The sequence below is a fragment of the Cibotium barometz genome, chromosome 28 (genome assembly GCF_041138505.1).
Source record: "Cibotium barometz isolate CiBa-2024 chromosome 28, ASM4113850v1, whole genome shotgun sequence".
Taxonomy (NCBI): Eukaryota; Viridiplantae; Streptophyta; class Polypodiopsida; order Cyatheales; family Cibotiaceae; genus Cibotium; species Cibotium barometz.
Window position 1 is genome coordinate 9,741,254 of NC_141073.1, and position 72,089 is coordinate 9,813,342.

The 72,089-nt window shown below is 41.9% G+C and overlaps 2 protein-coding genes and 1 long non-coding RNA gene across 6 annotated transcripts in view; 1 reads left to right on the forward strand and 2 right to left on the reverse strand.

The window, feature by feature from the left end:
* Nucleotides 1-12,511: 12,511 nt before the first annotated feature.
* On the reverse strand, nt 12,512-19,510 carry LOC147622476 (protein TIFY 4A-like). Of its 3 annotated transcripts, XM_086822058.1 has the most exons (9): nt 19,372-19,510; nt 18,981-19,244; nt 17,079-17,215; nt 13,817-13,989; nt 13,615-13,714; nt 13,442-13,535; nt 13,253-13,273; nt 13,098-13,155; nt 12,512-12,902 (listed from the first exon to the last, which is right to left on the reverse strand). In XM_086822058.1, exons 2-9 carry the CDS (start codon nt 19,225-19,227, stop codon nt 12,698-12,700), a joined length of 1,035 nt encoding a protein of 344 aa, XP_086678184.1. In that variant the 5' UTR covers nt 19,228-19,244; nt 19,372-19,510; the 3' UTR covers nt 12,512-12,697. The 3 variants fall into 3 exon arrangements, with proteins under 3 accessions (XP_086678184.1, XP_086678185.1, XP_086678183.1); XM_086822059.1 differs by lacking the exon at nt 13,253-13,273; XM_086822057.1 differs by having other exon boundaries at nt 13,253-13,535.
* A 23,204-nt stretch (nt 19,511-42,714) lies between these two features.
* LOC147622477 (uncharacterized) lies at nt 42,715-43,940 on the reverse strand. Of its 2 annotated transcripts, none has more exons than XR_015269573.1 (2): nt 43,745-43,940; nt 42,715-43,464 (listed from the first exon to the last, which is right to left on the reverse strand). It is a non-coding gene; the product is annotated as an uncharacterized LOC147622477 (long non-coding RNA). The 2 variants fall into 2 exon arrangements; XR_015269574.1 differs by having other exon boundaries at nt 42,715-43,468.
* A 25,940-nt stretch (nt 43,941-69,880) lies between these two features.
* Nucleotides 69,881-72,089, forward strand: part of LOC147622478 (uncharacterized) — a 2,744-nt gene continuing 535 nt past the window's right edge. Inside the window, exon 1 of the mRNA XM_086822060.1 lies at nt 69,881-72,089. This exon is cut by the window's right edge and continues 535 nt beyond it. Coding sequence (XP_086678186.1) covers nt 70,431-72,089 — 1,659 coding nt within the window. The 5' untranslated portion in view covers nt 69,881-70,430.

The following is a 72,089-nucleotide window of genomic DNA, read 5'->3' on the forward strand; positions in this document are numbered from 1 at the left end:
ATCATTGATAGGGTGCCGTTTGTGTATAAACATCCACTAGTTTGGGCTAATCCCAAAAAAAAAAAAAGCAAATGACAGTAATTGTGGATTTGAATGGGATCTTAATACTGACACATGATACATAGCACAGTCGAGATGCTCCAGATTTATCATATGATCATTTCAAGAAAGTGCATCAGAATTGCTTGTGTATTTCACTTTATATGAAAGGATACAGATGCCTTCCTTCTATTAGCCAGCATGTTTGCAAATATGTTGGAGTTGTTGCATCCAAAAGAATCTTCATAGAAGGCTTGAGGTGTGCTTCCTAGAGACTAAGAAAAGGCTAAGTGGCTAGTTTAGACAGGAGATGTGTGATGTTGCTTCATTCACACAACCATCATCATCAAAGCCTATTTTTTTAAAGAATCTACATAACTTCTGGAGAGTGTTTCCAAGGTACAATGAGGAAAATTAGATGACACACCAAGACACATGGCAAAAGACTGCTACAAAAAGCAGAATGACATTAAAAATGAAAAATTGCAGCAAGGCAACTATACGTCATCTAGCAAACATGGAGGTGATGTGACAGAAGTGAGCAACTGTTTGTGATGCAGCACATGCTTAGTTCCATAACAGGGAATGTGTATGGATTCTGGCACCTCTAACCACGTGACTAGTCATGCTGAGTGGTTTAGAGATATGCAAAAAATGAAAAAACCAAGTGATGTAAAAACAAGTAATGATACTACGCATCCCATTACGAATGTTGATAAAGTGTCATTGTCTATGCAAGATGGTAAAATAAAGTACTTGACTGATGTACTTCATGTTCCGAATATTATAAAGAACCTGGTTTCTGTTGAACAAATAATTGAGCAGGATCTGCAAGTGAATTTTAATCCTCAAGGATGTTTTGTGAAAGACTTCAAAAATAAGTGTCGCTTGGTTGCAAAAGGTAACAGAAATGGCAGGATGTTTACTTTGGATGTGAACATGCCTGAGATAAAGACAGCCATGTTTGCGCATAGAACAGGTGTCATTGTTGATATTAACATATGGCACAAGCGCATTGGTCATGTGAATGTACATCGACTGAAGTCTATGCAGGCCCAAAATATTGTTGCAGGTTTGACAAAGTTTAAGGTTGACAGTATGCAGAAGGTATGTGAAGCATGCCAACTTAGTAAACAGACCAAACATGCTTTCTCACATGAAAAGCATGTCAGTGCAACACCATTGGATGTCATACATTCAGATGTATGGGAACTGACTAAGACTGCAACAATTGCAGATTGCAGGTACTATGTTACATTCATTGATGACCACACTAGGAAAGTGTGGGTTTATTTCATAAAGGAGAAAAGTGAGATGTTTGATCACTTTCAGAGATTTAAAGCCTTGGTCGAGAAGGAAAAAGGCATACAAATAAAATGCTTAAGATCAGATGGTGGGAGAGAAAATTTCTCCAACGAGTTCAGTGATTTCTTGAGAAAACAGGGAATCAAGAGAGTTTACGTGCAGGTACACTTCGCAATGGAATGGTGTTGCAGAAAGGAAAACATGCACATTGCAGAAGTGACACGTACCTTGATGGCTGAAAAGAATATGCCACATTACTTTTGGGCAGAAGCAGTAGTAATTGCTGTGTATATTATGAACAAGACACTCACTGCAGCTGTTCATGGTATGACTCCTGAACAGAAGTTTACAGGCATAAGACCGGATGTGTCTCACTTAAAAAGTGTTTGGGTGTATTGCATATGTACATGTTCCTGTTGATGAAGTGAGAACAAAGTTGGATCCAAAGACACAGAAATCATCTTCATTGGTTATGCTATGGAGCAAAAAGGTTATAGATGTTATAACCCTACCACTCGTGAGATGCGAGTAAGCAAAGATGTTGTCTTCGATGAGATGAGTAGCTGGTATGCACCAGTAATGAAAACAACAAAAGATGCAAATGTAAGAAGTGCTGATATTGCATCACATGTAGAGCAGCAATCACAAGTGCTAAGTGGACCTGGGGAGTCCTCGAGCAGTGGATCCAATGTTAGCCCATGGTCAGGGCAAGTTAAGAAATGATGCAAGTACACATGTATCACGGAAAGGGAAAGAAAAGGTAGATCAACCTTTTGTGCCTGATCTGTCAACAAGTCACTCATATGTGGATGCTGACTCTAGTGACTCTGAGCAGAGCCTTGATGAGGAGCTTGGCATTTCGTCTGTGGTTACTCCTGGTGTAAGAAGAACCAAGACTGTTTTGAGGACACCTGATCCAAGTGTACGCAGGTCTACGAGGGTTAGATACCCTGTTGACAAGTTGAGATATGATGGATATACGGTCCATCATTATGCTTACATGGTAAAAGCAATACAGGAGGTTGAGCCCACTTGCTTTGAGCATGCAATTGAAAATAAGAAATGGGAAGATGCCATGGATGAGAGGAGATGGCAGCATTGGATGCAAATGCAACATGAGAGTTAGTGCCTTTGCCTAAGGAAAAGAAAGCAATTGAATGTAAGTGGGTGTATAAAGTCAAGCACAATGCTGATGGTTCAGTGAGCAGGTACAAGGCAAGATTAGTTGCTAAGGGCTATGCGCAAACTTATGGCATAGACTATGAGGAGACATTCAGCCCGGTTGCAAGAATGGCAATCGTGAGGTGTCATTGCTATGGCTGGAGCGAAAGGTTGATCTTTACATCAAATGGATGTAAAGAATGCTTTCTTACATAGTGATTTGCAAGAAGAAGTGTGCATGATGCAGCCACCAGATTATGAGTGATGCACATCCAGATTTTGTGCAGGTTACGCAAAGCCTTGTATGGCTTGAAGCAGGCACCCAGAGCATGGTCAAACAAGATCAGGGAGTATCTTGTTACCATTGGATTTCAAATATCCAATGTAGATTTTTCACTAAATGTGAAAAAGACAGATAGAGGGATCATGCTATTAGTCATCTATGTAGATGACTTAATTATCACTAGTCATATTGATGCAAACATACATGATGTCAGGATGCTTTTGAAGTAAAAGTTTGAGATGAAGGATTTGGGTGAGCTGCGATATTTCTTTGACATAAATGGTGAAATCACCTCATGACATTTTGCTATTACAGAGACAGTATGGCTTAGACATGTTGTCCAAGTATGGTATGACAAGCTGTAAGTCTATTTCAATGCAATTGGAGCAGAACACAAAGCTTTCTGCAGATACAGACGAGCTTTTAGAGGACCCCACTACATACATGTGCATAGTGGGTAGTTTAATCTACATGACCATTACAAGGCCAGACTTCAGCTATGTTGTTGGACTTGTGAGTCAGTTTGTGCATGCCCCTAAGAAGCCACACTTGGATGCGGCTAGACGGATCCTCAAGTACATAAAGTCCACAGTTGATTATGGACTTTTCTATGAGACTGATACAAAGATACAGTTGCATGGGTACACAGATGCTGAATAGGCTGATAGTATTGCAGACAGAAGATCTACCAATGGTTTTATGTTCTCATTTGGGAGTGTTGCTGTGAGTTAGAGCAGTAAGAAGCAGCCAACAGTTGCCTTGTCGAGTACAGAGACAGAGTACAGGGATGCTACTATGGCAGCTTGTGAGATAGCTTGGTCTTAGAACCTACTTGGTGACATGGGAGAGCCTGTAGATAAGACAATTGTCATATATTGTGACAACATGAGCAACATACAGTTGACCAGTAACCCAATATATCATGCTAGAACAAAGCACATTGAGGTGCATTGTCACTTTGTGAGGGAGAAGGTTCTAGTAGGAGATGTAGATCTAGTATATGTTAGCATAGAGGATCAAGTGGCTGACATCTTCACGAAGGCATTGGACACAAAGAAGCTCCACCAGTTTAGGAGCTTACTTACAGTGCAGTGTGTGCAGTTAAGCTCGAGAGAGAGTGTTGAGATATCGAGCTCAGCTAGTGCTACAGCGGACATTGATGACCCACCTGGGTGATAGCTTCCGCATCTACACCACTAGCATGGTTGGTGAGATTATGGGTGATATGCGGCCAGTGGGATGACAGGCTGTGTGACAACCATTTTGGATTACTAGAGACTGACATAGTTATAGCACCAGCTCATTTAGTCGGGTTCACATTATGTACCGACCCTTGCATGTTGTAGTAGTTAAGTACCAACCCATATAGTGTGTACTCTTATCTTTATGTTATGTTGGTTGAGTAGAGAAGAAGAAGATAGAAGAAAATTCAGTTATCCATCTCTCTTGTGTCTTTCTCGAAAGTGAGGACCGCTTGCCCACGTGGAAGTTTGTGGTCATCCACGTGGGGAATCCATGCGAGCAACGACAAATCATACAACTGTAATGAGATGTGTCCAAAGCTCTTGGCCCAAGTTTGGCAACTTGGGGGTGACTCAAATTGCCAGCTAGCAAATAGGGCCATGCCCGTCCGCATGTGGCAGCCTAGGAGGGGGGGGGGGGTCAAAATACGCAGCAGAGATGATAACAAAATCTGAGACCACAAGAGCAAGTAGAGTGCCGAAAATAGACAGCACAAGAGAAGGTGAGAGATAGGCGTGTAACTCTTCTCGATACACAAGATCCCACAATGAAAACAAGATACAATGAGTGGGGGGCCATGGGGCCATTTTATATGGCCCCATGAGTGGGGTCGGCCAGTAGAAGGGAAACCAATAGGACATAAAATGCCCACGACCAATGAAAAATACCAATCGGCCAGCTTCTCAGGGTTGGCCCTCACACGTTTGGAGTCGGCCAGCAGGCAGGGCCAACAGGCAGAGAGAAACCGGGACTGCCTGTGACCAGTCGGCCAACATCAGGTATAGCCGACAGGTCCTACACTGCCTCCCATACCCTGGAAAAATGGAGAAAAAATACGGGGAGTGAGGAAAAATGATAAAACACCTACAAAGGACGGGCACACCCACAACAGAGGCCCTGGTGTCTGATAAAGACAGGAGATGACTTCTAACACCCCCTCTCAGCTCCTGGCTGTGAAATCAACCCTAGGGAGCTAGAGTGCCGCTTGTGCGTAGCCTGAGGTAGAGACTTCGTGAAGAGGTCCGCCGCATTGTCCTCCGTCGAACAATAAAGTAGCAAGATGTCACCAGCCAAGATATTCTCACGTACAAAGTGATACTGTATCTCTATGTGCTTGGTCCGGGCATGGAAGACCGGGTTTCGAGCAATAGCTAGACTTCATGAAGAGGTCCGCCGCATTGTCCTCCGTCGAACAATAAAGTAGCAAGATGTCACCAACCAAGATATTCTCACGTACAAAGTGATACTGTATCTCTATGTGCTTGGTCCGAGCATGGAAGACCGGGTTTCGAGCAATAGCTATACAACTCTGGTTATCACACTGGATGACTATGCGCTCCTTCTGTGGAAACCCAATCTTGCCTAGCAGCCTCCGCAGCCACACAACCTCACAAGTAGCACCACAAGCAGCCCGGTACTCTGCCTCTGTCGAAGATAGGGCAATAGTCGGCTGCCTCTTACTGCTCCAAGAAACTGCTCCTGAGCCGAGGGTAAAATTGTAACCTGAAGTGGATCTCCTCGTGTCTTGATCTCCTCCCCAATCTGAGTCACTCCAACCTTGGAGTCTGACTCCATCCCCTCCTGTGTAAAAGAGTCCTAGATCCTTGGTACTCTGCAGATATCGCAAGATCCGCAATCCTGCGTCCCAATGAGACTTCAATGGCTTCTGCATAAAAGAGCTCAACAGTCCCACGGAGAAGCTCAAGTCCAATCTGGTGTTCAACAACCAGATCAATGAACCAACCAACTTCCAATACTGCGAGGCACCTACTGGCTCACAAGGATTATTAACAGTTAACTTTGTGTTTGGGTCCATCGGCGAAGTAATAGGTTTGCAGTTCTCCATCCCAAAGGCCTCAAGCAACTCATAAACATACCGCTGCTGAAAGACAAAAAAATCCCCTCTGGGTCTGCCAGATCTCCAATCCCAAAAAGAAGTGGAGTAAGCCTAGGTCGGTCATCTCAAACTCTTTATGCATCTTTCTATGCATAAAATAGATGCATCATCAAATTAATAGAACCCATAAGGGGATTGCTTATTCTCTTTGAAAAATTAGAATTGTACCTATGGTTTCTCATGTACATTTTAAATGTATATTGAGAGGAATGGGAGTAGATTAACATGTTTATTGAGGCGTAACATGACTAGCCTAGTCAATGAATTACTTATTGAAGAAATAAAGCTAGCCTAGTCAATGAATTACTTATTGAAGAAATAAAACTATGTTGAGGGGGCACAACATGGCCAGTGAATTACATATTAAAGAAATTAAACTATGTTGTTCAACCATGATATGCTTAGAAATCACACAAGCCTTAACCAATTATGTTGACACAATGATTAGTAAATATATTGCACATAATAGCACTAAAATGATAATTGATTTGTTCTCATTGTTGTTATAAACGAGAATAATATGAATAAACTATGTAGCACTAATTGGTCACTAATTTGTTCTCATTGTTCCTACAAAGGAAAAAAAATAAACTTTTTAAATGATAAGTGATTGATGCAAACCAAAGCATTCACAATCATAACAAGTTAACTATTCATCCTTAGTGGTGCCGCCAAGAAATATAGATGGCTTTATAGGCAGATTTTACATCCATTTGATACACTGGCCACCTCTGAGAAGAAGCCAGGGCAAGAACGGTCCGAATCCTGGTCATCCGTGCTGTCGATGCAAAGGTATCCTCGTAGTCAATGCCTGGCCGCTGAGCATAACCTTTAGCCACAAGTCTGGCTTTGTGTTTCTCCATCGACCCATCTGACGCATATTTGGTCCTAAAGACCCATTTGACACCAACGACTGACCGTTTTTTACGGCCTCGGTGCCAACTCCCATGTTTTGTTCTTCTCGATGGCATCAAGTTCCACCTGCATAGCTTTCCTCCAAGTATCCTATGAAAGGGCTTCCTTAACGAAAGTGGACTCCTTGTCCCGCATAATATGAGACATCAAAGCATATTTTACATGAAGAAGCTCCGCTGTATTGCTTTTGTTGCGGACTCTGTGCGATCCTCGAGGGCTGTCCTCTGTGGTCCACTCGGAGGGCAACTCTGTGACACCCGACTCCCGAAGGGTGTCCAACAACCACCTGGGTACTCGAACATATCGTGGAGCCTCCTACCGTTGTGGGGGCTCTACTCCAACTGCGGGCTCAACCTCATGTACTGACTGAGGTTGACCAACTAGAACAATGGTTTGGAAATCATCATCAGACTCTTCTGGATCTCCAAGAAGTGGCGGCTCCTCGACAGTGGATACTGAAACATGCTCATAAAGACCACATCCCGGCTGACAACAATCTCATTCCTATTTGGATCCTACAATCTGTATCCCTTGGAAAGAGAATTATACCACACAATATAAGCTTGCGGGATTTGGAGTCAAGCTTCCCCCTCTGCTTCTTCGGAATATGTACATACGAATCACTCCCAAAAACACGGAAGTGCGAGACATCAGGTTTCCTGCCAAAGTATGCCTCAAACGGAGTCATATTAGGTACTGAAGTCGTTGGAGATCGGTTGAGGGTATGGACAGCCGTTGCCACAGCCTCTCCCCAAAGTGGACGAGGAAGATCACGATGCTCCAACATGGTCCTCGCCATCTCCACCATAGTCCTGTTTTTGCGTTCTACAACTCCATTCTCTGAAGGCGATACTGTATTGGCCAGTTCTAGTTCCCTCTTGATGCCATGATTTGCACAAAATCTGAGAAATACATTCGAGGGGAATTCACCCCCTTTGTCAACCCTGAGAGTCTTTACCTGCAATCCAGACTCTTTTTCCACCATCACGTGCCAATCCTTGAACCGTGCAAAAGCTTGGTCCTTCTGTGAAAGAAAGTAGACCCACATGAATCTGGTACAATCATCAACAAGCAGCATAAAATAGAGAGATCCTCCCACTGATGGTGTCTGCTGAGATTCACACAAGTCAGTGTGAATCAACTCTAATGGTTTTGAAGCCCGCCTGGAAGCCTGCTTTGAAAAAGATTCCCTGTGCTGCTTACCACATATGCAAGAACTGCAACATCCTTGCCTGCTGCTAACATTTGGCAAGCCAACCACCATCTGGTCCCGGAGAGCTCACCGCAGTGCATCCACATTTAAGTGGCCAAAACGAAAGTGCCACATATCTCCGACTTGAGAACCTGTCAATGAGGAGAGTGCAAAGAGCTTGTAGATAACACCGCCTTCCCAAAGAACCTGGCCAGTCTCACGATCCCGTAGAGCAACTGAATGCTCCTCAAATTCCACCCGAAAGCCAATCTTGCATACTTCATGCACTAACAGAAGATGAAAACCAAGAGCATGGACATAAAGAACACGGGAGGCATGCTTGCCCCCCTTGCCGTCGGGAATAATCTCCATCCGACCCTCCCTGTGAATCGGAATGGTAGAGTTGTCGCCAATGAAAATGCGACCTGACTGCCGTTTCAGATCTCCAGAAAGAAGTCACGAGACGGAGTCATGTGCCTGGAAGCACCACTGTCAAGAATCCATTCCCGGGTATCCTTTGCGGTGAAGCCAACTGCCTCCTCGCTCGAAGACGATGAAGCATCAGAGTCCATCATCTCTAAGTGTACAAATGCACGAGTCTTTGCAGCTGAGGCTGAAGAATCAACACTCTTCCCAGTCCGCTTAGGACACTTCCTCCAGTAGTGGCCTTTCTCGCCACAATCATTGTAGGACCGCTCGGCCTTCAGTTTCTCTCGTTCTGCTTCAGGCTTCTTCTCAGAAGACTTCTCCGGTGAAGCCTTCCCTTTGCCCTTATTGTTATTCCGGCCTTTCGACCGTTGGCCAATTAAGACCTCCGAACCTCCGCTGTGAGGAGGGTTCGTGAAACGTTCCACCTGGTCTAAGACCATGGGCACAAGCTCCTCCCAAGTAATGGTGCCGAGCCTCCCACTAGTAATCAAAGAGGAGTAGAAAGCGAAATACTGAGCAGGCAAGTGAGACAACAAAGTAATGGCCATATCTTCTGATGATATCTCCTTCCCAACCTAGAGGACTTCCTGCTGAAGGGCCTGCAGCTTGTTAATGTGCTCCCGCATCGTCGACGACTTTGCACGGTTCATAACCCGCATCTACACTTCCAAGGAAATCCTCTTCATGGGCGATACCCTGTTATAAAGAGAAGCCAAGTGCTGCCGTATGCCTCTGGCCAGCGTCATATGCTTTACGTGATTGATTACGTGTGGTGTGCAGTTGAGGAAGATAAATGACCGGACCCTGGCGTTGACACGATCCCATGACAGTAACTCCCCTTCCTCTGCTTCCGACCGTGGAAGCCCGATAACAATGAAATCAGCAAGGTCATATGACTCCAGCACAGACTCCATCATCACCTTCCAGATGCCGTAATTGTTCCCGTCCAACTGACGGTCCACTGGGAATGTGGGGAGAGTTGGGATCTTCACATGCTTCTCAACCATCTCTAATAAATCTGCCATCGCGGGGATGTAACTAAAAAGGGTGGGTGGGTGGGAAAAAAAACTTTAAACCTGCAAATGGCTGTCCAGCAACTTAGCCCGCCTTCCTCTTGCTACTTCGCTTCCCTAACAGTCCACCAATCAGCAACGTAACAATCCCCCTCTTGCTCAGAAAACTCCCAAGATCTTTCAAGAGCCTAGGGCTCTGATACCATGTCAAAATACGCAGCGGAGATGATAACAAAATCTGAGACCACAAGAGCAAGTAGAGTGCAGAAAATAGACAGCACAAGAGAAGGTGAGAGATAGGCGTGTAACTCTTCTCTATACACAAGATCCTGCAATGAAAACAAGATACAATGAGTGGGGGGCCATGGGGCCATTTTATATGGCCCCATCGGCCAGTAGAAGGGCAGCCGACAGGACATAAAATGCCCACGACTAGTGAAAAAAACCAGTCGGCCAGCTTCTCAAGGTCGGCCCTCACACGTGTAGTCGGCCAGCAACAGAGAGAAACTGGGACTACCTGTGACCAGTCGGCCAGCTTCAGGTACAGCCGACAGGTCCTACACTGCCTCCCATACCCTCTAAAAATAGGAAAAAATGGGGAAAAAATAGGAGTGAGGAAAAATGATAAAACACCTACAAAGGGCGAGCACACCCACAACAGAGGCCCTGGTGTCTGATAAAGACAGGAGATGACTTCTAACAGGGTAGCACCCCCTAAGAGCCCAGGGAGTTTGGAGGTGGAAGGAGAAGAGGGGAGTGGTTCGGGGCGATGGGAGGGGCTGCAATGGGAGGAGAAGGGAGCAGATCGCGACATCATCTAAGGTACCTTAGGTATTATAGGCGACCTAAATCAACACACACCCCAACCTACCTACATGAACCCACTCGTAGAAATAATTATTAGGTCTCAGTGTAGGAATATCCATGGTCAGTTATTGAACCTCACCAAAGGGAGAGGAGTAATGCACTTTACCTTGCTTGTAAGTAAACGACTACAGCTATCATCACCATGAAACAGCACACTGAAAGAAAGGAGAATATTCAAGCTTACCACTCCATGATATTCCAAGATAGACAATACGCTATGGTTATTTAACCGAACAGATTTTCTTTCAGCTAACAGTACATGCACTTGTCTTTCAACCTTTAGTAATCCATGGACCAAACATGAACCGTGAGAGGGTGATTATAGGAGCAAGTGGAGGAGCACAGGAGCTAAAAGATTAGACCTCGTCTATCAAGTCGCAGGAGCTACCATGTCTTTTTCACGAGAAGACATGTCATAATCAACTGTAAGCAGCTGAACATGCAGCCCACTCATTGTATCGAGATAGAGCTGTCTAAAGATTATGTAGAAAACAAGCGAGATATTCACTAAAAGCAACCTAGGCTATATATAGACATTAGTGATTAGACTAGAATCTGGATGGTTGAAGGAGAAGCATCATATGATCTGCAAGTGGCAACCATCAATGGTTCGACTCTAGGATGATTTTTGACACGCAAAGAAGAAGCCCACAGGGTCTAAGGACCAATCGGCCAGGGCAGAAGCACCATAATCGGCCAGGGCATAAGCACCATACACAGGAACGTCGGCAGCATTTAATGAGTATAGGGCTTGTCCTCTGCTGGCCAACAACAGTCAACAAACTGATGCAGGGATATTCCCATGAGCCTATAAACAGCAGCATTTAATGCATATAGGCTTGTCCTCTGCTGGCTGACAACAGTCCAGCTGATGCAGGGATATTCCCATGAGCCTATGAATAGCAAGGGTTAGTAAGTCATTAGATCATCTGATCCATAGATCAGTAGGTTTAGATCATCATTAGATCACTCCTTCAGTCAGAATTCAGTCCATTTTGGAAGGCCAAAGGCCAGAGCCTCTAAGACATCTCTTTGTACCAAATCAATATACTGAAAATACAGTTCAGCTTTTCTTCGCTGTCTAATCATTGCTTTTGCATTAGTGTTCCTAATCAGTAGGTTTAGGGCTGGATCAAATACAGCAAGGCTTCCACATGCAACATTGGTATCAGACCATTCAGGCTCAGCCTTCTAAGCACTATGTTGTCCCAAGAAAGGTGCACAGATCCATAGAAGAATGCAGCCACAGTAGCATTCATGAACTGGTCTGCAGCAGGCAAAGCCAAAGGAAAGCATTCCCTGGGAGTTGTGTGCTCAAAGGAGCATAACATTGGCTCTCAGATCAGTTCCAAAGGTGGAGCATCAGGCATGATCATTCTCAGCAGGAGACCATAGTTGTGTAAAGGGAAAGGGATTGCAGGCATGGGGACAAAGTGTAACACATGCACAGTTCACAAACCAGACTTGGGAGTGGAATCGGAGGAGTGGCAGGGTTTTCAATTGAACTATCAGAAGTCAAGCAGTTAAAGTACAGAGTCAGTAGTCCACAGAGGGAGGATGACAAGTTTCCAACTAATCATCAAGTTTACCAGGAGGAGGGAATATCACATGGACATGGCTAATCTCCTAGCTAATCCCTGATTTGGCAGCCAGTGTAGAAGCAGTGTACAGGCTTAGACAGGCAAAGAAGCAGCCCACAAGGTCCAAGGACCAATCGGCCAGGGCAGAAGCAGCAAACAGGGGAAAGTTGGCAGCATTTAATGAATATAGGACTTGTCCTCTCCTGGCCAACAACAGTCGGGCTGGTGTTCTTAATCAGTAGGCTTAGGGCTCGATCAAATACAGCCAGACTTCCACATGCAACACCCATCAAAAAGCAACCTTGGTTGGACTAGAGTCTAGAAGGTTGAAGGAGAAGCATTACACGATCTGGAAGTAAAACTGTCAGCACTGACAAGGTATTAAGTAGTCATAGTAAATTTGACTGGAGAAAAAAAAAAGCCAAAGCCTAAAAGAGAGCAAATCTACCTAGGAAACTCAACCACCATCCCATAGCATATCTCAGATAAAACATCCTATTGTATAGATTTAAGTTGTTGCAAGAAGAATGCTCACAATTGGAACTCCAGAGCACGAAGGCATCAATCCAAGAGTATGAAGGCTTTCCCTTTGTGGTTGAATCTTTGTTCATTATTACAAGCATCATAATAATACATATTGTATGCCTTCATAGACTGGCGAAAAGTTTTGGTGCCACAAGCGAAAAGAGTAGAGCATGTTTTTTAGTATACAATATATGATGCTTAAACAAATCTTTAAATTTTCACCTTGCCTTCAGCACCACAAATCAAAGTTCAAGTTGCCGTAACGTTGGGTTCTTCTTTCACAACCATGTCACATGTAGAATTCTCTGACATCCTCTCCATCCAGCTAGACATGGGAGCTCTCTTTTTGTCACCACAAGGTATATAAGAGATGGGATCATTTGAGCTTGAAAATCTCTCCTCTGGCAACGACGAGTCCTCTTGATTTAAAGAATATGGGGATTTCGATTGTACCCTAGCATCGAGGAAATGTAAAATTCCAACAGAAAAGGTCCAAAACTCTCTCTCTCTCTCTCTCTCTCTCTCTCTCTCTCTCCACACACATGCACACTGTGTGCGTGTGCTTTCCTAGAGTCCAAGCCAACTACAAAGATGACAGACCACTTGTGCTGGAAGTCAAAATCAAAGAAAGTGAATAGTCATGGCTCACCTTTCTCTGCGCTTTTCGAGAAAGCGAGCGAGTGATGCCTTTCTAGCTTGAGGTAAAGCTGGAAATTTTAAAAACAAACACTAGCACATTTAATGAATTCTAGTTTTCAAAGCTGCCACAGTGACCACATTTAACCAGAAAATTACAGTCCATACCTCTAGGAACAACAGGCTGGCCTGAAGGAAGTGGGCTTGAAAGTGAAGGAATATTTGGGTGTGCAAAGTTGAGTTGCATGTTAGTAGCGTTATGGCTGACTTGATTAGCTGTGGCTTTGAGGCTTGCAACAGTCTCGCCACTTTGTAGATTAACATGGGGTTTATTATGTGGGTTAGGAGTGACCATACCAGGCATACTATCAGAGGCCACAGCAGCAGTAAGCAACTCAACTGGATTGCATTGCGCATTACCACCACCCGCCAGAAACATGATTGCTTGTGCCTGCAAAGCACCACCAAGGCCAATATTTTAGAATCAATAACCCAATTTTGCAAAATATTTATTAGTTGAGGACAGCTACCTTTTCTGCAGAAACGTCATTAAAGACGTTAACATTGCCAGCATAGAAAATAGTGAGTGGTGCACTGCCTTGCGTTTCCGTAAGACCGGATGAAGGCATCCTATCAAAAGGTTCAAAAAGGATGTTTTAGACAAATAGCCATATTCAAACCACTCAAAAATTTGATGATTAATCTCATGGCAGCACAATAGCACACAAGTACCTTATTTCTGTTGCAGCCGGAACACCACCAAGAACATTCACATCTGGCATGGAGAAAGAGAGCATGCTTTTGGGCACAGACCCCACAAAACCACCTGAGAAGTGAGCTGAAGGACCACATTCTTCGCGTGCCTGGATGGAAATATTCATTGGGAAATCCCCCTGCCACCATGCCTTGCCAAAAAGGAGAAAAAAGATCTCAACCCATGGTGTTCTGGGTTACTGCTCAGCTGCACACATGAAAAAAATCCATGCATGGTTGTATGTGTGTATCTATGCATGTGTGCACGTGTGGATGAATGTAATATCTATGTCTACCTCTCTATGCGCATGTAGGGGGCTTGGGTGTGGTGGTAAAAAGGGAGGGGGGGGGGTGGTTGTTAGAAGTCATCTCCTGTCTTTCTGTAGACACTAGGGCCTTTGTTGTGGGTGTGCCCGCCCTTGTAGGTGTTGTTCTCATTTTTCCCCACTCTCCATATTTTTTCCCCATTTTTCCCTATTTTTCCATGGTTTGGGTGGCTGCCCTATGATGGCAGGATGACCCAGTGGCTGGCCGACTGCACTAGTGTGCACGTGTTCACCTTCTGGAGCAGGCCGACTGGATTATACAGGTCGTGGACCTCTCTGATGATGGCCGACTGGATGACACCAGTCGTGAGGCAGTCGGCTGCCTTAAAATGGCCCCATGGCCCCCATTCCATTTTGTATCATTCCGGGATTCTTCTTGTGTATATAGAGCAGAGTTACACGCCTCTATCTCTCTCTCTCTCTCTTGTGCTGTTATTTTCTGCATTGCGTTTTGCTCATGTTCCCAGATCTGGTCATCATCTCCGCTGCGTACTCTGACATGGCATCAGAGCCTAGGCTCTAGATAGTTCTTGGGATTTGTGTGAGCAAGAGGGGGACTGTTGTGTTGCTGATTGGTAGACTGTTCGGGACTGTTTGCGAAGAGGAGAAGCAAGAGGACGGCGGGCTGATTTGCTGGACAGCCACTTGCAGGTGTAAGCTCTTCTTTGTTCCCACCCACCCACCCCTTTTCAGAGTACATCCCTGCAATGGCAGATCTGTTAGAGATGGCGGAGAGGCATGTGAAGATCCCGACACTCCCACGTTCCCAGTGGACCGTCAGTTGGACGGGAAAAACTACGGTATATGGAAGGTTATGATGGAATCTGTTCTGGAGTCTTACGACCTCGCTGATTTCATCGTTGTTGGGGTTCCACGGCCGGAAGTAGAGAAAGGGGAGTTACCGTCGATCTGAAAGGACCGGGAGGCACAGGCACAGATGTGGGATCGTGTCAACGCCAGGGTCCGTTCGTTTATCTTCCTCAACTGCACACCGCAGGTAATCAATCATGTAAAGCATATGGTTTTTGCGGCATGCGAAGGATCATGGACTCTTTTACACAGGAGGGGGATTGATTGATGGAGTCCAACTCCGCGGTTGGAGAGACTCGGTGTGGGGAGGAGATCCGGACATGAGGAGAGCTCCATAAAACTGCTCCTGGGCCTGAAGTAGAAGTAAGAGGCAGTCATATTTTGCCTTATCTACGACAGAGGCAGAGTACCGGGCTACTTGTGATGCTGCTTGTGAGGTGGTGCGGCTACAGAGGTTGCATTGCAGGATTGGGCTTCCACCGGAGGAACCCATGGTCATCCAGAGGCACTTTGTTCGTGAACATCTCGTAGCTGATGACATCTTGCTAGAGTTCTGTTCAACGGAGGACAGTACGGTGGACCTCTTCACGAAGTCGCTATCTCAGGATTTGCTCAGGCGGCACCCCAGCTCCTTGTGGTTGGTTCCACAGCCAAGAGCTGAGAGGGAGTGTTAGAAGTCATCTCCTGTCTTTCTGTAGACACCATGGCCTTTGTTGTGGGTGTGCCCGCCCTTGTAGGTGTTGTTCTCATTTTTCCCCACTCTCCATATTTTTTTCCCATTTTTTCCTATTTTTCCATGGTTTGGGTGGCTACCCTATGATGGCAGGATGACCCAGTGGCTGGCCGACTGCACTAGTGTGCACGTGTTCACCTTTTGGAGCAGGCCGACTGGATTATACAGGTCGTGGACCTCTCTAATGATTGCCGACTGGATGACACCAGTTGTGAGGCAGTTGGTTGCCTTTAGCACAAGCCGACTGGGTATTTGGGGCCATATAAAATGGCCCCATGGCCCCCATTCCATTTTGTATCATTCCGGGATTCTTCTTGTGTATATAGAGCAGAGTTACACGCCTCTCTCTCTCTCTCTCTCTCTCTCTCTCTCTCTCTCTCTCTCTCTCTCTCTCTCTCTCTCTTGTGCTGTTATTTTTTGCATTGCGTTTTGCTCTTGTGTTCCCAGATCTGGTCATCATCTCCTACGTGCGTTAGTCTTCCGCTGCGCATTCTGACATGGTATCAGAGCCCGGGCATGTGTGGTCCTGGGCAGCTCAGGCGTGTGTTCCTAGGCGACCCCCTCGTGCCTCGGTGGCTTGCGGAGCTCGAATCGAGGGAGGGTGTTTGAAGGTTGGCGATTTCGAGCGTGTGATCTATGGCTAGAAGGTGCCTTGGATCATCCCATAAGTGGAAGCATGGGAAGTTGAAGAACCATATATAGGCTAGAGTGGCACCTTGTCATAGTCATCTCCTCTAGCCGGTGTTTTGGGAGGCAGTTCACCGGGAGATGGGAGCCCAGTGGAGTGATGCTGCAGTGCCCGTTGGGGGTGTTCGTGGTGCTCGCTGGTGATGCGTCTCCTACGTGCGTTAGTCTTCCGCTGCGCATTCTGACAGGGGTTGTGGTATGTATTTACGCATATGTGTGCATGCATGTGTAGATGAATATGATATATATCTATGTATCTGAGAATGTATGTGATATGTATCTATGTATGTATGTGTGTGTGTACCAGAATGTATGTATATATCCATGTATGTGTGTGGGTATGTATGCATGTGTAGATGAATGTCATATGTATGTGATTGTATGTGCCTATCTATTTATGTGTGGTGGGGGTGGTGGTATGTGTAGATGTATGTAGTATAAATGTATGTATCTACGAGTGTATGTGCACATGGTTGTGTGCATATATCTATGTACATTTATCTATGTTTGTGTGTAGATGTGTATGTGTATGCGAATGCCATATGTATGTATCTTAAAAACAAAGAAAGTAGCATGTTGGTTATACTCATTGCATGAGCCATCCAGTTTATAGAATCACTCTATTGAAGAGAATTCAGAGCACCTAAGAACATAATGCATATTATAGTTTGACAAGATCTTGCACCTGCGAGGGATGCACAATACGTGAAACTGATCTCCCGGGAAGATTTTCAGCACTCTGCTCAACAAACCTTTCTTTACTCCTAACAGGGTGGAGATGCTGCATGGTAGCAGCTTTATTCCATATAGGATTCTTCATACCTAGTAATAATAAAGTGAATAAAGTCAGGATTTTAAGGTCTATACAAAGCACACTGGCAAATTTTTTATCATCGATCCCTTTTCTTGCCCCCCAAAAAAGGCAACATGTGCAGCATTGTAGATTCTCATATACATACATATGTGCCTCTCTCTCTCTCTCTCTCTCTCTCTCTCTCTCTCTCTCTCTGTGCATCCATAATTTGAGTCTGTATACACACACATACATACATATGTGCACGCGCACTGTGTGCGCATACCATACAGACACATGCAAACATTGTTCACAAGTGTGCATGTGCGTGCGGTAGGCCGTGTTCATAGCATCCAGCCAGAACCTTGTGATCCACAGGCATCCACCTTTTCTGTTATCAAAAGCTGTGAGCAAGAATCTTCATCGAATGATAGTAAGGTGAACTGGTAAGGCTGGAGCCTCTGAAAAACCCAAGCAGAGTTTGAATCCTGCAAACCTGACGCCTTTTTTGGATTTTTCTCAGGCATCCACCCATCTCCAGCTTAGAAAGGCCAAAATCTTTTCTGCTTTGGGGGCTTCTGCTTAATGGGTCCATCAATGGCAGCTGAAAATGGTGTGCCACCATGTGGGCTAGCTCTCCCCATCACACATACTAGTAACAGTTGCATTAAGTCTCCAAAAAAAATTCAATTGATCCTGAAAAACTATGTCCAATACCATATGCAAGAAAATCCTGGCAAGATAGATTCTCCAAGAAATAATAACAATCTGCTATACCCAATATGTGCCTGTCATGCCTAAATTCGGCATTTCAATTGATAACAACATAATATTTCATTTCTTGGCATTTTAAATGCCAAGGATTCAGAGACACTAGAAGAATCCCTTTAAGGAACACACGGCAACCTATCTTGCTTGCATGGTAGATCTCTCTCTCTCTCTCTCTCTCTTCTCAGTACACGGATTTATTTTTCTTTGGCACCTTTTAACACCATGTTTATGATCTTCAGTTTACACATGGAACTTATGTAACACTTTTGGTCTCATAGACCCATTTGGTCTTTATTAGACCTAGATAAAATCTCTCTCTCTCTCTCTCTCTCTCTCTCTCTCTCTCTCTCTTTCTTAGTAGCTAGGAGGGGAGGGGGCAGCGACCGCCAAAAGAGGGGACAGAAGGCAATGGGATGGGATGGGGTCGAAGGCAATGCTCAAAATATACTTTTCCATGTATAGGTGGAAAACTTCTTATTACTAAAAACTCCAGAAGCCACCAATTTCTAAACCATCTGACTCAAAATTTGAAAGTATGTTATTGAATTTTGAGGTCCAGATTGCAATTACACTATACCTGAGTTATTTTGTGCACTTTCAGGGGAGGGGGTGAGGGGTTGTGTGTGGAGACAGTGGACAGTCCTGGGGGTGGAGGTCTGGGGCACAAGCTAAGGTTGATACATTAATTGATGTGCCTCGTGGAAGCACATTAATTGATGCACCCTTGCCATGTTTGGGTAAATATATGCACCTTTGACAAACGCATCGTTTCACAAAACAAAAATGCACGGCCAAAGAAAGTGAAGCCTAGATCCAAGAAAAGTTTAATTCTCCACAATATGCCCATAAAATTGTATACAATCAAGGAACACTGTTTGACATAAATTCTTCAAATGAAGCCCAAAAAAACTGCCCAAAATAAAATATGGACAACCATGGCAAGCCCTGTGCAGACCCATGAAATTTTGAATCCTATGAAAAATGCCAAAAAACAATAATTCAGTATATGGCAGTCTTGAGTACCTGCAAATGCCATGCTGTTGAGAAGAGTGCAGCCATTAATGGAAGCTGCTGCAGGTCCCATCATCCCATCAACATTGCTTTCATGAAGACTTGAAAGCATGCCACTCTTCTTAAGGCTCAGAAAGGTGGAGAGGTCTGCATCATGGAAGGCATGAGGTTTACCCTCTAAATCATCCCTTTCTGTGTTATCCTCCATCTTGCCCAGCCCAAGAAAATCCCTGGCCACAATTGGCTGCTCTTTTGCCATATTTAAGATCAATCCTCCTGAGGAAAAGAAGAGAAGCGTTTTCAAGGTCAAGCTCAGGGCTATGGTTCAAATTAGGTTAAGACTTGCAGTCCGCGATTCTTTCGATCTGCTCTAGCGCAATCTAAGAGAAATCAAGAAGCTTACCTCGTCTGCAGAATCAGCTCTCAAAAGAGGTTGCAGAGTTCGCCATAGCCAGAGCCCTCAAAAGCCAACAAAAAACCTGTACAACAAAAAATGAGCACAAAACTGAAGCTTTCTGTTGATGTGGAGAAGACGACGACCGGTACAGGGGCTATTGCCGGTTGCTTTCTTTCATTGATGTAACTATTTGCCTATATGGACTCATTCCGTTTGATGAGTGCCAAGCACGTGCGCCTTTTCTTGCGCACTTTTAATTAAATTATACAGCCACCTAATACTGACAGAGCCGGACGTCGCCTTTAAATATTGAACTTTTTTATGGACGAGTGCGACCCTTTTTGGATCACGTGCGTTCTTTCGTTTGAACTCTAGTTAGAGTTTGGTTAAAAGTTACCCTCAAAGGCAAAAAACCATTTTCTCAAAAATTGGAAAACTTTCATATATAAAATTACTAAATTATCAATGAAGAGTTTTTTTTTTTGAAGGTATTTGTATTATATTCCCTCAAATTTTGTAAGTATTGGCACCTTCAAGCTATAAATTTGCAGGTATTTTTTAAATTTGAAGGTGATATCACACTAAACTCGGGTTTTTTTCGAGCGCACTGCTCAAGGGTTAATACATGTAATTTTAAACCAACCCTAAAAGTACCCATTTCTTGACCAAAAAAAACTTCTTCTCGAATAGTACAAACAAAGATTTGCATCATGCCACCCCACTATATCAGAGGTGCTCACGTGCCCCCCTTTCGAGCCACTCACTCCACATTACCAAAAAACTCAACCTAACTTTCCCACATACTTCATGGTTGATGTTTCTCCTCCTTTCTGAATCATATGTCTCCTTCATACCCTCCTCTACTGACTAGGAGCTAAACCTTGGCAAGCATGCCACGCGTCATCTCGCAATAGCACTTTCCACGCCACTCACAATATAATGCTCTTGAAGGAATAGTAATCTAGAGAGATCTTGAGTGGTAACTACAATTTTAACCAAATAGATAAATTTGTACATAGGCAAATAGCCTATATCAATAAATCTTACAATTTCAACCAAAGAGATATGAAATTTGTACATAGGCAAAGAGCCTATATCAACAAATCTTACAATTTCAACCAAAGAGATATGAAATTTGTACGAAGGCAAAGAGCCTATATCAACAAATCTTACAATTTCAACCAAAGAGATATGAAATTTATACAGAGGCAAAGAGCCTATATCACAAAAGAGATGAAATTTGCACATAGGCAAAGAGTCGATATCACAAACCTTACAATTTTAATTAAAGAGATGAAATTTGTACGTCGGCAAAGGGCAAATATCACAAGAGATATGAAATTTGTACGTAGGCAAAGGGCACAAGAGAGATGAAATTTGTATGTAGGTAAATAGCCCATAACAAAAACCTCACAATTCTAACCAAAGAGATGAATTTGAAAGTAGGCAAAGAGCCCATGTCACAAATCCAACATCTTTTACGTATGTTAATTAATGAGCATTACAAATGCACACTCTAGAACTTAAACATCAAGCTTGCACTCTATAATGCTTGAGTCAAATGCCACTTCTAGGTATTCCCTTAATGGTTCTCAATCATACATTTCTATATAAACACTAGATCATCCACCCTAACATGAGCACTTTAGTTAAATAGTCACTCTTAATAAGTGCCCAGTTTCTTACCTTCCATATTTGACACACATTGCTCCATGTGCGTATTAAGAATTAGCACTCTTGATAGCCTACATTGCACCTTTTAGTGCATGAGAATAAAAAAGTTTTAACTCGTTGCTCCATCCATCAACGAATTAGAGGTTACCTCCTAACTTGGCATAAAACTATTGTAAAAGATAAGCATAAGCCACACATTAAAAAAATAGGTTACCTCTTAACATGGCATAAAAGTATTGTAAAAGATAAGCATAAGCCATTTAACACTCAAAGCTTACATTTATTTTCATCCTTACCCACTTATCGCCATATTCTCATTTTCTTCATGATTGGTGTGCCCACCTCTGTACCATCCACCACTAGCATGGAGGGAGTCAAGACAATGTCATTTTCAACCTACAAAAGTTTAAAGATTTAATAGAGTTTAAGGGAATAATGTGTATAGGTAGTTGTCTAGATATATCTATCCTAGAAGCCACCTTGTCTAGACTTTCAGGGAATAATGTGTATAGGTAGTTGTCTGGATATATCTATCCTAGAGCTACTTTATAGGTAGTTGTCTGGATATATCTATCCTAGAGCTACTTTATCTAATTATGACACATCTCTATCCTAGAAGCTATCTAATTGTGACACTACAATTTACACTTCTTAACCTCTTATTAGACACATGTCAAATGTTAGAAACAACAATGATAGCCTAACTTTCAGCTTTAATCCAAAGGAAAAGTGTATGTTAGCAACAATGATAGCCCAACTTACACCTTTAATCCAAAGGAGTTTGAAAGAAAAGCCTACTACATTCATGCCCTGTGACCTAAAGCATTACTTTTTATCTTTCATTATAAATATATAAATATAGGATAAAAGAGTCACATATATATGTAGCATGGGTTGATATGAGAATTAAAGTCCCTACCTCACAGGGCAGAGCACCCAAATCATACCTAGCATAGACTAACCATATAAGGGCCATTACTCATTAACAATTTAGAGTACAATATTAGTAGTTGCTTCTAACATGGACTTAGTTTTGATGCCCAATTTGGCCAATTACCACTCTAAAGACCATTTTCCAATATAATTTCTATCAACTACCACTGTTCAAAAAATAAAATTTTGACTAATCAAAATAAAGTTGATGCTCAAAAGTAAGTAGGATTTGGCGCTAAAAATTTGAAAAATGTAGGGATTAGAAGTTAGTTGTCTAAACTTATCCCTTGAAAATAAAGGCAATGCCTGATTTCGATTGTACTTTTAAGATTTTAGTCAAGAAAAATACAATACAAATGGGGTTTTTAGCATTGCTCACCCCATTTGATTGGTTGACACTTCCATGTCATCAATATTGAAGTATTATGTCCACTTACACTTAATAACCACTTACCATTCTATGTGTCTTTTTTGCATCATTGGCTAACCAAAAGAACTTTTGTTAGGTGATGCACTAAATCATTATTATAACCCTTATCGTGGATAACACCATAAAGTGCCTCTATAGAAGCATGTTTGTCTTTCTCACACCACTGTTTCCCAAGCTTCATTTGACGTTTCCTTCCCATCTATGTGAAGGATTAAATTTTCACTCAAACCCAAGGCTATAATGGCAAGTGCTTTTTTGTCTTTACCTAGCCATGTAGCTTATGCATCCCTGGTACTGGTCTTCTTGTCTTTTCCATTTGCAAAATTCCACAATCCTTTCTTCATTAAAGTGAACTTAATTTTAGTTTGCCAACTCTGGAAGTTTTGACCTTCAAACTTATGCATCTTCATTGAATAAGCCATTATGGAAGGTCTTACCTTTGGGAAAATCACCCAAAAAGCAGTGTCTACTCCCTTTATAGATTTAATGGCAAAAACTAGAATTCACTTTCTCCATACATATGCATATTGGTGCTCGAAAATTCATTTAAACCCATGGCCCTTACATAAGCATAGTGATAGTAGTGTGGCTTCTCCTTTACCTTTTTAATCGTCTTTTTAATATCACCCATATTCATAGATTATTCACTTGAATAGGGCATTTTGAGGATGCAATGATAAGAGTGTGAACGGACCACCAAATTACATCATTATTATTGAGATTAAGCATGATTAAGTAGTGATTAGTTTTACTAATTTACTATTTATGAGGAGAAAATAGTGATGCCTTGGAGTATTGATTTGGGCATTTTAGGCTTTGAATGAGCTAGAGATCCTTTGGGGCAAGTAATAACAATCAGTGATCTTGAAATTAAAGCTGCTAGACAATGGATTAAATAAATCTTAATCTTAGCTTAAGCACAAAATGTTGGCAGATCTCCCACAGTGCTGAAATCAATATATAGAAGCGATTTTACTCATTTTTTAGCCCACCATAATCGCGCTTGCCATGCAGGAAAACCCTCGGGGTCAACTTAATTTGAGTTTGTGTGCTTAGAATAAGTAGATTAAGGTGCTTTTATCAAGTTTTTTGGGGCGAATGTGGTGCCTCCTCTCGAGATGCAGCATGCGTCATTTCGATTGATGTATGTACTGAGCTTATGCGCCCTTGAGAGAGGTTTATGGCCCAAATGATGGCTTTGGAAATGATGCCCTAGATAGAGAGATATGAGCACTCCATTTAAGGGTGGTTCTACAAACAGCTTTCAAAAGAGTGATTATTGGTAATAAAAAGGATTAACACTAATTTAAGTTTTTAAGCTTAAATAGGGATGCTAATAACTAATTAACTTGGCTCTGATACCAATTAATAGAATCATGGAGGCTCATAGTGATCAAGGAGCAACATAGTTATGCATAATGGAAAGCTTAAACTAACAAGATTAGTATATGAGTTAACTTAATCACCAAGATGATTAGCATAATCAAGCACACTTTGTATTAAGCTATTTGCCTCTTAAATAGGCTTAATGTCTACATTATCTTTGCATAGAAACTCATGTGCATGAATTAAGGAGGCAACTCCTTTAGTATATGAGTTAACTTAATCACCAAGATGATTAGCATAATCAAGCACACTTTGTATTAAGCTATTTGCCTCTTAAATAGGCTTAATGTCTACATTATCTTTGCATAGAAACTCATGTGCATGAATTAAGGAGGTAACTCCTACTTCTTCTCCTAAACCTCCTCCATAAAGCCTAGATTATCTTCACCTCTTCATAATGAGTGTTGAGCTTAAGATCTCAACACTCCCATCATGGTGGTCAACTTCATCTCCAAGACTCCAACCATAGTATGAAATCTATGAAGCTTCTCTACTCCTAAGGCCTTGGTGAAAATATGAGCTACCTGCTCCTCTGTACAACGTACACGAGATCAACATCTCTTGCCAAGACCTTCTTTCTGATAAAGTGATAATGGACCTCTCAAAGTTTGTTATGTGCATGAAACACTATGTTCCTGGGCCAATTGTATGCCCCAATAGATGGCAATGTGCCTATCCACATGCATCCCCAAATCTCCAAGTAGCTTACGTAACCAAGCTACCTCACATGTTGCCATCGCAGCACCTATGTACTCTGCCTCTGTACTTGATAAGGCAACTGTCAACTGCTTCTTGCTGCTCCATATAACAGCACCACTCCTTCCAAAGGAAAACATAAACCTGCTAGTAGATCCTTTGTCCAAGATACTACTAGCCCAATCTGCATCAGTGTATCCATACACTTACAACTGTATATATCAACCTCATAGAAAATGCCATAATCCACTGTGGACCTCACGTAGTATATCTCAGGTTTCTCTATGTGTCCAAGTTAATTTATCTTAGAGTCTAATTAACTTGAGTATAATTTAATTAATACACACTCATCATCATGAGTTCACTTAAGTATCACCCATCTTAGATTAGTCATGTTATCTTAGAGTCTAATTAACTTGAGTACAATTTAATTAGTACACACTCATCATCATGAGTTCACTTAAGTATCACCCATCTTAGATTAGTCATGTTAATTGTGTTGTCATTAGAGTAAGATTAGCATCTAATTAGGTAGATGTCTTATCATTAGGAGAGCTTGATCCATAATTTTAACATGGTATCAAAGCTCAAGTCTAGCTCTTCTAGATTAGTTCTTTAGTATTAGCAAGTGATTAATAGGTGTTTAATGCTTGATCATTAAAAGTACCTTACTCATTATCATTAAGGATCGATTAGTGAGTAATTAGCTTAGGCTCACAAACTTCTCCACATCCTTGCTTCATTAAGGTTTAGTAAGAGAGAGAGAGAGAGAGAGAGAGAGAGAGAGGTACTTGAGGGCATAGAGAGAAATAGAGGTTTAAGTAACATACGCTTTACTAAAACACGGAAACAAAAGAAGGAAGCAGTTTTCCAGCCAGAGAGAGCGAGCAGAGACAAGTGTGAGCAAAGGCAACCACAACATTTTACTGCAAACGGGCATCCAAGAAGCGCCTGCAACGTCAAAAAGAGACACAACTGCCTGCAATGTCAAACAGAGATACAGGGCTGCTTGCAGCCTCCAACACTCGCAACTAGAGCCTAACTTCTTTACTTTTGGTCTGTGAAGTTGCCGCCATAGCCAATACCTCTTTTGAGCACTCATACGATGCACAACTATATCATCTCTATGGAAGGCGTCTTTCACACAAACCTTTTCCCTAGAGAGTGTTTCTCTTGTCTTAGATCTTGCCTTCTCTCCAGCCTTCTCTCCAGATCTTACCTTCTCTCCAGCCAAAGGTTAACATTTTGCCAAAGCAAAAAGAAAAAGAAAAACTTTTTGCGCTAAAAATTTATGGTGTGAAGACTCTTCCATTAGAGGTTGTTCACATAGGATTCTCGGAAATAAAATCCTAATGTCCATGAGTGTGATGGGTCCATTTACATGTCTTTGCCAAGGAAATCATCAGCATTTCTTCATCTTCTAGATCATCATCAAAATCGGAAAAAAACATGGAATGAGCACGCTAGTGTTTGTGTATGTGAAAAATAAGTATACCATTTATGTAAAAATGCTGCAACCAATGAGTATGCAAGCATAGGTGTGCATAAGCAAAACATAAGTGGAAACAAACATGAAGGCTAAAAGAAAAGATACAATGAAGAAGAAAGAGAAGCGAAAAAAGCCTTAGATAAAAAATTCACCTCACTACCCATTTCTTAAACAAAAATTTGTTGTAAAAAATCCTACTTCCTACAAAAAGTGCATATAAACAGCCTCTCGGACCAATGATGTACCCAAGCTAGAAATTCATCCCACCTAGAGCCAAAGTAGCATTAAGGGGAGGAAGTGCCAAAGTAGCACATGGGCCAAAGTTTCTCATAGCACACAGGGGAATGTAGAAAAAGTAAAAAGATAAAATCATTTTGTAATCGACATCTAATCACCTTGAGTAGCCCAAATATTTGGCACCAAGGGGAGGTGTTGAGAAAGTGGTGCCAACATGCACAAAAGGGAGTGAGTAAATAGAGGAAGAGAAGCCTAAAAATTTTACCCAATCTAGCATCAAGGGGGAGTGTTGAAATGAGTGAGTGCCAAGCTACCTAGTTAAAGTTATCCCACATGAGTAAGCAAAGCCAACATGTACTCTCCTCATATAAAAGGGGGCCATTTCAAGCCATGAACATATCACTTGCACTCATATCAAGTTTTTCTCTGTCCAAGTTAATCTATATTGAAGTCTAATTAACCTGAGTGAAATTTAATTAGTACACACTCATTATCATGAGTTCACTTAGGTATCACCCACCTTAGATTAGTCATGTTAATTGTGTTATCATTAGAGTAAGATTAGCATCTCATTAGGTAAATGTCTTATCATTAGGAGAGCTTGATTCATAATTTCAACATAGGATCTTCCATATGAAAGCTAATGGTCATAAGATATTGTGCAATCTTATCATGCCATGCTCTTAGTTCGTGCTTCAAGCCATACAAGGGTTAAATAGTTTGTACACATAATTTGGGTGACTCAAATCCTCGTAAAAACGAGGTGGTTGGTCCAAATATACTTCTTCTTGCACTCACCATGCAAGAACGCATTCTTTACATCCATCAGATGCAAAACCCAACCTTTTTAACATAGCCACTGCAATAATAACTCTCCCCATTGCCAGCTTGGCAACGTTGTTGAATGTCTCCTCATAATCAATGTCATAGGTTTGAGCATAACCTTCAACAAATCTCACCTTGTACTTGATAATTCTTCTATACAAGTTGTGATTCACTTTCTAGACCCACTTACATCTAATAACCTTTTTACCCTTAGGCAAAGGCACCGTCTTATTTGCACTCAATGTAGCCATTTCTTTATTCATGGCTTTCTATTAATGTACATGCCCAACAACGTCCTCTGCACATTCTTTGCCATGTATGCATAATGGTGAGCTACATAACCATCATACGTCAATATCTAAGCAGGTTTTGGTGGACCCTACCAACTTGCCTGGTCCTGGATCTGTCCTTGGTGTCCTTGTGGCTACCTTATCTTTCCTTGCACTAGGTATCCTGATAGTAGTTGGAATCCCAAAATCCTCATCAAAGCTCTACTCTAAGCCACTAGACTCCCCACCATCAACATATGAATGCCCTACTAAAATGTCAGGCATACCAAGAGACTCATCAAAAATCTCTTTAACTTTATGTGATGCACTTGCTTAACCTGCAGGCTAATTTTCTGACGTAGCTTGCCACTCCATGGTCTATCAATAGACCCACTACTAGAGGACTTACTTGGTCCACTCAATGACTGTGATTGCTAATCTATACTTTATGCAATCACCTGCTTTGTTGCATCAGCCCTAACCAAGTCTTTTATAGTAGCATACCAACTACTCATCTCATTAAATACATCCCTACTCACCCTCATCTCACGTGTGACAAGGTTATAACATCTATACCCCTTTTGCTTAAGGAGTAACCAATGAACACACATTTTTTAGCCCTTAGATCCAACTTACTGCATTGCTCATTAGGAATGTGTACATATGGAATGCATCCAAACACTTTTAAGCTATGCACTACCGCCGCTGCCACTGGGTCCTATTCATAATGTAAACTATAGTCGCAATTGCTTCAGCCTGATAATGGTGAGGCATGGTCTTCTTAGCCACATCAATGCACAAGAAACCTCTGTAATGTTTCTATTCTTCCTCTCAACAACACCATTTTGTTGTGGAGTGTACTTGCATGTGAATTACCTCTTAATTCCATGCTTTCTCAAGTACTCATTGAAGTTATTGGAGAAGTACTCTCCCCCTCCATCTGATGTTAGGCACTTAACCAATAAACATATTTGCTTTTCAGCCAACATTCTAAAATTCTGAAAGTGAGTAAACACTTCACTTTCCTCTTTCATGAAATAGACCCACATCTTCCTCATGTGTCATCAATGAAAGATACATAGTAATGACATCCTCCCATTGATGTCATCTTTGTCAATACCAATATTTGAGTGCACCACATCCAGTGCTCTCTTAGTTACATTCCTATCATGTGGAAATACATTTCTTGTTTGCTTTTCAAATTGTCATGCTTTATGCATTCCATCCACCCTTAAACTTTGGCAAACTTGTCCACAACTTCTGAATTTTGTATAGACTTCAATCTGTTCATTCACAAGCCCAATAGATATCGACCACAACTCCTATACCTTATGCAAACATAGCAACTTTCACCTCAGGCATGCTTACATCCAAAGTAAACATTATGCCCACTCTTTTGCCCTTTGTAACCAAATGACATTTGTTTGTTTTGAATAGCACCCCTCAGGGTTAAAGCATATGTACAAACCATGCTTAATCATTTGCCCAACAAAAAGTAAATTCTTTGTTGTATTAGATAGGAACATGAAGTACATCAACCCAGTACTTCATCTTGCCATCTTGCATAGCCAATGGCACATTCCTAATATGAGCAATAGGATGATCCATTTCATCCCCCATCTCTACATAATCTACTTTTTCTAAATTTTTGACATCTCTAAACCACTCATCAAATGACATCATGTGGTTAGAGGCTCCCAATCCACATACCATATATCATCACCATTTGTGGGATATGTCAATTCACTGAATTTAACATGTGCTGCATATCAAATAAATGCTCACATCTACATCTTTAGCTTGCTTGCTTGAAGATACATAATTGTTTTGCTCTAACTTGTCACTTTTTATGCCACTCTGTTACTTTGCGACATCCTACTGCAAAGTAACCTGGTTTGCAATAATAAAAGAAATCCTTTGAACTTGATCCGAATTTGTTGTCTTTGTCGATTGCCTTGGCCTCTCTGGCTCTCGTTGCCTTGAGATTGGCCTCTTCCACCTGTATGTGTTTGCTATTGATGTGAATCATTATGAACTGCTGCTATCCATAATTCTGATTTCCAAAATGGCCATTGCCACCTTGGCCCCAACTACAACCTCTATCTCTACCTCTATCTGAATTTGAGTAGAAGGTATGTTCTTGTTTTGGGAGGAAGATTCTTCATAAAGACTTCTCTTCTATGATTAAAATAGATACCAAATCCGAAAGTTGGCAACATTCTCTCTTATAGCAACAATAGAGGTCTTGAATGGCTTGTATTCTTTACTAAGCTTATTCAAATAGATTCTCATCAAGTCATTGTATTTTACTAAGACATTAATAGATCTAAGGGATTCAACAATACTCTTGATCTTTAATGCAAACTCATGATGGACATGATGTTCGTCTCCATTATATGCAGCTTGTGTTTTAGCTACAACTTCCTTACCTTTGTGTTTGTCTAGAACATCCTCACCAAGTTTTGCCATGCAAACTGTTAGAGTGTTGGCATCTCGTATAATGGGATAAGGAGAAGATAAAGATGATATCGACGGTGAGCTCTTCATTGGTGGGGGGTAGGTACGCTTGAAACGACATGTGCAAAATAAGAAGCCGCTCGTCTATGGTGGAGTCTTGAGGGTTGTGTATCTCTTGCAAATAGAAAAAGAAGATGATAGCATTGGCAAATGGAGGACTTGTAAATAGCTCTGCACAATCATATAATCCACGTCACCTTCCCTATAGTTTGCATTAACATCCACACACCTCGATTTGCAAAAGAGAACACTAAGGTTTAAGTATTAAACATTATTAATTTAAAAAGATTTTAAAAATTTTATGGTGTGAATGTCCTTCATAAGGTGATGTTCACATGTAGAGATCTTGAAGCTAATCTTTTACGTTTCATTGCACACTTGGGGTCTCGAGAAGAGTTCTCATTTTAGTCCCATGATTCTCTACCAAGAATTTCATACTCATCTCAGCACAAGAACCCACTTTAGTTTTAGTTTTTTTCTTTTTCCCATTAATAAAACCTTTTTCCTTTCAAATTTGGGATCCACACACATTTTTGTGGGTGGAGTGCTTTAAAGCTCCCATGGTTTGATGTTATGATGGGAATTTTACCATGGTTTAGCCATGGTTTTGATGTGCTTCAAGAAGGTGGTTTTCATGCCTTCTATGTCAAGATTATGGGTGCACGTGTTCATTTTGGAGGATTGGTGTGTCTTGTTCTTTCAAAGTCAAAGTGGAAAAATCTTTATAAATATCAGTGTTGGAGAAGAAGAAGAAGTTGGAGATTATGTGAAGTGTGGAAGTGTGTTAGAGTTTTTGGACGGGTACCGATTGAGGTGGTCCAATGTGAAGAGAAGAGAAGTGATAAAGTGTTTGTGGTTTCTTCATCAAGATGAGGTGCTTATTCCAAGGCAAAGTGTTTTTTTCAAAGTGTTCACGAGGAAACTTCATAATTAAGTGGAGGAGGAATGACAACCCCTAAATTTGTGCATTTTTGGCACATTTTTATGGTCTACATCGACAATAATCAAGCTTTTGGATTTATTTGATAAGCTTTCAATGTAAAATCATATGTAATTGGCATAGCAAAATAGTGGGTCCACAATTCTTTTAGCCATTACTCAAGTGTGTGGGTTTCTCAAAATTAGGAGTTTCCATTCATTTCTTTTAATGTAAAAATACGAACCTTATTCTAAGGTTATAAAAAGTCATGTAAAGACAAAGATTTTCAAGAAATAGAAGAAGGGAGGAGTAGAGAGTCATGGGATTTTGGGTGGTTGGGGAGGTTACAACCTTTTTCTTCCTTTATCTTATGCTTCTTTCTATCGCTCTTGCATTGGCAAAAACTCTTGTTCTTTATTTTCTCTTTGTGTTAATTCTTCCTATAAATGGAAGGAGAGAGTGAGAGTGAGGATGGTGAATTTTTAAATGTGCCATAGTTACTATGTGTGGGTTGGTTTTGTTGGTTGAGAGAGATAATTTACAGGTTTTGAGGCCATGCAAGTGTACTTGCAGCCCTTCTTACCCAATTTCTATGGTTAGATTTGTGCTTGGAAGGCTCTTATTAGTTTGTACCACCTTGTGTTATAAAAGGCTTCAGTACTTCAATTTTTCCATATTTAAGTCTAGGGGGGTTTGATTTTCTAACAATGGATGAGTGACTCGGGCTACCCCACTAGCCCACTCTCTAGTGTAAACCCCCAAGCATGTGGGTGTTCCCCACTCTCCTATGTAACCTCTAACCACTCCTCATGCTTGTAACCCCCTTTTCTTGAATGGGGGACAATTACCCCTACTGAAGTAATCCCACTCTATCTTCGTGCTAATATAAGTGGATGCTACCCTCCTACTAAGGGGTTTAAGGGTGAGTTTACATGGAGTGCATGCACACATGGGCTAACAATGCACAAAGCACACTTTACAATGTCACCAACTTTGACGTGATGTAGAGAGGTTTAGAGATGAACAACACGTGGTGGAGTGGTGTATAGGGCACTTGAGTGGTAGCGCAACCTATTATTACCCACATGATGCGAGGATGGACAGGATATATTTTTGTTGTGTGGATGGCAGCACCGTCGATCGCTTGGTGGCATTCAACTGTCATATAGTTCCAGGCACTTTGGGCTTCCACTACATTTAGAGCACCTCTCGTAGAGCGACCCCACTATCTTCACACGATGGTTTGCATGCTCATGTGAAGCATGCAGTGAGGGTGACTAGGATGAGTGTGTCATGTCCGCATGTGAAAATCCTTGGACTGAGCGAGTGATTACACCTGAGTATCATATGCATGTTATACTTGCTGCAACACATAATGCTAGTTCCATGTTTGCAGTTGACTATGATGAGCTTACAGAGATTTATCGACCATGGATGATGTCTTTGATGTCACCACCCTTGATGGTAATGAGGAGTAGGTGAACTACTATTTGCTGAGATGCTCTATGCCAAAGAGACCCCTCCAAACAGGATGCCATGGATGGTCATGGGGTTCAATTTGTTTGGTGTTAAAATGTGGGATGGTGACCAAACTTTGCAAGAGTGAGGATGGGGACCCCACCCTCAATCTTGCAAAGTTAGGTCACCATTGGACCACATTTGGTTGTAATGTGTGTGCCAAAGACCTAATTTTTAATGTGTTGTGGGCCTGAGAGAGCCCCCTCTCAAAATTGGGCCTTTGACATGCACATTGTAACCAAATGTGGTCCGATGGTGATCAAAATTTACAAGAGTGAGGGTGGGATCCACATATACACTATTACAAAGTTTGGTCACCACTATCAGAGAACATTTGGTTACAATGTGCATGCCAAAGGACTACTTTTCAATGTGCTATGGCCTAGAGAGCCCCCTTGAAATTGGTTCTCTGGCATGCACATTGCAACCAAATGTAGTCTGATAGTGACCAAACTTTCCAAGAGTGAGGGTGGGGTTCACATATACATTCTTGCAAAGTTTGGTCACCATTGAACCACATTTGGTTGCAATGTGCATGCTAAAAGCCCAATTTTCAATGTGTTGTGGCCCTAGAGATCCCCCCCAAAATTAGGCCTTAGAGATCCCTCTCGAAGCATGCACATCATAACCAAATGTGTTGTGGCCTTAGAGAGCCCCTTTGCAATTAGGCCTTTGACATGCATAGTGCAACCAAATGTGGTTTGATAGTGACCAAACTTTGCAAGAATGAGGGTGGGATCCACATATACACTCTTACAAAATTTGGTCACTACTATCGGAGCTCATTTGGTTACAATGTACATGCCAAAGGCCCACTTTTCAATGTGTTATGGCCTTAGAGAGCCCCCTCAAAATTGGGCCTTTGACACACACATTGTAACCAAATGTAGTCCAAACTTTGTAATAGTGAGGGTGGAGTCCATATATACACTCTTGCAAAGTTTGGTCACCATCAGACCACATTTGGTTGTATTGTGCTGCGTACCAATGGCCCAATTTTCAATGTGTTGTGCCCCTAGGGATCCCCCTAGAAATTAGGACTTAGAGAGCCCCCTCAAAATTGGGTCTTTGGCATGCACATTGCAACCAAATGTGTTGTGGCCTTAGAGAGCCCCCTCAAAATTGGGCATTTGACATGCATATTGCAATTGAATAATGTGGTCCGATGGTGACCAAAATTTACAAACAAGAGTGAGCGTGGGGTCTACATATACACTCTTACAAAGTTTGGTTACCATCGGATCAAACTTGGTTGTAATGTGCATGCAAAAGGCCCAATTTTGAGAGGGCTCTCTAAGGCCACAACACATTGAAAAATGGGCCTTTGTCATGCACATTTGCAACCAAAATGAAAGAGACAAAACATTAGGGGGGTGTGTGTGTGAATGTTTGTCTATATGTGTGCCTTGGAGAGAGAGGGAGAGAAAGATAGAGAAATGAAAAATGGGCCTTTGTCACAATAAATTTGCAACAAAAATAAAAGAGAGAAAACATTAGGGGTGTGTGTGTGTGTGTGTGTGAATATTTGTGTGCATGTGTGCCTTGGAGAGAGAGGGAGAGAAAGATAGAGAAATGATACAATTCTATATAACTAAAATAGGATGATATATAAATATAAGAGAATAATACATGGGACAAATCATGAAACTACAACATAAGGTTGCTAGCCCACTCTAGGCTTAACCACTAGATAACAGTAAACAAATATCATATAATGACTACAAAAATAAGTGCTAACCCAACTACTCTGGGTTTAGTCACTGTCACTATCCAAGTGTAGCCAATCTCGCCCCAAGCGCCTCTATAACTTATTTGTGAAATAGTAGAACCCCACTGTGCAACCCTCCACCCTGGGTGCACATAGTAGTATGCCTGTCCGCATTGTCTCAAGAGCCCTATGTTCCTCGCAGTATGTCTAGTCTCTTTAGCCAAAGAGTGAAGTCAGCATGCACACACATCTCTCACTCCGCACGTGTAACCATCTTAAAAGTCTTAACCCTATGTTCATAAGTCTCAGTAGATGTGCCACTAGGTCCAAAACTGCCAATGTGCTCAAGTGTTGTGCACCTACTCTCCTCTAGAGCAGCCTATAGTAGCCACTCAAACTCTATCTTGGTCCAATCTACCTTTCTTGGATCCTCGAAGCCCTCTAGGGGGTCTTGATGCCCGCCGACTCATGAGCACAATGAAGGTAGGGAGTGTGTATGAGTAAGCCCAAACATGTATCAAACCTAACAAGAAGCCACATGAGCAATGCTGGAATTATCTCACATGAGCTAGCAAAGACAATGTTGTACTCACCCATATAAAAGGGGGTTTTAGGGTATCATTTGTTTGAGAGAAATAGTGTTCTTTATGTAGATCCAAAAAGGGGAGCAACACCACACAACATAATAGTTTTTAGAGCAAGCTTCATTTTGCATATCCCTTGTGTAGCAACTCCATTGATGTGCTCTCCATAGATTTATAAAAGTGGTGACAATAAAACAAAAAGATAGAAGGTGTAGTTAAGAATAGTGTTCCTAGTGGAGCAATAGGCACCCAAGCTAGTAAAGAGTTCAATAGCTCAGTAAGGCCTCTATAAAAGCTAGTAGACACAACAGTAGTCGAAGAGCAAGAAGACTTATGTAGATGCATTAAAAGTAGCTCAACAAGTTGTTGACTGTCACCTAGCAACTTAGTGCAGTTCTAGGCTAAGCACATCAACAAGGCCAAGAAGCCTTCGAGCAAGCTTTTTGATGGTTATCCATTTTTGGTGAGAGAGCCCGAGTGTGTCGATCACCCAAAGGAAGCGGTGGCTCTGCTGGCTTTGAGGCAAAGGGCCATGGAGTGGGTCTCCTTATCAAGAGTGAGCATGGCTATGATGCCTAGTGTGATGTAGAGATCACAAAGGCAGCCCTATTGTTTGTCTAGCCATTACAAGCACTCGATCTTGTAGTTCATGGGTGAGGGGGCTAAGTTTGTGAAGGGACAAAGAGTGGGCCAATTGAGTAGGTGGGGATACCTCAGCAAGAAATTGTTACACCTTGTTAACCCTTACCGAAGACCTCTATGGTGTCGATGCTGACCACCACATCATTTTCACCACCTTTGGGCCGCAGGCGCTGGAATGTGCAGAATTCACTTGAAAACCATGTTTTGTATATTTTATGTGTGTTCTCGCCACTTGTATATTAAAGGCGCACCACAGGATTTTAGGTTGAGAGTGTTAGCTTTAGAATAGGTGTTTACACTAGCTAGGGTGGCCAAATAAGCTCGAGGACCAGACTTTTAACTTTGGCTGCCCAAGAGTGTGAACTCTAGAGGAGGTCACTTACAAAACCTAAAATGTAACTCTCATGACTCATTCTTTTATGCTAATTTACTAGAGTGCTCTAAGTTCTCTATCTATTATCTTATGTTATTGCTTGCTTGCTTTTGTGAGCTCTTACGTGTGCTTACTTGCTTGCATGTGAGAGAGTGAGTGTGAGAGAGTAAGCTATGAGGAGGGTTGAGCTTCCTTTAGAGTGCGGCAGTGTGGTGGCAGGCAGTGGAGTGGAGCTTTGGAGTGTGGCTACATGGCAACAGTGTCTCCTATGAGAATCCCGAGCACAAGTATTCACGAGGTGAGTGACACACCTTGCCCATGAAATTGTGAGCTAGGTCATGGGATATTGGCTTCTTGGTTGAGCTACTTTATGCTCTTGAGTGTGGTTAGGCAAAGCCCCATGATATTGGTTTGTTCCTGCACTCTTTCTATGGTGCAAGGGCTTTCCACACCTATCCACAACAAATCAATCAATGGAAGAGCCACGAACCTCAAAAAAGGAAGTTCCATAAGGTTTAATAAACCTTATCCTCTTTAAAGAGGTGGTTCATATGCAATGCATTAAGGAGGGAAATAGTAAACACTATCATGTATTTCTAAAATATTTTTTGTATTGGCATGATATTCATCAACTTGGGCCTTGAAATCTCCATCAAAATTAGGAACTCCATCAATGTCATCATCATCAAAATATTTTCACCAAAAATTTATGACACCAATATGATCAGGCATCCATGAGTTGTGTTACGTGTATGTGTGATGAAGGAAGAGTGCCTTTCTCTAAATGAGTATGTACCCTACTCGGACTATGAGTCGAAAATAGGATGTAACAGTGGCTAAATGAGCACACAAAATATGTGTTATGTGGCAAAAAGCATGAGGTGTACACCAAAGGCATAATAAAGAAAACAATCCCAAATTATGGACACTCCATCGACACAAAGCTAGGGCATCATCAACAAGAAGAACAAAGAAGCATAGTCAAGTCATAGAGGCTACCATGACATTAACATAGACATCAAAGAAGAAGCATAAAGTCAGCACCAAGGAGTCCTCATCAAGTGAAGAGAACTCAAGAGACTCACTTAAGCACTAAGAAACAAAGGAGCTATCAACTACCCTAACCTAATGTTGTAAGCCACCAAATGAGTAGGGAAGTCTGTGTGTTTGTAAACATGCTTTACCACCTAAAAGTATCCAAAGAGCACCTAGGGGAAGTGATACAAATGTAGACACTCCTAACCACCTGAGAGTAGCTAGTTAAGCACCCAAGGGAGATATGTTCCATCTCTAAGTCGAAATGTCAAGCCACCTACACCTATATTAAGGAGAGTGAAGTATTTGTAAAACCTCACATCCAACCACCTCTAATATGGCACCAAGGGGGGGTGTTGAGAAATGTGGTGCCATGAAGCAGAAGGAAGGTAGGGAGTGTGTATGAGTATGCCCAAACATGTATCAAACCTATCAAATAAGGAGCCACATGAGCAAAGCTGGAATTATACCACATGAGCTTGCAAAGCTAATGTTGTAATCACCTGGAACCTAAAGCTCAAGCAGAGAGAGAGAGAGAGAGAGAGAGAGAGAGAGAGAGAGAGAGATTAACATAAATGTTGTGTGATTAATATGCAGTGTGCAGTTGTCATCTTTTTTTTTAAATTGTCATCTTGTTTTTTTATATAAATCCTGCTCGAATACGAGAGAGGGACATGGAGTCGTGATCTAAATTGTTGAGAGAGATGTGCCGCTGGACTAAGGAGGATTGCGTGGAGGATCTAGCACGGTTGTGCTTGATTTCTCTAGATCTTTCCAAGGTGTACATTATAAAAGGTTGAATGGTTGCATTTGTGAACTGAGGTGCAGAGAGAGAGAGAGAGAGAGAGAGAGAGAGAGAGAGAGAGAGAGAGAGGGGGGGACATTTCAACCAATGCAAAATGGAGCACATTCCTCAAGTTTTTTTATGAGTGCAAGTTAATGTACCTTATAACCTAGTTAACTTGAGTTTAGCTAATTATCACTATCTTCATGTGATGAATGCTACTCACACATATCCACCTTAAATTGGTGTTGTCATTAGTATAAGATTAGTTTATCATTAGGTAGATATATGTTAAGCTTGATCAATAAATCTAACATGGTTAGGCTCTCCATAGTTTTCATCTCAATAGCAAGGTGATTAGGGTTATCAGAGCAGCTCATTTGACATATCCTTGGTGTAGCAACTCCATTGGTGTGGTCTCCATAGATCTACAAGTGATGTAAAGGAAGTAGAAAGATATAAGGTGTAATTAAGAATAGTGTTCCTAGTGTGAGCAACATGACCCCAAGCCAATAAAGATTGGCATAGCTCAGTGAAGATCATAAGGCCTCTACAGAAGGGTCTCTATAGAAGCCAGTAGATGTAATAGTAGCCGAAGAGCAAAAAGACCTCTACAGACACATCAAAAGTATCTCAACAAGCTGTTGAGTTTATGCTTGAAACTTAGTGTGGCTCCAGGCTCAGCATATCAACAAGGCTAAGAAGCCTTCGAGTAAGCTTTCTGATAGATATCCGTTGGTCAGAGAATCCGCACGGATGACTGAGAGGAAGGGGTGGTTGCTTTGACGTGAAGGGCCATGGAGTGGATCTCCTCGTCTAGGGTGAACATCGCTACAGTGCCCAATGCAATGTAGAGACCACAAAGGAGGCCTTGTTGTTTGTCCAGCCATTGCAAGCACTTGATCTTGTAGTTGATGGGGCAAGGGGGCTGAGTTTGTGAAGGGTCAAAGAGTGGTCCCACTAAGTAGGTGGGGATCTTGTCAGCAAGAAATTGGTGCACCTATCCAAAACGAAGCAGTAAATGGAAAATCCACAAACCTCAAAAAAAGAGAAAGAGACCTAGGGTTTAATAAACCTTATCCTCTTTTAAGAGGTGGTTCATATGCAATTCATTAAGGAGGGAAATAGAAAACACTATCATGCATTTCTAACATATTTTTTATACTGGCATGATATCAATTTCGGCCTTGAAATCTTCATCAAAATTAGAAACTCTATTAACATCATCATCATCAAAATATTGTAGGAGAGTACTTTTCCTTATAGAATGTACTCTTATCTTTTAGTTATATGATTGTAGAGAAGAGAAGAATGTTAGCCATGTGCACGCACTTCGTAGATATACATATGAACCTATCCTAGGCATTTAATACATTCGAAGGGTGGCAACCAATACCCCTTCGCATCTCATCTTTTCACCTTTATGTGCATAACTACCATCTTCTTGTATTTGACACGCATTCTCTTATGCAACAGCAATGAATGAATGAAGTTTGCAATGGTAGTCAATCTTTTGTTTCTCTATTCATTAATGGAGGTTTTCCTCAAACACTTCAGACATCCATCTCTCTTGTGTGTCTTGCTCTCTCTCTCGCGTGTGTGTGTTTTCTTGAAAGGATCTCAAGCTCTCCCTCTCCCCCGCATTCTCTTTAGTGTAGAGGGAAAAGACAGTTTGTTGCCCCTTGTTTTTCTTAGGTTTAGAAGGTTTTGCTTTCTCTTTTGGTTTCTGCTTTAAAGCATGTTTACCCATTTCAAAGTGTTTTCTTTTACATTCTTTTTTACTATTTCTCGTGCCAACAAGGGTACCATGGACAATTGCCCGTTTTGTACACTTAAAATGTTAAGAGTTGTATTTTGTGAGACAAGTTGCAGCAATGAAGCAACTCACCTTGAAAAATCTTGGAATATGTGACGCCACATCGTTCACATAGGGGTTGCAAGGTGTCAATGATTGTGGGCATGGAAGTATTCCAAACTGTGCAATCTACCACCTTGTGTGGTCCATGACAATAGAAACATTGAAGTGTTTGCTTAACTGCTTCTTCCTGAGTAGTTTCTACCCTTTGGATTGTTTCTATTTGGTGCACAGGAGATGGAGGTTTTGAGTTAATTGTAGATAAATTGGGACATTGGGATGTATCGTGACCAAAGGTCTTGCAATTAATATGAAGTATAGAAAAATATACGCTTTGTACGCACAATGGGGATTGGGATGGTCATAGTGATTGCAGTGGACACAAGGCATTTCACTCATCACTTGAAGAGGCATTAAGGATGTTTGGTTTTGGAGGAGCTCATCCTCTCCTAGAGATGTCGGTTGTAAGTTTTAAGCAAGCCTGCATAGAATTCAAGGAATGACAATTTCGAGATCATTTTTTCTTTAGCCATTGCACTTGGTTTAGTTGAGAAACATCTTGTATCGTGATCATCTTCCATCATGTTATCATTTAAATGTATTTCTTCTTTACAACATTGATCAAATGTTTCCGGATTGGATACAATGATCAAGTTGTGTAAGCTATTATTCTTTAAGTCCATCATGAAACCTCTCTTCAATTGAGCATCATTTAGTTTCTCCCATGGCTCACATCGTGAGTCCAAGAATTTTATCCAAGGATAAAATCTCTAATGGTTTTGTTTTATTTCCGCTCATTGAATAGACTTCTTTCGCTGCACTCCACTGTTGTCTTGAAAAGCTGTGGATAAATGTTGTTTTCAAAGTCCTGAAGTTTGTCTTGATTGCCGACATCAACGTGATGAACCATCGACTAGCCTTTCCCACTAAGCATAGGTTCAATGCATGTACCTTGGTGGGGCAGTTGGGATTTCTAAAGACCTCGCATTGTTGTTCAAACATTTGTATGAATTGAACAGGAGCAATCGTTCCATCGTATTTGCCCATGATTTTGAAAATCTGTACAGCTCTATTTTTGTATGAGAGTCACTGAGGCTATGAGTGAGTGCTCTTGTGGGTAGGGACTCACTTAGTCCTTGGGAAACCCCCCCTTCCCAGATTAGTCAATATATCCAAGGTGTGGGAATCTAGGGGTTTCGAAGGGTTGGTACCTAGCATGTCTAAAGGCTTAGAACTTGTGATAGTGCTAGGTAGGGGACCAAATCTCGATGAAAATGATGTGACAGGGGATGTAAAACCCAATGACATGCTTGTTTTAGGCATGGAAAATGGTATTACAAGGTACATTAGGGACATTGGCCTCAATGGCTCGAAGACATCAACCATTGGGTTCAGTCTGGATCCATATAGGCCTGCTATCCTTACCATTTGACGCTGTAAGTCGCTCCTTAATGAGCAAGCACACGTTTTGTTTATTAAAAAGAAGTTTTATGACAGCCTGTTAGCCTCAGGAGGTTTGGTGTACTCTTCGTTGGGTCAAACGAGTGTCTGTTTGCCCTAATTAGCTTAGGCGGCTACACGCGCGAATGATCTCTTAGAGATATTTTTCCAGAGAAAGTGCATGCTAGTAGCATCCCAGATGGAAGAGGAGGTCTCAAAACCTATTTTCCATCAGTGTCTGAAGATAAACTTTTTTTCCAGAAAGGTTTTCCCTATTTCACAGCCTGTTTTGAAGGCGTTCCAAAAGGAATTTGAAAAAACTATGTATGAGAGAGTTGTAGTATTTTTGGAGTACTACAACTTTGTCTCTAAGTTTTTTATGATTTTGTCATTTAGACACTCAAAAAGTAGCCCGAATATGGTTCACAATCATTTTTACATTGTTTTGGGCGATTTTTATGCTTTAAGGACCATTTTTTTACCTCTAATTTTTTATCGAATTTTGAGATTGTTAGTCGAAGGCTAAAACGATGGATTTTGCCCTCGGACGCTCATGACCAATTTTGAAGAGCTCGATGCCGACTTTCTGATGAGCACTCAAGCACGTTCATCGAGTTCACAATTTAGGAGATATGAACCTCTAAACAAGGCTATTTTCCAGACTCTTTTTTTTTTTGGTCGATGGACCCCCCTTCACAATGTGAACTATCAGGGTGCAATTTATGGCATGAAACGGATTTCACGAAAAAACTTAAATTTAATTATTTTTTTCGCGAGGACTATTTCACGACGTGGAAGTTTAGGAATGGTTCACGGCATGAAATACATGGCTCATGGATTTTATTATTATTAATTTTTTTACAAAGACTTTCATGGCGTAAAAATTCAGGACTAGGTCACGGTGTGAAACACATGGCTCACAGATTTTTTTAATTTACGAGGACGGTTTCACGACGTGAAAGTTTAAGAATAACCGGTTCACAGCGTGAAACACGTGACTCATGGATTTTATTTTTTATTTTTTATTTTTACAGAGACTATTTCACGGCATGAGTTTAAGAATAGTTCACGGCGTGAAACACGTGGCTCACGGATTTTTTTATTTTTTATTTTTACGAGGACTATTTCACGGCATGAAAGTTTAACAATGGTTTACAGTATGAAACACGTGGCTCACGATTTATTTTTTGCGGGGATTGTTTGTTTCATGGCGTGAAAGTTCAAGAATGGTTTACGACGTGAAACACATGGCTCATGGATTTTTTCATTTTTTGGCCTAGAGGAAAATTCGAATTTCCTTTGGGAGAGATATTTTTAAAATTTTTAATTAAGAAGGATATTTTTTCAAAAAGACAAGTGAAAATTAAAAAAGTCCCACAAGATCAGTCACATCCACTTGTGCCATCCTAAGAGCCTCATTCACAACCTTGTAGTACTCTGTGTAAACTCTAGTGCATCACTTGGTTCCACCACGTCTTCTTACACTTGAGAAGACAAAGGGATGTTCTCACAAATTGGGACTATTGGTGATTCATCAACCACTGAATGTTGGGTGCTGCTTACTTTCATCTCACTTGATAATCTCCTTTTTTCTGACCATAGGTTTTATCATAACATACACGTGAAACTATGCAATTCAGACACAATTAATAACCACATATAACCCAATCTTGCATAGACAATTAGCAACAACCTATACATAAGCAATATATACCAAAATAACCCCAAACAACATGCTGACATTAGTGCTCTATTAGTGCAAAGACTTGTGGCGAAACTATTCCTCATGGTATTGGTGTACATGTTCGCTATTAAGGTGTAGACTAATGACGAGGGTAGAAAACAAAATTTGCCTTGAGATGTCTCACTAGCAATGCATGTAATCCTAAACCACACATTTGGTTTGTATTCTTGATGTTACCATCTGGTCTTATTTTAACATAAGGAAATTGAGGAAACTAAAATCACTAGGTTTGACACCTATCATAATTTAGTGAACTTTTTGAGTACTTCATGCTCAACATGGTAGTGTTGATTAGACAATACACTTATTATTAATAACCCACCCATCATGATTTGACATAACATACGAGAACTGTGAGCTACAATATAACATGAATGAGGAGTAAAGATAACCAAGCTAGCTACTTACTATTGCCAATGCATCCCTAATAGGACTAAAGATAACCAAGCCAACTACTCGTAGTTGCCAATGCATCCCTAGTAGGACTAAAGATAACTAAGCCAGCTACTATTGATGTTGACAATTCCACCATAGCTAGATGCCTATTGGCATGTTCTAAAACATGAATGAGTCCCCTTGTGCATACCACATCATAGCCTTTAGTCTTTGCAATAATCCTTCCTCTCTCTCTCTCTCTCTCTCTCTCTATGGAGTATGAGGATGTCGTCTTTGGCCTTCCTATGTGTCGATGCCGTCATGAAGATATTGGTTCACTTACACTCAATGAAAGAGCCCTTCTTTAACTTTTCAAAAAAGCTAGCAATCCTCTCCTTGCATTTGCCTACCACACTTTCAGCCCTTGCACAACCCTTTTCCGCCTTAAAGCTTTGTTTTCTATGCTCAATCTGTAAAGCCCATGAAGTAACCGCCTCAACAGTCCCTTGTCTTGTGCACCGCCTTGATGCACTACATGTTGCAAGGCCTTGTGCTGTGCCGGGGTTTTTGTTGTACTACTGCATGCCCTAGCAATGAACATCGTCGCTAGATATGCAGTGAACACCTCTCTCTAATATGCGATGAACACCATCGTTTGCATTGAACCTGTCTGAACAACACCCATCACACACGACTATAACCTACCTAAGAAAAAGGGCTTTGGGCTCTGCCCCAAATGCCAACACATGCGCTGGCTTCTAGGGCAACCCAAATCCCTTTTTCTTTTTCTTTTTCTTTTGGGTTGTAGTCGAAAATTTGCAAACTAAAAAAGAAAAAAACCCCTAGGATGCCTCTCAGAAGCGAGCGCATGTGTTGGCTTCTGAGAGGCATCCTAGGGTTTCCCCGCCAAATGAAACCTTAAAACATACAAAACAAAGCAAAATACCTGTGAATGGGACACGGTGTTGCATAGCTCCAGGAAGCACAACCGATCATGGAGGCGACAAGATGGGACAAAGAGAGAAAAAGGGTGAGAAGGAAGGAAGAAAGACAGAGAAGAAGGGAAAAAACCCTTCAAAATGATACAAATTTCACCCTGCAAAAAGAGCAGGAGAAAAAAATAAAGAGGGAGAAAGAAAGAAAGGAAGAGACAAAATTTACACTTTAAAAAGAAAAAAACCTTCAAAAAGAAAAAAATATTTACCCTTCAAAAAGAGAGAAAAAAATACCCTTTAAAATTTTCTCACCCTCTCTCACTCTCTAATTAGGGGCCTTTTTTATTTTTTATTTTTTTAAGGGCCTTAATTTTTTATATATATAAGGTGGTCATAGTAAAGCCAAATTTGTTTCTCCCTTTTTTTAGTAGGGTATTTTTTTATCCCTTTCTTTTTGAAGATACGTTTTAAAACATTGATCGGTCGTATGCCCCTGCATGGTGCCTCGCACCGGAAGTCTTACATGAAATGAGGGGACAAAATAACTCAAAGCTCTAACATTCGACTTATCCATTTCCCGAATAGCTGCTTTCTTGAACTGCAATTCTTGGAGCTCTTGCATCCTGCTTGGTCTCCAATCCTTTGTGCGTTGAGCCTTGTGTCACGAGAATGACTAGCCTCTGTCACTTCTGTGATCTTAACTTTCTTCGTCAAAGGAGGGATTTCCAAAATTCCTTTCATTCTCTTGTCACTAAGTAGGACGGGCTCCAACGTATGGTCATATCTGAACCTGAGTAAAAAAAGCGAGTTCATGTCTTTCGGCATCACAATAATTCTGTGTGCATGTGCGGCAACAAGGACGTAGCTATCCTGAAAAAATTCGACAAGCTACTCTTCCGCAGCTTCTTGCAAACATCCTAGGGCAGAGGCATGCCAACGCATATTAATGCCAAAATCTTTGCATGTCGACTGGACTACACATTGGAATGGCAACTTTGGAACCGTGCAATGTATATGTTTCTCCACCTTCCTTAGTTCAAGAAGGACAGATCTATGTTGGTCGTATCTGCGTCTCCTCATTGAGCACAGTGCAGACATTTTCTTTCCCGAACTAGCTTCTTTACCTAATTTAGGATCATCTATAGATGAGAGCCTTGCGGTCTTCTTCGTACGCACCATCTGAAAATAGTCATAATGTTACATGATAAGTTTCTCAATAAATACATAGGACAATAAAATAGCAACAAATCACTACAACGCGATTTGGGCATATCAAATACAATCACAACACAATCCTCACATTGTAGTGATTTATCACGCTTAGCGCTTCAAAACACAAAATAATACAAAACTATTGAAAAAGTTAACTTGGATAACGAAATAGCTTCAAATCACTACAATGCGATATGGATACATCAGACAAAATCTACATCACCTCCTCGCGTTATAGTGATTTCTCAAACAGACACTTTCATTTGACAAAATAACACATGAACAATACACCTAACAATACCTAGAGGATAAAATATGTTCAAATGACTACAATGCGATATAGGCACATCAGACCTAAATCGTCATACCCTCCTTACGCTGTAGTGATTTCTTGCACAGAGCGTTTCATTTCACAAAGTAAGTCATGAAAATAAGTCATAGATAACATACACGACACAGAACAATGTGTAGGACAAGAAAGTGTGTCCAAAACACTATAACACGATATGGCTACATCAGAAAAAATTGAAATTCATTCTTCACGTCATAGTGATTTGTCAGACATTGCCTTTCGTTTGACCCAATATCTAATGAACGTAGGTAAAACATGATATATATGATTGAATATAACATTTAAGACCAGTAGTGATTGCTTGATAATTCACCAAAGAATCACACAGGAAAAATGTTGAAGTGATGTACGCTTACTTGATAAATCACAGAGATGGCGTAGATGAAGCACGACAGAGGAATACACACAGTTGAAGGAGGCAAAATGAAACGGGGGGAAAATACAAAGACACTTGACATTTACTGAGGACAAGTACCACATTTACCGAGGAGACAAGTACGACATGCGTGCGAAGGAGGACATGGGGCCGTACTCATTAAATACATGATGATTACGATCAATCCATTTTTGACACGTGTCATCATACGTGCACAGAGCACGTGTCTGCCATCGTGCATGTCTGCCATGTGTACAGACCGTTAGTTTCCGTGGATAAAGGTGACCCACATTCATTATTCTTGCTTCTTGCTCTCGTGCAATTTTTCTCGCAGTCGTGACCTTCACGTTGCTTTCGCTCTCCTACGGTCAACTTCGTTGGTTGCTTCTCGCTCTCCTACGGTCAACTTCGTTGGTTGCTTCTTGCTCTCCCAGTGAATTTCGCAGTATGTTTTCAAATATTTTCGTGTTTTGATTTAGTTGAAATTGTATAATTGTTTTATAAATATTCCATCAAAGATTTCTACTTTTAGATTTTTAAGAATTTAATTTATTTCTCACAAATATTTCATCAAATCACTACAACGCAAAGAGGGATAATATTTCATTTTCTCATTAATATTTCATTAAATCACTATAACGCGACTAGAGATCTCGGTGAGAGTTCTCCAACGCTTATCGCGTTATACTAATCTTGCCTAATCCTTTATTATCTTACATAGAACTTTCGTCGTCCTCACATATTTCCTGGCTTGTAGATGGAACCTTTCAGGATTGAGGTTGAGTCTAATGCTGGCCTTCAAGAAACCCTAGATGAAAAGTTGTTCGACTTCCTTTATAAAGTTCGACAGCATCATCGCCATCCCCAAATCTCACGCATGTTTAATTTCAATTTCTCCATCGAAGACACGATCGTTTTTTCTCGTTCGTATCTTGAGAAGAAAAAGCATCAATTTCAGCAGATCACTTCAAGTGGTACAGTCATGTTTGACAGCGTCCCAATACGTGCACGTGAATGATATTGAGCCTTCAACAACCCTAAGACAAAGTTAAACAGGGATATTTTAAAGGTGCCAGATGATTAGAAGAAGACACACAGTAAGTGCCCCATTCACAATCGCAAGTGTCGTCTCATTGCATACCACTATGGATTTATCTGCTACTTGCATGTGCTTCTTGAGGATGAAAAAGTTACAAATGAAGAAATTGAGGAGAAGGCAGAGGAACCTCCAAGAGCAGAAGATGAAGTTCAAGAGATTGCAGAGGAGATAAACTTGGCTGTGGAGAGGGACTTAAGTGAGCAGTTGGATATTGACACACTCAGAAGAGAAGACACCTTAGTGGTTACAGGTGACAAGCAGCCCTCTATGATAGAGGAAGCAGGGGACATTCTAACCCCACTACTCCCCACATTTCCTATTGGTGGCAAAGAATATTTGTTAACTACAGATATTCAAGATGTGTTTGACATAAGGGAAGACTACTGTCTGGCCATCATTGCACAGAATCTTGAGGAAGATGAAGATTTTGTCGATCCAGATCTGGATAAGTATCTCTTATTGGATTCAAATTTCAAGGACAGTGAGTTCCATTCTGCTACCGACACATTATCTATGATGTACAAGGATGCAAAAGCGATGAATCCAACCTTCCCACTCAAGGGAAATTTCAGGCTATTCAGCAAAGACTTAATATTTCACACATGGGAAGGGAAGGGGTGTCCTCATTGGCGGTCCAGGACACCAACTCAACAATCAATATATGGACAGATGATATACTTGTTAATGATGAAAATCAGAAGGTGTGTTTACTTGTTAATGACTTTTTATTGTGCTGAGTAGCTTATTCTATTTGTTGTGTTGGCTCATCGCGACAATATTGTTTTGCAGTTGGTTGTGTTGTTTGAGGATGAGTTTCTCGAGCGTGGAGCAGGCAAACGCGTGGGAGGACTCGGAATGGACTCAGCACTGGGAGTGTACATAAACCGATTGAATTTTCCACAATTCATTATATTCCACAAAAAATTCTCGAAAGAAAATGCAAAATTTCCTTTGTTTGCAACAATCAAGACATTATCCAGATACCTTGGGGCATATCCCGTCAGGTGGAATGCAGACAAAGTCATGCTTTTGGAGAAGCAGTTTAGTGTTGCGAATCTTTGGGCAGGGCCCTGGAGTCTCTGCACTAAGGAGTAAATATTACTTAGCCTATACTGCTTATGGATTGGCATGTGGAATTAAGGTTCCCAATATGCTAAGTGATTATGGCAAAAGGGAGCTTCTCAGATTCACAAAACCGAGGGTTCCTCTAGTTTTACAGTTATAGGATGTTGCAGAGCCATCTTCAAAAAGGGCCAGGCTTCATGCACTCGAGGATGTTAGTGAGCAGGTTAAGGAGTAGCACTATATTCCTATCTCTTGTAATAATATTCTCTCTCATGTAATGTCTTGACAGTTTTGCATATGATCATTTATGAATTTGAAATTTTAATCATGGATCTATGGGTATCCAATTCTGCATGCTTAATACTTGCATTAGATCTCCTCCATATATCTTGTTTTCTTTCTTTATTCACAAGTTTTACTGCTTGATTAATTTTAGATGCTTTGAACTACTGCTTCTTTTTGGCTTTGTGTACAAGCTTCCTATATGTCCACTGCTGATGTAATTCCTCTAAACTACTAGCTTTTTCTACTCCTCCACCATGTCTTGTATGATTGAAATACCTGGAGCGTGCTTGATAATGTGTTTTCTCCATTCCCTGGGTTGACCATATTGATACACTACCATACTTCTTTGCAAACCAAGGGGTATGATGGTATATAATATGCTTCAAGAGAATAAAAGAATACATTAATTAGTATATTTTTCAATATATAGTATAAAACTAGTTTAATACATAATCAATCTAATACTATATAGTGGGTGATGTGTTGATCCATCCATGCATCAATCATTGATCTCTTGAACTCATCTAGCACTGTTTGAAATATCTCATGGTCCTCCTTCGTCCACACTTTCTTGTCACAGAACTTAAACATAGTGTCTAGAGATTTCCACACCTTGGCTTTCCGTGTTCTTGCTTGACCATTGTCTGCATGGTCTACTACTGCATTGTGAACACACTTCCATCTGTGGTATTTTATGATCTACACTAATCATCTTCTTCTACGACCTTCTAGTGTTGGTTCAAATAGAAACCTTCTTGCTTTAACACCCCCAATGGAAGGTTTCTTAGGTACATTCTTCACATCCTTAGACCTTTTTTCATCTTGTTTAATTTTTGCATATCCACCATGCAAACCAATGTCTGATAGAACTTTCTCTAGTGCTTTAATGGATGTAACCTTTGCTGTATTGGGCTGTAGAGTCCATGCAAAACATATGTATAAAAACAAGAGTTTTTCGATGATTCTGCAAAGAGCATGCATTGTATAAATGTGGACACTTGACAATGGAATATCGAGAATTGGCTTGAAGTTTGGGTCTGTCAAGTGCCTATCCGGTGCCTTCTTCCAATACCTCTTATCAAACACCTTTGCACTGCACATGCAATATAAGCAGGGACTTTTTGAATTAGCACCCTTTGACACATTGTGCATACATTTTAGAGTTTTAAGATCACCCGCCATATGCCACTCCACCTTATACCGTCCCATGCCTTCCACATCCAAGATTTTGCCATTTCTTTGCTCGCCGTGATGAGATGTCTTATGAAAGATCCAATGTAGAACATCAAAATTCTCTGATTCTACCTGCAATACATAAGAAACATAGGAATGCAACACACATTAGTGTTTTTTATATGTAATTATTTTTTCACAAACATATCCGAGTCTAATAAATTTTACCTCAAACGATCCCAAAGACAATATATTGTTTTCAGATTGAACACTGAAACATCTAGGATCATCTTTTAGAATAGATGTATCAAGTGCCCTATTCATCAGTGTGATGGTAACCCTCTCTAACTTTCTCTCCTTCACAATTTGACACTCATCAAGCTTTAGCACAAATTTGAGGACACCATCACATTCTTGAGAAGTAAGTTCAAACAATTGAACAGCATATGATTGTAAGCCTCCAAGTCGTGGAAAATATTATTGTATTTATTGTAGACCACATCTTCTATTGGTGCAGCATAGGTGTCTTCAATAATATGAAATGGGGTTCCCAGTGCTTGCAGTACCTCTTCGTTTACGCTTTTTTTTTTTACCAAAGAAGGATTTGGCAATAATGATCCTTTCATACTAGAATCCTTCATCTTTTCCTGCAAAGTCTTATAAACGGCTGAGTACCCTCTGTGTGATATACTAGCCTCATCAAGTATTGCCTAGATGTCCTGTGGAGTTGATTCTCTTTGAAAAAGTCATCTTTTTCCTTTCCTGAGACCTTCTTATATTTCTTCTCGTTCATCAGTGCTTCTGCATACTAGCGATCTAAAAAAGGACTTAAATGTGTGCTAGAAGGTTCTGTTGTTGATTCTTTATCAAGGTGCAATAATGATCTGATATTAGATTGAAATGCAAAAATTGATATACATGAATATATGCAATAATTGCTATTCATAAAATATCACAATAGAAACAATAGTAAAATATCACAATAGAAACAATAAACCAGTTCATAGAAAGGAGCTTACTTGACTGCATGTATTCTCTTCTTGATGCCACCTCTCCTAGCTTCATTTTCTCAATATTCCTTAGTTTTTTTTGTCGTCTACAGAGACCTAATGAGGTCTTCTTATGGCTTAATTCAGACATTTGTTTGTCAAGCCCTAAAATGGTTTCCTTATTGCATAATAACTTCTGCACACAATGCTCCATGGTTTTCTTCAAATGAATGTTCTCCTTCTCAAACAAATCTCTTTCTAATTTAAGAACATTGCTTGTTGCTTCCAAATGATGTTTATATCCTAGGAGCCCATTATAGCCATCTCCAACAAAGTTAAGCAGAGATGTCATATTCCTAAATGGGGGTGTGGAGTTTGTTGCCACCTTGAGCCTCTCAAAACTTCTTCGTTGAGCATCCCCCCCAATGAATAATTTTATCCTTTGTCCTCAACTCATTGGTTAGGGAGACTGTGATCTTTGTGTTGTCCTTTACATACTATCGGTAGAACCCCGAAATACCTAGAAACATCTGCAGTTCCTCGAGATTTCTAGGTTCAGACCATCTGACAATGGCATCCACCTTGTCAGGATCCATCTGCACTATCTGTGGAGACAAAATGGCATAAATAGTGGATCTATCTATGGAGACAAAATGGCATAAATAGTGGATCTTCTTAGCAAAAAATTCGCACTTGGATTCCTTCCAAAATAGCTTATTTTCTTTAAGGAGTCTAAACACTGAGCACAAATATATAAGTATGTCATTAAGAAAAATGACTACGAAATTTCCCAACTATGGACGTAAAACCTTGTCCATTAATGTCATAAATATCACTGGAGCATTTGTTAACCGAACGCCATGACTAGGAACTCATAATGTCGAAAACGAGTCCTAAATACAGTCTTGGGAATATCTTGTTCCCTTATCTTAAATTGGTGATACCCCGATCTAAGATCAATTTTACAAAAGTATTTTGCACCATTAAGTTGGTCAAACAACTCGTCAATGCGTGGCATTGGGTATTTGTTCTTAATTATGATTTGATTAAGAGCATGGTAGTCTATGCACATCCGCATAAACCTATCTTTCTTTTTTACCAAAAGAATGGGTGATGCCCATGGTAAAGAACTAGGGCATATAAACCCTTTCTTTATATACTTGGCTAACTGTCGTTCCACTTCCTTTACCTCGGAGTGGCTTAACCTGTAATAACCAAGTTTACTTATAGGTTTTGACCTTGGTAGCACATTAATGCCATGGTCAAGCTCCCTAAATGGTGGAACACCATCTAGGAGATAGTTAGGAAACACATCTCTAAACTCTTGCAATAAATCATTCAAATCAATTTTGTACTTTTGTTTTATTGTGTCGGTATTTATGTTTTGTTCACAAAAAGAAAAAATAGGTTTTGAAAAACAGTGGTCTTGACCAAGGCCATTTAAGTTATCAGAACTTAAATTAGTTTCGACTACAAAAACTTTATCAATCACATTTATTTCATCCACGAAAATAAATTGATGCAAGAGAGTACAAATATATACCAACTATATATTGTCGATGTTGAAAGCATGGCACAACTCTAGGGAAAAAATCATGGGTGCAACTAGAACCTCTTGCTCAACTTGTAGCCTCAGCACTCTTTCCTCATGCGCAAACTCTAGGTTGTTATCCTGGTAGCTACGATTCGGAGTAGGGCCGAGGTTATACAACCACTCCCTGAAAAGGTATATATCGGCTCTAGCCAAGTGCATGACCTAAAAATCCAAACAGGCCTCATAGCCCTACATAGCTAAAGGTACCCCCAGGACCATTGTGTCCCAAACAGTATGATCGCCAATGATATAGTGTACTTATGGGATCGGTCTTGGTCTCTCACAATCGCAACTTCTTAACTAACACATAGTTAAGGAAATTGTGAGTGGTTCCATTATCAATCATGACGGGTGACTCTAAGACCACCTAACCTACCATACAAGTGGAACAAATCATGTGGTCCCACTTATGGCTTCCACATCACCTTGGTAACGCAACAAGCGTGGGTACTATTCGTGTGTCTACAGTCACCTCTTTGAACTCTAAGGGAGTACAAGGTAACCGCTAAAAATAGTATGTAGCTGTCGAGAGGATTTACCATCCTTCTTGGCATCTCTAGAACTACCTCCGACTCCCAGCTTTGGACATACTGCCTTGCTGTGTCCAGCCTCGAAATAGTTAAAGCATAGATTTCCCTTTCTAGCTTTCTTGTGTTGTTCCTTCTTAGTGGATTTAGATCGGTTTTTCTCTAAAAAATGGCACAGTTCCTTTGCCCAGTTCTGCCCACTCTGCTCTCTCTACTTCTCACTATATCCCCCTTGCTCCTTGTCGCTCGAAACAAATTCCTCTTAAAGTTGGAACCCTCTTTATTCTCAGATGTCTTTCTAAGATTAGATTTAGAGTGACGTGAAATGTCTTCATGAATCTACATATACTTTATGGCCTCATCAAAATCTATGAGCTGCTTAGGCTCTACAAAAACCTTATAGTCTGGGTGTAAGCCTTTCACAAATCCATGTAAAGTTAGGAACTCATCAATTCCCTTTAATTTCAACACAATTTCACGGTAGTTGGAGATGTACTATGTGAGGGAGATGCGATGCATCGAGCATTTATCCCAATCACGTCAAGACCTCTGCAATGCGTTCACAGGCAAAAACTCTTTTTGAAACATCGTTTCAAACTCTACCCAAGTACTCAAAAGTCTCGCGCTCTCAGTTAAACTCATCCACGATTTGTATGCCTTACTTGTCAAAATGACAAGCTGGTCTCACCTCCTCTAGCAGCCTGCCTAAGGTTATGGATATCTTACCACTCCTGCAGAGAAAGATGTTTACCGAGTCCTTGTTGCATTCTTTCTCCTCTCACCCAAAGCTTGGCGCCTTGAGGTCCTTGATGAAATTAGCGGTCACTATACGAACTATTGCACATGCACTTCGGCCCACGATTCTGCTCGTCGAGGCCTACGTCCTCGGTAGGAGGAAAATGCACCCTCCTTTGTGCAGATCTCAATGCAGCAACACTCCCTACAGGAGTAGCCTCTAATTGGGCATGAACACTCCTAAGAATGGATAAAATTTCGGTTTGGTTTCTCCCCAATGCGCTGGTCCTTCAACCAATTGGGATATGGACCCCTTCGAGATATCCATCTCAGCCTTCTAACTCCACATCCATGGGTCGAGTATCATCTCCATAGTCATCCTCATCGAGAAGATAATCCTATGAGTAATTCTTCTTAGTGTCGTCAACCTACAAGGGCTGCACATCCTCTAACTCCATGCTATCCCCATCATTGATGTGGATGGACCTATGGGGTCATCTACGGATAGGGAAACATCATACGCAAAAAACAGATTGGATCATCTCAATCTTGCAAGCGGCCCCACTGCCTACTAATGAATATGACCAAGCTTGGCGGCCTGGGAGGACAGACTGGACACGGAGGACAAAGTATGAGAAAACCCCCCCTAATCCACCTAACGGCGCGACGGAAAACTACCCTGCTAGCCATGTTGGAATCAGATTTCTAAGTCTTGTTCTTGTTTTAATTTTATTTTGCAGATAAATAACAAAATGCAATAAATAAATAAATCGTAGGAGAGAGATTGGAACTAGCTACCCAAGTCCCATAGAGTGTGACGGCCGGGGACTGGAGACGTGGTCTCGTCGATGTCGATGTCGATGTGCCGACGTATTTCGACATCGGTGGCAATCTCCTGTGCATTGTGGCAAGGCTACTCGAAGGTTCGCTGTTGATGTCAAGGGAGAGAGAGATATGATGGTCCTCAAGCTAGAGAGAGAGAAGAATGCTCCACCTCTCCTCCTGTTGTGAGCGCCAAGCGCTACCTGACGTAGTAGTGGGCTGTTATGGTGCTCTCTCTTTGCCTCAATGAGGCATGTGGGTGGGTTGGCTGGCCGTGTGCGCCTCACGCTTCCTCAATCACGAGAGAGAGAGAACCTCCAACTTGTGGTTTGGGCATTGTTGCTCTCCTCGGTTGCTTCCTTGCTGGCGTATGATGCCCTTGCTCCTACGCCCACCCCCACGCTTCAAGCATCTCCACCTTCGCGGCTGCTGCGCACGTCACCCAAGAAGATATACATTGTGGACTCTAAGACTACACTATGGACTCCGAGCCCTCTAAGCTTCAAACTCAACCGCTGTAGAGCGAGCGGCTGCTACTCAAGCTCACACATGTCCGGTCGCTTGTGGGACTATGCCTGGGCACCCTCTCCCCCTGAACCCGGCTCCCACGCTTTGGTGGAAGGTCTCGGAGACTGGTCGAGCTCCCCATAGCTGCTACGAGCTACGTAACAAGAAATAAATAAGTTCGTTAAGGTTCCGCATGATTAAAGAAAAGTTATTTTGAAAAAGTAAATTTCCCTTGTTGCTACTTATCTTTTGGTGCAAGATGTTCAACATTCCGGTGTTCCAAGGATCAGAAGGAGAAGACCTGGGGAGTTATCTTCGAGAGTTTAACCGAGCATGCCGCTTGACGGGTTGGTCTATGAAGGAGAGGGCAAAAATAATTCTAGATTTCTTGGAGGGTGTGGCCTTAACTTGGCATGAGGCTTTGCCAAAGGAGTCCAAGAATGATTGGGAAAGGTTGACCAAAGCAATGAAGGAGAGATTTGGGACAGTGGAGTCACCAAATGCTTTACTATTGCAATTGGATCAAATTTTCCAAAAGGAAGGAGAGTCAGTTTCTGCCTTTTCAGTGAGGTATGAAGCCTTATTTATCAAATATCAACAAGCTGCTTTACATGTTGTTGCTTCTTCTTCTTCACCTTCTATGGAAGATTCAAAGAATTCTTTAGCAATGGAGCACCTTAAGATGAGCAAGTTTATCAGGGCTTTGGATCCCCGCTTGCATGGAAAAGTTCTTAACAAAGATCCCACTAATTTTAAACAGGCTCTTCGTATTGCTTTGAAGAAGGAGGCCACTCTTCATATTGAGTCCACATTCCAATCTTCTCGGAGTGTGCCGACCCCACCACGAGTAGAGATAGCCTCAACATCTCAGGTACAAGCTCCATCCTTGGATCATAACATTGCACAACTTATGGCAGAATTAGCTGATTTGAAGTTACACTTAGTCAATGCAAGGCCACCTAGGGTTCCACGAGTTGAGGATAGACCTAGGGATAGAAGTAGTGTCACATGCTATGAATGTCAAGAGAAGGGACACTATCGCACTGAGTGTCCAAAATTGAGGACAAGAGAGGATAAAAGTTTAGCACTTTTAGAGGAAATATGCTCAGAAGAAGAGGAAACATTGATGCCATTAATGGAAAAAAGGGGTCATAAAACTAGAAGCCAGGAAGAAGAAGAACAAGAAGATAAATCTGAAGAAGAGGAGAAAAATAAGAAGAAGAAGAAGTCATCTAGAAGAAAAATTGGACAATCTGACTTTCCTCTTGGACAAGGATCTCTTAGTTATGACCTCTTAACAGATCTTAGGGAGAAAACGGCACAAATCACATTTGGGCAGCTTTTGGCACTCTCTCCAAAGCTCAGAAATGAATGGGGTAAGCTGGCTAGCACAAGGGAATCTAAGAAAAAGAAGAAGAGGGATAATGGGACTCCTATGGTTCAAAAGGTGGATATTGATGTAGGAGATGATGTGCCTGTGATTGATGTCATCATTGAGGGGCAAACAATTTCTAATGCGTACATTGATGGAGGTGCGTCAATCAATGTCATGAGTGAAAAAACAATGAAAGATGCTGATTTAAAGTTGTCTTCTACCAACTCTCCCTATCGCATCAGACTTGCTGATAATACTAGGGTGAAAACCTTAGGAATTGTCAGGAATTTGGGAGTGGATGTATGTGGTATTTCTGTGCCTATAACTTTTCAGGTTATTCCTACAAAGCCTGATGCTAGGGCTTACCCATTGATATTGGGTAGGCCATGGCTTCGCCAAGTGAAGGCAATTCAAAAGTGGGAGACAGGTGATCTTATTCTACAAGGTGAGAATAAGAAGGTCCACTACAACATCAAGAGTCGTCGCGCAAGAAAGTGGTAAGAGGTGAACCTTCAACTTCCGAAAGTTCAGAGTCAGAGTCATCCGATGAAGAGGAGACAAGTGGTAGCTTCGAGGATTCCATCTCAGAAGGGGAGGTGGAGGGAGTTGCATTTGGTCTTTCCCTGGGAAAGGATCGAGGGGATGCTGAAGACAATGGAGACTTGGAAGGGGAAGCTTCTTCAACCATGTGCAAGAAAGGAGATGTGGACCTCACTAGTCTTCACCAACAAAATGAACTTCTTGATGAGTCCACAGGTACTAAAAGGGAGAATTACTTAAAAATGTTGGATGGATTTCCTAACCTTTTTGCAAACAGCTACTCACAAGTATGCCAAGTTACCCTAGTAGAGTACAAGATTGATCTCAAGCCCCAAAGTAAGCCAGTGGTACAGCGGCTAAGGCGTTTGGGAGTAGTGCAAGCGGAGGTGCTTAAGAAGGAGGTAACTAATTTGCTTGAAGCTGGATTTATTTTTCCAGTAGAGAATTCAGAGTGGATTTCTCCAGTTGTAGTCACTCCCAAAAAGGGTGGAAAATGGCGTGTGTGTGTGGACTTTCGCCCTCTGAATGCATGCACAAAGAGGGATGGATTATTATTCTCTACCCTTTCAGGATGAGATTTTGGATCAAGTTGCAGGTCATGAGTTGTATTCAGTGTGTGATGGATACTCTGGATACTTTCAAATCCGGATTTGTGAAGAAGATCAAAGGAAAACCTCATTTATCACCCCTTGGGGAGTGTATGCCTATAGGGTGATGCCATTTGGCTTGACCAATGCACCAGCAACTTTTCAACGCTTCATGAGGCAGGTATTTGCACCCTACTTGGGAAAGTTTATAAGGGTCTTTTTGGATGATTTTTGCATTTATTCAAGCTGCATGGATCACTTGGAAAAGTTGAGGTTGGCCTTGCAAAGTATTGATGATGCAAAAGGGTGTCTTAATCCTGGAAAATGCTGCTTGGCACGAAGGAAGGTGGTTCTCTTGGGACATGTTATCTCAGAAGAAGACACAGAGATGGATCCTGAGAAGGTGCAGGCAATTGTGGCCCTCCCACCACCTACCAATGTACGGGAGGTAAAGAGGGTTTTGGGTAAAACAAAGTATTACCAATGCTTTGTTGACATGTTCTCTGAGAATATGTATCCTATAAATCTGTTAACAAAGAAGAATGTTTCTTTCCAATGGGGGCTCGATCAAATTCAATCTTTTTGTTTGCTCAAGGAATGCATGAGTCAAAGTCCAATTGTGCAGCCTCCTAGGTGGGGGGAGGACTTTTATGCAAACCCAAGTGTCTCATCACATTCAGTGGGTGCTATACTCTTACACAAGGGAGAGCAAGGGCGTATGCAACCAGTGTATTATGCAAGCCGACAACTCACTGATGTCGAGGAAAGATATGGTGAAATGGAGAAAGGTGGTTTGTCTCTTGTTTTGGCAGTAAAGAAGTTCAGGTCATACTTATTACCTCGCCCTTTTTTCTTCCTCACATCTCAACCTTCTTTATAATTCTTGGTCCGCAAACCCAATCCTACAGTAGGGAAGTTTGCAAAGTGGATTTGTGAGCTTCAAGAATTCTCTTTCACTTTTATTACAGAAAATACCACTAGGGCCTCTCTTGCAGATTTGCTTACCAGGAAGGAAGAGGAAGAAGGAACAGGAACAAAGGAAGAAGTATATGAAGATTTGGAGACACCACTAACTGCTTTCACTATGCATTTTGATGGAGCTTTTAGCCCTTCCAGGCAATGTGGGGCTGGGGGGATAATTCTATTTGATCCAGGAGGAAAAGAGGTATGATGGTCGTGTGGAGAAACTACTAGATAAGAAGCTTCTTCAACGCTGGGAAGGCCCCTTCAGGATAAAGCAAAAGTTCAAAAATAACACCTATCTTTTAGAGGATGAAAGTGGCCAGGAGGTTCCCGGACGTGCCAATGAGTACTGGCTAAAGATATTTTACTCTCGAGCACCATGGCCAGCAGACCCCCAAGACAAGCATGGAGGATCTGCTGGGGGGGAAAGATGTGACATGAAAAATTGATATCTTTCATTTTCAATTTTGTGCATATTTTGATGGTTTCTCAATGGTAATAAGGTGGAAGCTTGTCCAAGAAGATTGCGGCGCCCACAATGGAATAACGGCACGGTGATGCGGCGGCTTGGTGGCTACCTTGATAACAACATTCTATCTTCAAATATAATGGTTTTACTTGATTTAGGGTGCACACATTGTAAATGCCACAAGTATGCTCACATGGATTTTTATTGTATTATTAATATGGTATTCACCATAAGGCTACAAGTTGGGGAGTATGGAAGGCATGTGGAGGAGGAGTGTGTGTAGGTGCATAATTGGGAAAGATTCTTCTAGAATGCCTACATGGAAGAGGAGAATTCCGCCATGTGTAAGTGGGATCTCCACCTACATGCCACTTAGACTTGGCTATTATCTCATCACACTTTCAAAGTAAAAAAGTCTTCAATTTAATAATCAATAGAAGACTTAGCCTAAGAGGACAATTGATGGTGACATCTACCCTTATGTCACTGAAGGGTTGAAGATTTTTATGTTGTAATTTGTAACAATGGAAGAGAGGGTGATTCTCCACCTATAAAAGGAGCCCTCCTCTCCCTTTCAAAAAAAAAATGAATGAAGCCTCCTCAATTGAGAACTTCGTGTCATTGCCACTCTCTTATCTTTCAAACCCTTATTCAAACACTCTCTTTATATGTGAATATCTCATTTAGCATTAGCTCCTCATGCTTAACCCAATTTTGGACCTCTTTCATGATTCATGATAAGTGGGATAAGGAGTTATTATCTTGGTGGGCCTGTGACTTCTCAAGGTAGCCCTTGCCTTATTGCCGCCCTCCTTTGGAGGTACCAATGGTTTTAGCGGTAATGAGCATGCGGAAAGACTTTGGGGACCATAGGTAAATCTTTACGATTTTTCGCTGAGCAATGTTAACCCTTACCCTCTAGCTTGAATCATGAAGGAGATGAAAGGCAAGAGGCTATGTGAAAATTGAGGTTTCATGCAAAGAGAGGGAAGTGCAGTTTTTGTGGTCCAATACCCAAATTTCAATCGGTAATTACTCATCACTCGGGTATTGGTTTCTAAAATTGATCATATGGATAGGAAGCTCTTTATATGCTCTTTCCAATCACTTAACTAATTTCTTAATCCCTTACTTCATTGATGATCAGAATTTCTCCCAAAGTTGCTAACTTTTAGGCGAATTTTGGCAGTTTTATAGTCTTGTAGTAAAATGCTCATAACTTTTCGCTCGGTTGTCCGTTTTTGAAAGTTTTTATATAGACGCGAAGCTCTCTTCAAGCTCTACGCACCTATGTAATCCTCTTTTGCATAGTCTATATGGATTTAAAACTGCAATTCTCTGTGTATCTCTGTTTTTATAGACTTTTGGCCATTCTTTCTTCTTAATAATGATTAATTTCTCTTAATCTCTTATCAAAAGACCAATCCCATGTGTCTTATCCTCTTGTAAGTGATTGCTATATTCTTTTGCTTTAATATGTTTCATCCAAATTGCCCAATTCGAACGGATGAACCTTACCAACATTCCCCATATGTTTCCGTTCACATAATCCTGAGTCGGAAGATTTTCTTCCAACAAAGAATTGCCCTCTTGTTTGGAGCTGCAAGACTGGCAGAAATTCTTGTTGCTCCTGAGCCTTTCATCTTTCCTTCCATGAATTATGATCTCACCTTTGATGTGTATATCTTTATCTTAACCTAGGGAGAGAAAGGGAGGTGAGGAGGCTGTGAGGTTTCATACAAGTGTGTTTTGATTCTAAGAAGTGACCGAAGTCAAAACCCCAACTTTGTGTCACACTACAAGAGAGGAGAGAGATATAGGGGCACCAAGGGAGAGGGGGAGAAAGAGAGAAGGGATAGAATAGAGAGAGAAGGAATATAGTTATAGAGGGGGTAGTACACCCCCTCTATTATGCGAGAGAGTAGAGAGTGAGTGAGAGAGAGGGAGAGAGGAGAGTAGAGTGAAAGAGAAGATCTCTCTCTCTCTCTCTGTCCATCTCTCTCTCTCTCTCTCAAGGGGGGAGAGGAGTGAAAGAGAAGATCTCTCTCTCTCTCTCAAGGGGGGAGAAAGAAGAGTAGAGTGAGAGGGGCAGAGAGAGGAGAGTAGAGTAAGAGGGGGAGTGAGAGGGGAGAAGAGAAGGAGAGTAGAGTGAGAGAGAGGAGAGAGTAGATAATTCTCTCCTCTCTCTCTCTCTTCTATCTCTCACTATATTCTCCCACCCCTCCCACTCTCTCACCGGCACGTGGTGCACGTCAGGGTGAGAGAGTGTGAGGGGGAGAGAGAGAGCTCTTCTCTCCCTCTCCTCTCTCCTCTCTTCTCTTCTCTCTCCTCTCTCCTCTCCTCTCCTCTCTCTCTCCCTCTCCCTGCCCCTCTCTTCTTTTTCTCCTCCCTCACTCTCTCCTCTCCTCTCTCCTCTCCTCTCCCTCTCCCTCTCCCTACCCCTCTCTTCTTTTTCTCCTCCCTCACTCTCCCCTCCCACTCTCTCACCTCGTGCCCTAATATGTGAACCAGTGTGGTGGGAGGGGGGGGAGAGAGGAGATGATAGTGATAGAGAGAAGAGTATTCTCTACTCTCCTCTCTCTCACTCTAGTCTCACTCGAACGACGCTCAAAGAGCTCTTTTCTCTCTCTCTCTCTCTCTCTCTCTCTCTCTCTCTCTCTCTCTGTGTCTCCTATGTCCCCCTCTCACTCTCTCTCCTCTCTTCCCTCCCTCTCTGACTCCAAGACTATGCTGTGGACTTCGAGCCGTCCAAGCTTTAAGCGTAACCGTTGAGGGTGATTTTCTTGACAAGTGGCCTCTATCACCTCCCAAAAGAAACACACTCATAAAGACAAAAAAGAAGAGAGCTCTTGATTCTAAACCAACTCAATGGAAGAACAAAAAGGAAGCATCCATGTCATAAATACACAACCCATTAATGGAAACTGAGGCTTGAAACATATGGAATAGACCAAAGATTACTTATTAGTTCTCAAAGTACATGGAGAGAGAGAGAGAGAGAGAGTGTGGCTGAATCACACATGGATTTCACACACCTAGGGTGATGTTGGCAAGAGCCACATAAATAGAGAGGAAAACCAAAGACTTTGGTGAAGGTATGGGTGATGGGGAAAGAAGAGGCTAGCATGAGCTTGAGGACTAAGAGAAAACTTGTTCTTTGATGGTGATGGATGGCCCCTTTTATAAGTGGAAAGGGACTCCCTTAGCAAGGATTTAAGTGGTGTGAAAATGGTTCGATGAAGAGGTTGTAATTGGACCAGGTCTCAACTGCTAGGTCCAAGATGGTGGACAAAAATTCAAAAGATATGATTACAATTTTCTTTTGAGCCAAGATTTTCAAAGGCTATTTTAAATAGGTTTGGGGTGAAATCATTACAAAGTGGTGAATGTAATTGTGGGTAAGAGAATGAGTGAGGAAGAGGTTTGGGGGTAAACTGTCCAGAATTTTTGCAGTCCACTGTTTTGGCTGTAACTTTTTCTGTGTAGCTCGGATTGGGAGCTTCCAAAACCAAAATTGAAGTTTGCCGCGTGCTCTGTAAATTTGACTTTTGGTTTTATACATAGTATGAAACGAAAAGTCTCATCCCCAAATTTTGAGTGGAAGATGGTCAAAAATTGAATTTGAAAATGTATACTCTGAAAAAGTCCTTTGGGTGGGTCTCCCATGTCTCCAATACTTTTTTTGTCAAGCCATCTTGGGAAGAATATAATATCAAATAGAATCTTGAATTATTCAGGCATAATGCTCACCTCGTCTCCTTTGGTGATGTAAGACTTGTGCACATGTGGAAAATTCCAATAAATGCCAAGTATTTGGGCCCTCTTTGTGGATTATAATACTATCCCAATTCAAAATAATTTAAGCCATTATTCCCACCCTCCTTGACTTGGATTGCCAAACCTATTCTACTAGGCGTATTACTCACCTTATATGGTGAAATCTTTAAAAAAAATACCACATGTCTTACATATATATAAGAAAATAATAATAGGAATTTTTGCATTTAGAATAAAGCTATAGTTTTTAAATGTGAACAATGTTCATATAATTAAATAAATGCAAGATGGGGTCCAAGAAATGGTGAAGAAGAATTACCTTGGATAAATCCTCAAAATAACAAGGTGTTCCCATGAAGATGATGATAATGCGGTAGTGGTTTGAAATATATTATGATAGGTTGTGCATCTACTCTCAAGCCCTTTTTAAAAATAAAAAAGTGAATGGATAACGTAAATGAAGAAGTGCATGTAATGTGTGAGATTCTTTAACATTTTTTAAGAAGTGATTTCTAGGGAAGGTGCTAAGCAGTCTGCGTAAAGAGCTAGAATCGAAGATTATGCAAGAAGATGATGACATGAATGTTTTTCTTGCTGAGATTAAAGATCTCAAGGAACAGTTGATTTCTGCAGGTGAGATTATTCCAGATCATTCTCTTGTGCAGACTGTTCTTGATGCTTTACCTAAGTCATATCAGACTTTTGCTTCCACGTGGAGACTTGTTACTGAGGACAGACCTGATGTTGTCAAGTATGATACTTTAGTCAACAAGCTCTTGCAAGAAGCGCAGTCCAGGCAAAACAGGGCTAGGCAGCGTGCAGTTGATTAGGCATTTATTGCTGCCCAGCAGAGAAGAAGTGGTAAGGCAGCCCCTTCCACTGTTTCTTCTCCTATTAGTAGGTCTGCAACTTCTTCTCCTTCCACAGGTAGCAACAATAAGTCTGAGAATGCTCTTGATAAAGGCAAGAAAAAGACCAGGTGCAACTATTGTAAGGCAAATGATCATGTCATTAAGAATTGCCCTAAGCTAAAAGCTAAAGAGGCAAAGAAGAAAGAGTCAAATGCAGCCACAATAGCGGATGCTTCTACAAATGCAGATTCTGCAAATGTTGTGCAGGATACATAATGGGCGTTTAGCGTGTATTGCCAATATGACCCATCTGTACATGATGCATGTTTGGCAGTTTCTGTTGACTCTCATGTATGGTATTTTGACAGTGGTGCTACAAAGCACATTACCTCGCATCGTGATATGTTCACTTCTCTTGAGGCTGTCCCTAATGGGAATACTGTCACATGTGCCAATAATGCTTCTTACCCAGTGAAGGGCATTGGTAAAATTATGCTTACTGCTGCAAATGGCAGTGCTTTCACACTTTCAGATGCTTTGTATGTGCCAGGGATAAAGAAGAATCTATTGTCTGTCTCTGCGCTTGCTAGACTTGGACTTGTAGTCAAATTTGTAGATGACAGATGTACTGTTCATGATTTGACTTCTGGTGATACGATTATTGTATCTGGCACCTTGTTTCGTGGGCTGTATAGGCTCAATTCTTATGACAAGTGTGTGGAAGATTCAGCAAATGCAGTTTCTGATGAAAAGGCAGTTTCAGATGCAAAACTATGGCATGCTCATTTTGGTCATCTGAACTTTGCTACTTTGCTGCGTTTGCAGAAATTTGATATGGTTGCTGCTTTGCTCCCTCTTGAGGCACCATTGAAACATGTTTGTGAAGGCTGTATTTTGGGCAAAATGCAACGTTCTGCATTTCCAAAGGATGGTTCTGTGCGGGCCACTTGCAAATTGCAACTTGTACATAGTGATGTATGTGGGCCTATGCAAACTCCGTCATTTGGTAAACACTTGTACTTCGTGACTTTCATTGATGATTATTCAAGGCATGGGTATATCCACTGAAGGCAAAGTTCGAAGTGTTTTTGTGCTTCAAACAGTTTTTGCATATGGTTGAAAATGTATCCAATTGTAATGTGGGCACCCTCCGTTCTGATCGAGGGGGGGAGTACATGTCTAAAGAGTTTGATGCATTTCTTACTAGCCGTGGGATAAAACACCAATGTACAGTGCCGTATACCCCTCAGCAAAATGGTGTTGCTGAGAGAAAAAACATGTCACTTATGGAGATGGCACGATGTATGGTCAAGAGCCAAGCTTTGCCACATGCGTTTTGGCTTGAGGCTGTCGTGTGTGTTGCATATGTACTCAACAGGTGTCCCACTAAGGCCTTGCAGTCTATTACTCCATACGAAGCTTGGCATGGCAGGAAACCTTCTATTGGTCACTTGCGTGTCTTTGGTTGCTTGGCCTATACTTTAGTGCCTGTGCAACAATGCAAAAAATTGGATGATAAGGCTGTGAAATGCATTTTTGTTGGTTACAGTGCTGAGGGCAAGGGTTACAGATTGTATCATCCACAGTCAAAGCGTATCTTGATTAGTCGAGATGTTGTTTTTGTGGAAGATGCTGTGCAGCCTTTGTTATCATGTACTAAAGAGACAGGTGTGAGCTCACGGGATGTATTTGATACGTTGTTGCCTCTGTTTACAGGTGGGAATTCAAATGTAAGTCCTAATGAGGCAAATATTCAGCCTATGCAGATTTCAAACGACATCATAGATCAGCCTATTTTTGATGTAGATTTACAGGATGTAATTTATGAAGATAGGGCTGAAAATGAGCAGGCTAGAGGTATGCCTAAATGGCTGGTGCAAACCTTGCGTGATAGTAAAATTGATGCACCTATGTCTAGTCGTACTCGTTCAGGTTTTCAGCATACCTCTTATGCATCAGATTGTTATGCTTTGGCTGTGTCTAGTATGTGTGAAGAGGAAGAACCTCTTTCATTTGATGAGGCACAAAAATCAGAAAATTGGTTGGCTGCAATGCAAAGTGAATATGATGCTATAATGAAGAATGGTACATGGTCTTTGTGTGATTTGCCTATTGGTAAAAAGGCCATTGGATGTAAGTGGGTCTTTAAGTTGAAACGAAAGCCAGATGGCAGTGTTGATCGCTATAAGGCTAGACTTGTTGCAAAGGGTTATGCTCAAGAAAAGGGCATTGATTTTAATGAGACCTTTGCTCCCACTTGTCGTATGACTACCATTCGTAGCATTTGTGCATTGGCAGCTCATAATGGTTGGAATGTACATCAGTTGGACATAAAGACTGCATTCTTGAATGGAGATTTGCATGAGGAGGTGTATGTATCGTAGCCTCGTGGTTTTGTTCAAAGAGGGCAGGAAAACAAAGTGTGCAGGTTGAAAAAGGCTTTATATGGTTTAAAGCAAGCTCCACGAGCTTGGTATGAAAAGATACATGCATATTTGACTGCACATGGTTTTCAGAATAGTCCAACAAAAAGCACTTTCTATGTCAAATGTGTGGATGATGTACATCTAATCATTGCTCTCTATGTCGATGACATGCTGCTCACAGGACCAAATGAAAGTCATATTGCTGATTTTAAGGCTGATTTGAATGCCTCTTTTGAGATGTTAGATTTGGGGCATTTGCATCATTATTTGGGGATACAATTTAAGCAGTGTGATGGAGGTATTGCTTTGTGTCAGACAAAGTATATTGAGACATTGTTGTGGAGATTTGGCCTTGAAGACTGCAAGCCTATTGCTACTCCAATGGAGATAGGTTTGAAGTTGAGTCTTCATGATGCTGGAGATCACTTTGATGTCACACTCTATCAGACAGCTGTTGGTTGCCTCATTTATGTATGCATTACGAGGGCGGACATTCAGTTTGCAGTCTCACAGGTGAGCAGGTTTATGCATAGCCCAGGTCTCAGCATTGGAAGGCAGTTAAACGCATCTTTCGCTACTTGAGTGTCACCATACATCTTGGGTTGTTTTATCCCAAGGAGGGATCGTTGTCGCTAGATTTATATGCTTTTTCGAACTCAGATTGGGCTGGTTGCTATGACACAAGAGTGTCCACAAGTGGTTTTTGTTTCATGCTCGGTAGCTCATGCATATCTTGGTTGAGCAAGAAGCAACCTACTGTGGCCACTTCTAGTTGTGAAGCTGAGTACAGGGCATCTTTCACAGCTACGGTTGAGTGTGTGTGGCTCAGACGGCTTATGGCTGACTTGGGTGTTGGATAGGAGTCTGCCACCTCTATCTACACTGACAGTCAGAGCGCATTGGCAGTTGCGAGAAACCCAGTTTTTCATGCTCGCACAAAGCACATTGAGGTGCATTATCACTATGTCAGGGAGAGACTCTCAGCAGGAGAGATCAGCTTGGCCTATGTGTCAATACAGGACAACCTCGCCGATCTTTTCACAAAGGTGCTTTCTCGTGAGAAGTTCGAAGCTTTCCGCAAAGCTTTGGGCTTACTCCCCTTTGTGGACTGATCTACTTAGGGCTTGGCACTTCCCTATACATGAGTGCCAGCTCTCGTTCACACCATCACTCCCAGGGGGGATTTGTTTCCATATATATATATATAGGCAGTGATGTGTGTGAACACACTTAGGACCACCGGGGCACTTTTTTCCTCTTTAGGAGGTTTTTTCCCTCGGCTTGTATATACGCCCATTATTCTAGGGCTAGCTTATCTTTTGTACATTGACACAATCTAATACTTTGTGTTGTGTGCATTCTTGCTTCTTCTTCTCCAAGCTTTGTGTGCTTTCCTACAACCCTAATTCCAACACAAATAAATATGGCTCACCGCGCTGTAGAGTGAGAGGCTACTAGTGGTCCTCAAGCTCTCTCCCTGGTCTGCCTTCTCTTGTCTAGGGAGAGAGCGTAGAGCTTGGCACTAATGAGAAGAACCCATAGAGCGAGCGGATGCAGTTTTCTTCCCAACTTAAGGAGAGAGAGCATAGAACGTAGAGTTGGGTTAGGCAAGCCGATAGAGAGAGATAGCTATGCCTCCTTGTTGCTATGCTTTTGCTATGGTGGCCTCTCCTCTCCACAGGACCCCAGTTGACTTTGCTTCCTTGGCAGTTGGTACTAACTTGATGGGAGAGAGAGAGAGAGAGCTGTGTTTTGGCTATGGCAATGAGAGAGAGTATCCTCGTTGCTACACACACCACACACAATTGTGTCAATGTGAGCCAAAAACCATGAAGAGCGTTCTTCTCTGTTTTAAGCTATGGCAGCTCCTTCTCCTCCACACAGTCGAGCTCTACTAATAAAATTGGATAAGATTTTTTTTTTGAAAAAATTTGAATGGTTGAAAAACCTTTAAGTGGGCCTAGCCACTGGTCATGCGCGGACCTCGATGAACGGAATGCCTACTCTGATACCAATGTTACGCCCTTGTTAATGATGGAGGGAGGAGAGCTCTGGGTCACCACCTAGCCAAAGAGGGAATGAGGATAGGGATCCTCACCGCCGGACATATGTAGTTCCCTACCTGCCCACACATGTCCAGTCGTGCGAGACTACACCTGGGTGCCCTCTCCCCCCTGAACCTCGACTCCCACGCTTTGGTGGATGGTCTCAGAGGCCAGTCGAGCTCCCCATAGCCAATATGAGCCACATAATAAGAAATAAATAAGTTGATTAGAGAATACTAAATATGTTGTATGACACCAAAAAAGCCAGGGAAGAGAGGGAGGAAAGATAGAGTAGAGAGTGAGAGAAGAGAGAGTGGGGTGGACTGCAAGAGAGGAGATAGATACAGAGGGTGCCAAGGGAGAGGGGGAGAAAGAGAGAAGTAAGAGAATAGAGAGAGAAGGAACATACATATAGAGAGGGTCGTACAGCCCCTCTATTATATGCGAGATAATAGACAGTGAGAGTGGAGAGTAGAGTGAAAGAGAAGAGCTCTCTCTCTCTCTCTCTCTCTCTCAGGGGCGGAGTAAGAAGAATAGAGTGAGAGGGGGGAAGAGACTAGAGTAGAGTAAGAGGCGGAGTTATAGGGGGAAGAGAAGGAAAGTAGAGAGGAGAGAGAGGAGAGAGTAGAGAGTTCTCTCCGCTCTCCTCTCTATGGCAGGTGAGGTGTTGGCTACTTCATGACTTCTGGAGTGGCTTGACAAACTTGTTGAGTGGCCCAAAGTCAATAGAATTGCTGGATTGGGACTAGTGAGAATTATGGATGCTTTGTTTCCAGATAGAGGCTGCTTATTGTCTTTTCAGAAAATCCATCAATATTTTCGGGTTCCACGTGGATATGTACAGTTATGGGAGAAGGCGAGGGCAGGACTTACACCATTTGGTGATATTCCTCAGTTGGAGGATTAACAACCTTGGTTAGATGGCTTGACAAACTTGTTGAGTGGCCCAAAGTCAATAGAATTGCTGGATTGGGACTAGTGAGAATTATGGATGCTTTGTTTCCAGATAGAGGCCGCTTATTGTCTTTTCAGAAAATCCATCAATATTTTCGGGTTCCACATGGATATGTACAGTTATGGGAGAAGGCGAGGGCAGGACTTACACCATTTGGTGATATTCCTCAGTTGGAGGATTAACAACCTTGGTTAGATTAGGCATTTAGAAAGCCTTAAGACATTGTACATCGTACAACAAATCAAGTGTACAATATGATAGTGGAAGATGAGCGCTGGATCACTAAGAAGGCTAAACATCCGGAAAAGTAGGGCCTGGTGAAAGAAAGTAATCTTATTGGGCTGGTGGTCAGATTCCATATCAAGGGAAGGTATTCCTATGACGCATGCTAGTTGGAGGCATACCATTGGGGGACGATTTGTGTGAAAGCAGCAAATTGCTTTTAGTAATTGTGTGTTTTATACTACATGCTTGGAAACATGCCCACATCTTTTCATTTCATGTTCGGTGGCAAAGAAGGTATGGGATTTCCTTTCTAACATATGGATTCTGTTGACAGATAAGACCGTAAAGATTAAAGACTGGATTTTTGGCAAGATTCCGAATGGGCCAGATAACCCAGAACATTCAGTTTTCTTTCATTTTTTCAGGTGGACAGGTTTGTGGCATATCTGGTTAACTAGGAATGCCTTCATATTTGATGCAAAAGTTAGTATTACAGCTCACATAGGTTGTAGAAAAGGGCTACTATTGTGGAAAGTCTCTTCCTTGCGAGCAGCTCATTTGGTGGAGAATGACATGACTATATATTCTGAGCTACACCTGTGGTTTGGAGTAATTAGTGAGGGAAAGCTAGTACATCACATGGCGGCCATGTGGTCATTTGTAAAGTAATTTTTTGGCAATATTTTTTCTATTACGAAAAAAACAAAGAATTCTCTCCTCTCTCTCTCTCTCTCTCTCTCTCTCTCTCACTATATTCTCCCACCCCCTCCCACTCTCTCACCCCGTGGCCCAATACGACGAGAGGAGAGAATTCTCTCCTCTCTTTCTCTCTTCTATTTCTCACTACTCTCCCACCCCCTCCAACTCTCTCACCATGGCACGTGGTGCACGTCGGGGTGAGAGAGTGTGAGTGGGAGAGAGAGAAGAGAGAGAGAGAGAGAGAGCTCTTCTCTCCCTCTCCTCTCTCCTCCCTCTCTCCCCCTCTCTTCTCTCTCTCCGCTCTCTCCCGCGAAACGAGACGAGGTGAGCAGAGGGAGTGAGAGGGGGTAAGAGAAGGAAAGTAGAGTGAGAGAGAGGAGAGAGTAGAGAATTCTCTCCTCTCTCTCTCTCTCTTCTATCTCTCACTACATTCTCCCACCTCCTCCCACTCTCTTACCCCATGCCCTAATACTAGGAGAGGAGAGAATTCTCTCCTCTCTCTCTCTCTCTCTCTCTCTTTCCTATTTCTCACTATACTTTCCCAACCCCTCCCACTCTCTCACCACGGAGCTTGGTGCACGTCGGGGTGAGAGAGTGTCCCCTCCCACTCTCACCATGGAGCGTGGTGCACGTCGGGGTGAGAGAGTGTGATGGGGAGAGAGAGAGCCCTTCTCTCCCTCCCTCTTTCCCCCTCTCCTCTCTCTTTTCTCGTCTTCTTTTTCTGCCCCCTCACTCTCCCCTCCCACTCTCTCACCCCGTGCCCTAGGGGGGAGGAGAGGAGAGTATAGTGAGAGAGAGAGAGAGGAGCATTCTCTACTCTCGTCTCACCCGGGCGACGCTTTTCTCTCTCTCTCTCTCTCTCTCTCTCTCTCTCCGCTCTCTCTCTCTCTCTCTCTCTCTCTCTCTCTCATGAATTTGATGGGAAAAAAAAAAATCTGTGTCTCAAATTTCTTTTTAGCTTGTGCTCATAGTAGCAGTAATAAAAGTTAAAAAATACTTTTCTCTGCAAGACTCCCATTCTTGCGTTTTCAGCATTTGCAGGCAACGCGATGTCAAAGCGTGGCGGGGAGGAGATGGAGGCGTTGGATGTGCAAGGTTTTGGGCAGCGGTGGAGCTTTGGTAGTGGAATCTCAGCGGAAGAGGCGGTGGCGCACATCGCTGAGGAGATGTCTGTGGATGCGAGGGTTCTCTGTATGGAGATTGTGCAGGATGAGGGGGCGGCTATTGTCCTACCTCGGTCAGCAACTTTAGGGGCAGGTCACAGATATAGGGTGAGGCGAAGAAAGATTCAGACTCATATACAGCGACGGTTCGCGGCTGGGGGTTCTGTGGTTCCCACTCTCTATTACTATGTTCCTCCGGATGTGGACGCTCTTGTGAAGGACCTCAAGCAAGGAAAGTATTGCGTTCTCTGTGGCTCCAGGCAAAGCGGCAAAAGCACTTGTGTCATAGCTGCCAAGGAGAGGCTTAGCCTCGAGTCAGACGCCTGCATCGTGTACTTGGGTGGCCTCATAAGCGCTAATGCAAGATGGGACGGATGCAATCTTTGGGGTTACTTTTGGGACAGCCTTCACATTACATGCCCCGGTCTCTTTAAGATCAGGAATCCAGAGGAAGTGTGCAGTGAACTCCAATTCATGTCACTATTTGCCAAGGACAAACTACTAACCCCTGTCACGGTTGTCCTCGACGAAGCAGATACACTACTTAATTTGTCCCCTACCTGTATCGATGAATTCTTCCATGTGGTCAGGCTGATGAAGTACGCGCCAGACAGCTACAATCTATATGGCTTTCTACTAGTTGGAACGGAATGTTTGCGGGATCTCATTGAAGCGCAGTACGACAAGCGTGTCCATGATGCACTGGGCGCGGGGCGAGACTACCAGGCAGGATCGACTCCTAGCAGGTTGTCACCTTTTCCACATGATCATGTACTTTCATCGTCTAATTTCAGCCTAGAGGATGTACAGTCTCTACTAAACCAGGCAGCTGCTGATCGACCAGGGGTTGACATCGATGTGGAGGCGATAGCAGGTTCAATTATGCAGTGGACATGGGGCCACAAGGGCTTGACTGGAACTTGTTTAGCATATCTTGTTCAAGAGCAATTGTGGAAGTTCAAAGATTGGATCAAGCGGGCTGAGTCTTACCGTCTGGGGACTTACATATTTGGGCAGGCCACATATAATCGAATTATGCAGTATGTTAGAATGCATGCAGACAATGACGAGGTCTATAGTATGCTAGTGAAGCTTCTAGAAGTAGAGGAGTTTCGATGTGAACATCAGTTGGTGGTTAAGTTGCGGTACTTTATTGCCCAGGGGGTGTTGGTTGCCACTGAGGAAGAAAATGGAGACTATGTTGTCTGCATCTCTTCGCCACTCTTACGCACAGCTATACTCCGTGGGTGTGCAATTATGTGGGATGAGGTGGATCCACCTCCCAATGCTGCTCACCTGGATAGGAAGTGGGTCCTCTTGCAAGCGATCAGGTCCCTCGATGGAGAGAGAATTTGCAGGCCAGAGTGCTTGAATGCTCATGGTGAGCCATCAGAGTATGCCCATCAGTTTCTATTTATGTGCAGGATTAAGGCTATCATCAGACAAGCATATCCTTCTATCGGAGCTAGGGTTTTGCTTGAAGCTAAGGAAGTAGCTGTGCCTAGGAAGAGGCATAGCCAGCTGCGTCTTGACACGCTTGTTCGT

Coding starts and splice junctions, on each gene's coding strand:
- LOC147622476 (XM_086822057.1), bottom strand. CDS start 19,227: ATGGCAAAAGAGCAGCCAATTGTGGCCAGGGATTTTCTTGGGCTGGGC. Junction 13,536..13,614: donor ATGACGTTTCTGCAGAAAAG/GTAGCTGTCCTC, acceptor GGTGCTTTGCAG/GCACAAGCAATCATGTTTCT. Junction 12,903..13,097: donor CTCGAAAAGCGCAGAGAAAG/GTGAGCCATGAC, acceptor CCTCGATGCTAG/GGTACAATCGAAATCCCCAT.